The following is a 72,089-nucleotide window of genomic DNA, read 5'->3' on the forward strand; positions in this document are numbered from 1 at the left end:
TCGACGAAGTTCATCACCATGGGGAGCCCCAGTACTCTTGGTTGAGAAGAAGGATGGATCGTTGAGAATGGTTGTTGACTATCGTGCGCTGAATGAAGTAACGATCAAGAACAAGTACCCACTACCGATGATTAATGATTTGTTTGATCAGTTGCAAGGAGCTAAGGTGTTTTCGAAGATCGATCTGTGATCAGGATATCACCAGCTGAAGATTAGGGAAAAAGATATACCCAAGATAGCTTTCACCACAAGGTACGGGCTTTACGAGTATACGGTCATGTCATTTGGATTGACTAATGCCCCTGCCTATTTCATGAGTATGGTGAACAACGTGTTCATGGAGTTCTTGGATAAGTTTGTAGTGGTGTTCATTGATGATATCTTGGTATACTCAAAGAATGAAGAGGAACACAAGGAACATTTGCGTTTAGTTCTCGAGAAGCTCGGGGAGCATCAGTTGTATGCCAAGTTCAGCAAATGTGAGTTTTAGTTGACGGAAGTTGGATTCCTTGGACATGTTATATCAGGAGAAGGTATAGCAGTAGACCCCACCAAGGTTAGTCAGTCACTGACTGGCTATCACCCACCACAGTTGGAGAAATCCGCAGTTTTCTTGGACTCGAAGCATATTATCGGAGATTTATTGAGAATTTCTCTAAAATTGCGAAGCCCATGGCCGAGTTGCTGAAGAAGGACACCAAGTTCAAATGGACAGAAGAATGTGAGGCCAGTTTTCTGGAGTTGAAGAAACGTCTGACTACAGCCCCAGTGCTAATTCCGCCAGATATACGCAAGGATTTCCAAGTGTATTGCGACGCATCTCGCTTAGGACTTGGAGGAGTACTTATGCAAGATGGAAGAGTTGTTTCGTATGCTTCACGACAACTTCGACCACATGAGTTAAATTATGCCACTCATGATTTGGAGTTAGCAGCCGTAGTGCATGCACTCAAGACCTGGAGACACTTTCTTATTGGAAACCGTTGTGATGTGTACACGGATCATAAGAGTTTGAAGTACATATTCACCCAGAAGGAGCTGAACCTCAGGCAGAGGAGATGGTTGGAGCTTATAAAGGATTATGACATGAGGCTGCATTATCATCCAGGAAAGGCAAATGTCGTAGCAGACGCTTTGAGCCGGAAGAGTTATGTCAATACTCTCTTAATGGGAGGGATGCCAAGGGAGTTAACTGAGGATCTCAGGGAACTTCGTTTGGAGATTGTTCCCAGAGGTTTTGTTGCAGCAATGGAAGTTCAATCTACATTGTTGGGAAAGATTCGTGAAGCTCAGAAGGATGATAAGGAAATTGCCGAGATAAAGGAGAGAATGAGCAAAGGAAAGGCCAAAGGTTTTCGTGAGGATGAGCACGACGCCTTGTGGTTTGAGGACCGCATTTATGTGCCCAATAATGCAGAGATCAGGAAGTTGATACTACAGGAAGCTCATGACTCACCATACTCGATACACCCCGGAAACACCAAGATGTATTTGGATTTGAAGGAACATTTCTGGTGGACTGGAATGAAGAAGGATATTGCCGAGTATGTAGCCGTATGTGATGTATGTCAGAGAGTGAAGGCAGAACATCAAAAGCCAGCAGGATTTACTTCAGCCTATGCCGATACCCGAATGGAAGTGGGATAAGCTTGGCATGGATTTTATCACCGGATTACCCAGGACCCGATCGGGATATGATTCTATCTGGGTAGTAGTGGATCGGTTGACCAAGGTAGCTCACTTTATCCTAGTGAAAACCACCTATACAAGTGCGAAGTTGGCCAAGATATACATGACCAGGATCGTATGTCTGCACAGAGTTCTGAGGACCATCGTATCAGATAGAGGAACATAGTTTACTTCAAAGTTTTGGCATCAGTTGCACCAGACCTTGGGTACCAGGCTAGAGTTCAGTACAGCCTTTCATCCACAGACAGATGGACAGACTGAGAGAGTCAATCAGATTCTGGAGGACATGTTGAGAGCTTGTGCGCTAGATTATGGATCTAGTTGGGATGACAACTTGCCCTACGCGGAGTTCTCATACAACAACAGCTACCAGGCCAGTTTGAAGATGGCACCGTTCGAAGCCCTGTATGGAAGAAGGTGCAGAACACCGTTGATGTGGGATGAAGTTGGAGACCGTCAGTTGTTTGGACCAGATTTGATCAAAGAGTCAGAGGAGAAGGTTAAACTGATTCAAGATAGACTAAAGGTAGCTCAGTCCAGGCAGAAGAGTTATGCAGATTCAAAATGCAAGGAGGTAGTCTATGAAATCGGAGACAGAGCATATCTGCGAGTGTCGCCTCTGCGAGGAGTTAAACGTTTTGGAGTTAAGGGAAAGTTAGCCCCGAGATTTGTAGGACCATACCGAGTTTTGGAACGTATGGGAGAGGTTGCCTACAAATTGGAGTTACCTGAAGGACTGTCAGGAGTTCATGATGTGTTTCACGTTTCCCAGTTGAAGAAGTGTCATGCAGAGATGGCCGATATTCCTCTGAGAGATACAGTGCCCCTGGAAGCAATTCAGTTGGACAGTGATTTGACCTATGAAGAGAAACCTGTCAAGATTCTCGAGTTTGCCAGCCGAGTTACTCACAGTAAGGTTATCAAGTTTTGCAAAGTTCAGTGGAGCCACCATACCGAGGATAAAGCCACCTGGGAACGATAGGATGATCTACGGAAAGACCACCCACACCTGTTTTCTAGCCAACCCGAATCTCGAGGGCGAGATTCATCTTAAGGGGGGTAGGTTTGTAACATCCCAAATTTTCAAATTGGAATGTTATACATAGGTCATTCATGCATATCATATTTTATTGCATTTCGTTTTGCGATCCTCGAAATTCTAAGCAACTCAAGGACCCTCGGAGAGAGTTAGGGATTTCATAGTTCTCATATTTGAATTTTCTCAAATATCGAAACAAGGATCACTTTGGTTTTAATTATTTTTTCTCTCCGAAATATTTCATATTAAATAATTTATGAGAGGAGATAATATGACTTCTCCAACATAAATGAAATTTGGAGGAAAAATATTAAAATCAAATAAATATTTTATTTTGGATTTTATCGTTATTTTATTTGAATTAGGAAAATATGCATTTTTAAAAATTTGCATTTTAGGGCCAAGAAAATGTTCATCTTGTTCTATATATTTTATTTAGACGATGAAAATTTGTTTTGCCATTTTTAGATTTTTATTTATTTTTCTAGGATTTTTTCGGCGAAATCCGTTTAAAAAAACTTTTGGACCGCGCCGGGCTGCAGCCCAGCCGGCCCATCCCGCTCGCGCCGCCTCCCCCTCTCGTGCGGACGCCGGACTCCGGCGAGGAGGAGTTCGGGTCGGCCTCGCCGCCCCCTCGCGCAAGCCGAGGCCCCCGGGGCCCCTTTTTAAGCCGCCGCCCCCCTCCCCCTCGCCTCCTCATCCCAGCGCGCCGCCAGCCCCGCCCGCACCCGAGCCGCCGCGCCGCTAGCCGCCGCCCCGCGCCACTCCATCGTCGCCTTCTGCCACCGCCCCGACGCTGCGCCGCCCCGCCGGAGGTAGCCGACGCCGCCGCCGCTGTTCGTCATTTTTTTCGGTTAACCGTTTGGTTTTTTTCGAAACCCTAGATCTATTTTTTTAATAGATCGGTTTGGTTTTTTTGGTTTTCGTTAGTCAGCGGACGTTCGTCCGTACGTTCGTTTTAACGAACGCTGATCGCCAGTTAATCACAAACAGCGAACGTTCGTTCGTTAGCCTGTTCGTCAGTTTTTCTTTTTCCAGGGTTTTTCCGCGATTATTTTCGATCGTGATTCCTGCCCTCATCTTCGAACTAGTTTATCTTTTCGCTCGTTTATCCAAATCAGGTGAAACAAGCGCCTAGATCTTCGTCTCGAAGTTCTCTTTCTGTTTAACCAACTTGAACAAGATTTTGATACAGTAAAATTTGACTTTAGTCCAAATTAGTAATCGGATCTTGTTTCTTTCATAGTTCGAGTTTCGTTGCTCCGTTTGATTTGATTCTTTTTTTGCGAATCGGAGTCCTTCATCTGAACTTTCTGATTAGATCTTCTTATTTGAGTTTTACCCGTGCATCATTGCTTGAGTGCTTATCTATGCTATTGTTTGTTTGCGATAGAATTCCCGGAGTGCGAAACGTGCTACTACGAGTCACTAGGTTTTCCGGATCGTCAGCAAGGCAAGTAACACATTGATCATATTTTTTTCATACCCAGTTTTTTTGTATTAGTTCCAATCCTCAAACATTGCATGATTAGGATGTGATTAACTTGTGGGTTTGAGAAGTAGATGATGAGGTATAACCTATTACCTGTTTATTATCGAACCTTGGGAGTTACTTCTACGCTATGCTTATATTGTTATGCTATGCTCGTAGACGTGGTTTGGTTTGAGAGATCCATGACAGATGTGAGTTGTAAATTAATGGTTCAACTTAAGGTGGCAACTTTAATACACATCTGGGTGGATTGCTTGTGGGCACCTGAAGAATCCAGTGTTGTCCTAGGATATCCCGGAGTACCTGTGTGATCATCCTACGGTCCGCCACCCAGACTCAAAGGGATCATAAGATTATTCATGCTAGAAACTTCTGTGTGCAGTCACAAGCTATTATGGGCTCTAGCATAGTTGAGTATGTTGCATGACCTCTTTCGTGGTGGGCTAGCAGATGTAGAGGGAAAGTAGGTGTAACTGTCCACCCAGAGTAAAGAGTTAATGCTTCTGAAAGACTGTGTCTCGGTCATCCGTTTCTCAAACATCATGTAGTACGCGAAATCCAACGAAGGAGATCGAGTCTTGTGGGAAAAAGTGCGCAAACCTCTGCAGAGTGTATAAACTAATCATGGTTAGCCGTGTCCCGGGTTATGGACATCTCGAGTATCTGGTACTTGAATTATTGGTTGGATCTCATCACTCTAATTTAACTTGTTGGGTTGATAATTATTTTTAATTGGGATTGAGTTGGAGGAACCTTCTCAATGATGTTTCAACCACCATGATAGTTAAATAAAATATATTCCTTTGTTGTAGGGAAAAATTGGTTTTTCGCAAAAAATATTAACCATAGAGCCTCTACCGGCCATATATGCATATAGTGATAGCATTTATCTGTTCATTACTCTACTGTGTTACATTGCCAGCATATTCCATGTGCTGACCCGTTTTCGGGCTGCAACATATCATGTTGCAGACTTTTCAGACGAGGAGTAAGGTTCGCTAGGCCGTTGTCGTGCACTCAGCTATGCCGTTGGAGTTGATGGACTCACTTTAAATTCCAAGCCTTCCGCTGTTATCTTATTTAGATGGTCTTAAGTCATATTTATTGTAATAAGTTCTCTTTGGAGACTATCGATGTAATAAGTGTGTGATTGCTACTCTGTTATAAATCCTTCGAGTACTGTGTGTGTCAGCATTACCGATCCAGGGATGACACTGAAGCACAGAGACTTGACCGTCTGAGGTCGGGTCGCTACATGATATTTCACATTACTACGCCTAAGTTCAGTTTGGATGGTGTGCCATTTTGGCAGTACTAGGAGATAGATCGATTTGCGCCATCTACGAAGAGTTAAGGGCCTCTTTGATTCGTAGGAATCTAAAAACGTAGGAATAGGAGCCTCTTTGATTTATAGGAATCTAAAAACGTGGGAATAGGAACGATATAGAATTGCAATGTCATCTCATCTGAATACTACGAAAGGATTTTCTTTCAAGAGGGTTGAGTGATTCTAAATTTCCTACCGAATGTGGTACAAAGAATTTTTAAGAGGCAATCCTATAGGACACAATCATAGGAATCAAACACCATCATAGAAAAAATTCCTACGAATCAAAGAGCCCTTGGCGATACATCCCACTTATTAGAAACCAACATGGCTCACTCAAACATGCCTCTCGTAGCTCCACCAACCACCATATGCATCGGTATAGCTGATCATAGCTTTCAGCACAGCGTCGGCCCCGCCGTGATTTCCCGCTCTAGGAAATCGCCCAGGCCTGTCGTCTAGTCCTTCCCTAGCCGGCACCCTCCGCCCTCCGGTCACTCTCTCACCACACATGCATGGCCGACATGACATCCTGTCATCGCCGCGGCTGATTGTCCTTGCTTTCATGGCGAACTGTGTGCCTACCTACTCATGCTAGCCGGCCCCAACCTCGGGCGGTCCGTAATGTGCTGCAAAGGGCAACACATTGGTAAACTGTAATTTTGCAATGTCTGATTGGCTGTACCCCGGACGCCAAGAATGTTCTAGAACAACGGGATCGACTGCATTGGCTTTTTCCCCCTTTGAAAGGACGCTGATCTCTAATAATTGATGCGTGTATGTGAGCATCCGCGATTATACCGTGTTAAAAAAGAAATCTTCTTGTGGTTACTTTATTTCTCAATCTGGTCCTTCCATTCCATCGCGGGTAACCCTGCCGTCGCAAGCTGCCTGCTGATAGGATGCAGTATCCCTTATCAGATCTTAGCCAATCGGCCTTCCAAACTGAATATGCAACAACGAGTTCCACATGGTGTGTTGTTTATAGGCTATGGTTAGATCAGGCAAAGGGAGATATGCATGCACATCGTCGCAAAAGAAATTTGAGTTCTTTCGACAAGACAAAAGGCCCACTTTCTGCAGGAATCAGCATACGTGATGGCTGCATATTGTCACCACGCTCTGGTCATCAGTCTTTAGGGGAAAAGATCGCTCTTACCAGATCGAGGAGAATCCTTTGGCTGAAAGAACAAAGAAAGGTACAGCCAACCAAAATGGCTGAGAACTAAAAACACATTAGTTGTATTGTATCTTTCTCTTAGCTAAAATGGAGTCGAAAATGGACATCTGAATGACCATGTGTGTCCGGTTAATGCCATCGGCATACTTGATCCTTGAGTCAGCCAGGCGAGCTTGTGCTGCTCACGAATCTTAGATTCAGCTACCAGAGTAGTACTACTCTTGATAAGCAATAATTTCTGCTAACCACTCAAACAGTTTAAAGTACCAACTTTTGTGGGTTGCTAGAGGATTGCTTCAGTATCACCCTACTAGTATTAGGAATGATATACTCGAGGACTGCTCTTATAATACTACGTACAACGCCACCCAATTCCATGTAAGAGCAACTCCAATGGGGCGACCCATTTCGCCAGCCGCCGTCCACTTGGGTCGGCGCGGACACAAAAGGCGGCCCAACGCGTCGACCCAAACGGACACGTGTCTGCTTGGCATCCGCATGGCGACCCATTCCCGGCTCAATTTTGAGCCGGATTTGCGTCGGCGCGGACACGAGACAGACGCGCGCGCGCCTACTCCTCTCCCGGGGCCCGCCGGTCGGTGACAGCCACCACTATTTCCCTCAAAAACCCTCCCGCCCGCGTGCTCACACCCCACACCCGCCATCGACGACGCCATCGACCTCGACGCCGCCGCCGGCCTCGCCTACCTTGCCTTGTCCGGCGCCGCCGCCCCCTCCGGGAAAGGCAAGCCTCGTGCCCCGCGCAAGACCGTCGCCGTGACCAAGCCAAAGAAGCCGCTGGCACCCGAACAACGGGCAAGGCAGTCGGCCAAGAGGAAGGGCCGGAGGGACGCCGCGGACGCGAGGGATGAGGCCGCCGCGCAGGCCGTGGTCGTCGCCGCGGCGGCAACGAGGGAGGTGTTCTACATGCTAGGGTTAAACCCTGGCCGGCACGGACTCGTCCAAGCCGCCGCGGCCAGCACCGGCTCGTCGGCGTTTCCTCGGATGGTGCTGCCCGACTCGCCCCGCGCGTCGGCTTGCAAGCCGGTGCCCGGCTTCCACTTGTAACGCCCGGATAATCATGCTACAGTAATCTCACGTTAATGATGGCACGTCACCTCTGTCACTGTAATTAATCTCGGGTTAAATCAAAACCGTTTTAAATTTAAATCCTAAATAAGTCAAACGACAAAAGTTTTTCAAATATTAAAATAAAAATGTTCGGGAGATGCCATATTTTGCATAAGTAAATATGGTGTGGTAAACACATTTTTATAAAATGCGTAAATAGTTTAAATTGAAATAAAACAGAAAAGCAAATAAAGAAAACAAAAGAAATTACAAAAAAAGAAAACAAAACAAAACAACAACAAAAAACAAAAAGAGGAGCCCCCCACTGGACCCTGGCCCAACTAGGCCAACCCCCAGGCCCAGCCGGCCGGCCCACCGACACCCCACCTTATCCACTCCCCCCACTCACCACCGACACCTCCTCCCACTCCCCCGAAATATCTCCCTCCTCTGCCTCCCCCGATCTGGATCGGGAGGAGACCACCGTCGCCGTCGCGCTCGACCCCGCCGCCGCCTGGACGCCGCCGGAGCACTCCCCCGCCGGCCTGCTTCCCCTTCCTCCCCTGCGTGCGACGTCCCCGTCCCCCCACCCCGAGCCCCGCTGCCCAAACCCTACGCCTGCGGTGAGGCCCTCGGCCGTGCTCGTCCCCTCCCCTGCATCGCCGCGCTCCCCGCGTTCGGCCCGCGCCCGGGCCACGCGTCGCCCTGCCCGGCGTGCCTACACACGCCCGTGGTCGCGCCCTCTCCCCCGTGAGCAGCGCCCCTCCTCTCTTTCCCTCGACGCGCTCACCGCAGCCCCCGCGCCGGCCCTCGCCTCTGTCGCCCCTGTGCGTCGCCCGCCGCCCGCGTCAACTGCGCGCGCGCGATGGCGCTCCTGCCTTTGCTCGCCCCTCCTCGTGAACGCGCCCGCCACCCCCGTGCTCGGTTACGCCGCCCGCTGACGACCGCGCCCTGCCGTCCTCGCCACACGCGCTGCGAGGCCGAGCCCTGGCGCTTCTCCACTCAACGCCGGCGCCTTTGCAGCCCACCTCTGACAACCCCACGGCCATCCTCCGGAGCGCCTCGTCGCGTTGCGTCTGCCGAGCCCCCTCACGGATCCAGCCGTCGCCGGAGATGGCCGGCCGGCGAGCACCTCCCTCTCTCCCCGACCTCGTCGCCCGCTTCGCCCAGCCGAGCCCGCGGCCACCCCCCTCCGTCGACGCTCCATCTCCGGCCGCTGCGGCCTGGGTCTCCCCTGACCAGCGCCGTGGCCGCCGGCGCCCTGTTGCGCTGGGTCGTGGCCTCCGCCCGCAACGCCCACGCACCCGTAGCGCCCGCACCCGTTGGGCCAAACCCGCTGTGGCCCCTGGGCCACTGCCAGGTGGGGCCTCGCCCCCCCCCCCTGAGCCACTGCCCCTGGGCCTGAACCCCCGTGGCCCTATGACACATGGGGCCCAGCCCACAGAACGAAAAGAAAAGAAAAATAATAATAATAATAATAAAATGATTTAAAAAATAAATAAAATAATATAATAAAAATAATAAATTAATTAATAAATATATAAATAAAAAAGTAATAAAAATAAATTTAATTAATTAATTAATTAACTAAATTAATTAAGTTAATTAATCCTGTTTAAATTAATCTAATTAGATAATTAATTTAACTAAACAGTAGTTAATTAGGTAACAGCCCCTGACAGGTGGGACCCACCTGTCAGGTTGACCAGGTCAACGGTCAACGTTGACTGCTGACGTCAGCATGACATCATGCTGATGTCATAAATCCATTTTCGAATTAAATTAAATAATTAATTAAATTCCAGAAATTAATAAAATCTTTAGAAAATCATATCTTTTAATCCGTAACTCGGATTAAAATATTTTCAACATGAAAGTTGCTCAGAACGACGAGACGAATCCGGATACGCAGTCCGTTCGTCCACCACACCTCCCTAACCTATCGAACTCGCAACTTTCCCCCTCCGGTCCATCTGTCCGAAAACGCAAAACATCGGGAATACTTTCCCGGATGTTCCCCCCCTTCGCCGGTACCACCTACTGTCGCGTTAGGACACACCTCGCACTGCTCATTGTCATGTCACGCATCGTCATGTTTATGTTTGCATTGTATTTACTGTTTCTTCCCCCTCTTCTCTCCGGTAGACTACGAGACCGACACTGCTGCTGCCCAGTTCGACTACGGAGTTGACGACCCCTCCTACTTGCCAGAGCAACCAGGCAAGCCCCCCCCTTGATCACCAGATATCGCCTATTCTTCTCTATACTGCTTGCATTAGAGTAGTGTAGCATGTTACTGCTTTCCGATATCCTATCCTGATGCATAGCCTATCCTTGCTACTACTGTTGTTACCTTTACCTGCAATCCTACATGCTTAGTATAGGATGCTAGTTTTCCATCAGTGGCCCTACATTCTTGTCCGTCTGCTGTGCTATACTATCGGGCCGTGATCACCTGGGCGGTGATCACGGGTATATACTTATATACTATATACATGACACATGTGATGACTAAAGTCGGGTCGGCTCGTAGGAGTACCCGCAAGTGGATCTTTGTGGCGGAGCGACAGGGCAGGTTGAGACCACCTAGGCGAGAGGTGGGCCTGGCCCTGGACGGCGTCCGCGGTTACTTCGACATAACACGCTTAACGAGTTCTTGGTATTTGATCTGAGTCTGGCCATTTGGTCTATACGCACTAACCATCTACGCGGGAGTAGTTATGGGTATCCCGGCGTCGTGGTATCAGCCGAAGCCTTCGTGACGTCAGCGACTGAGTGGCGCGCGCCGGATTGGACTGGAACGCCACTAGGCTAGGTCTGCTTCCGGCCGCGTACGCAACGTGCAGGTGTGCATAGGGCGATGGGCCCAGACCCCTGCGCGCATAGGGTTAGACCGGCGTGCTGACCTCTCTGTTGTGCCTAGGTGGGGCTGCGACGTGTTGATCTTCGAGGCCGGGCATGACCCAGAAAAGTGTGTCCGGCCAAATGGGATCGAGCGTGTTGGGTTATGTGGTGCACCCCTGCAGGGAAGTTTATCTATTCGAATAGCCGTGTCCCTCGGTAAAAGGACGACCCGGAGTTGTACCTTGACCTTATGACAACTAGAACTGGATACTGAATAAAATACACCCTTCCAAGTGCCAGATACAACCCGGTGATCGCTCTCTAACAGGGCGACGAGGAGGGGATCGCCGGGTAGGATTATGCTATGCGATGCTACTTGGAGGACTTCAATCTACTCTCTTCTACATGCTGCAAGATGGAGATGGCCAGAAGCGTAGTCTTCGACAGGACTAGCTATCCCCCTCTTATTCTGGCATTCTGCAGTTCAGTCCACTGATATGCCCCTTTACACATATACCCATGCATATGTAGTGTAGCTCCTTGCTTGCGAGTACTTTGGATGAGTACTCACGGTTGCTTCTCTCCCTCTTTTCCCCCTTTTCCTTTCTATCTGGTTGTCGCAACCAGATGCTGGAGTCCAGGAGCCAGACGCCACCGTCGACGACGACTCCTACGACACTGGAGGTGCCTACTACTACGTGCAGCCCGCTGACGACGACCAGGAGTAGTTAGGAGGATCCCAGGCAGGAGGCCTGCGCCTCGTTCGATCTGTATCCCAGTTTGTGCTAGCCTTCTTAAGGCAAACTTGTTTAACTTATGTCTGTACTCAGATATTGTTGCTTCCGCTGACTCGTCTGTGATCGAGCACTTGTATTCGAGCCCTCGAGGCCCCTGGCTTGTATTATGATGCTTGTATGACTTATTTATGTTTTAGAGTTGTGTTGTGATATCTTCCCGTGAGTCCCTGATCTTGATCGTACACATTTGCGTGCATGATTAGTGTACGGTCAAATCGGGGGCGTCACAAGTTGGTATCAGAGCCGACTGCCTGTAGGAATCCCCCTTTCCACACTCCTTGGCCGAAGTCGAGTCTAGACATTACAAAACTTTTACTAACATGGCTGTGTGTCTTACGGGCCCACGTCGCCATTGGGTGGTACTAGGATCTTTTACTCCTCGACCTTTACTCTGGGACTCTGAACTCTCTTCTACTCGGGTTAAACGAATTTACTAACTCTAACACTAGGATCCCGTGACCGCATTCACCCCAAAGTTGGATAAGCCATAGTTGTTTCTTAGAATAGTATTTTGAACAATTCACACACTGTCATTTGACTCCTTTGAAACGTCTTTGCTTTCAGATGGAACCCACGAGGCAGGTCGTGCGCCACACGACGGCCATTGGTGCCTCGGGATCACCGGCTGTGCTAGCTGAGATGATGACCTATCTGGGTTATCGCTGGCACCCTGAGTACACCGTCTACGAGGAGTACCAGGACTTTAACCAGGAGCAGTACCGTGCCATCGTCCACCTCTACTCGCGGGAGTATGACTCCACTACTGTGCTGCACACCGCACATGGTGTTGGTGTGACCATCGATATGGCTGTCCACGATGCTGCCTATGCTGCTCTGACACGTCTTCGTGGAGAGTATCGGGAGTTGGACACCTCCCCTTTCAGGCACATTGCTATCGCATCTGATGTTGGTGCGGAGGGATACTATACTGCTGCCTACTCCACTGTCACCCGAGAGCCCTTCTACCATCAGAACCTGGTTCTGCATGCTGATGGGCTGGATCGAGCTAACCGAGCTCTTCGCCACGAGATGTACACCACCCGTCAGCACCTTTACCGTGCTCTGACGCTGCTGCACCCCTTTGTCCGATCTGGACAGCTACCGCGTACTGCGATCTACCCAGCCAGGACCGTGATGCCCCACGGTGTCGGTTGGCCAGAAGGTGGGAGGCTACTCTCCCGCACTTGGTCCTCTTCTGCCACCTGAGCGTCGGGCTCTACACCTGAGTATCCGCGGCCCCCAGTCTGCTGACGTGGAGGGCTATCCGTTGCCTCACTACCAGCTGTCGGGCTACGATTACCTCCACAGTACCTCTTGGGACTGATGTAGGCTTGCTTGTAGAGTTAGATGCATTCGCCGCGAGCCTGTGTGCCGCCTATGATGTTTTAGTCTATGTACTGAACTCTGTGTACTGAACTCTATGCATGACCCCTTTTGTAAGTTATGCCGACTACTATGTAGTAGCTATCGTGCTCCTTTCATTATGCATGTTTCATCATGAATGATCCTTGTCTTTGCAAATTTCTCAATGCTGAACCCCTGTTATATATTAGCAGGATGGTTAGACCAGGTGGTCGTGGTAGTGGTGGCAATGCCCCACCACCGCCTGAGTACATGGCTGGAATGATCCAACAGTTCGAACTGAACCGTCAATTCATGGAAAATATGATGGCTCAGTTTCCTCGCCCCAATATGAACCAGCAGCCAGCCCAAGTGACTCTTCAAGATTTCATACGCCTCAACCCAACCATCTACCGCAGCTCAACTCTGCCTCTGGATGCTGATGACTGGCTCCGTGACATCACCTATGAGATGGAGTCTGCCGATGTAGCCCCTGCCAGCTATGTCAACTTTGCTTCCTTCTTTCTGAAGGGACCCGCAGCTCAATGGTGGGACAGCCACAGGCGTACTCTGCCAGCTGGAACAATCATCACCTGGCCAGACTTCCAAGCTGCTTTCCGTGCCCGCTTCATTCCTCAGGGAGTCATGGACCGGAAGAAGCGTGAGTTCCGCAACCTCACCCAAGGCAACAAAACTGTTGAAGCTTATCAACGGGAGTTTCTGGACTTGTCTCGCTATGCTGAAGAGGACATTGCAACTGATGCATGCAGGCAGGAGAAGTTCCGTGATGGCCTTCAAGCTGACATCAAGCTCGCACTTCTAGTGCATGACTTTGCTGATTTCGCCACCCTGGTGAACAAGGCCATCAATGTCGAAACTGGTCTGCAGGAATACCAGAGCTCTCACAGGCGCAACCGTGACACGGGCTCATCTTCGGGCTCGCCCTCACAGAAGCGTAAGATATGGATCCCGAACAGCATGTACCATCCAAATGCATCTGCCCCAAGGCAGACCTATGCTGCACCTCGTCTGCCTCCACCACCATCTAGGCAGTCAAGACTTCCAGATCCACCATCCCAAGCCCCTGTTCCCACTCCCAATAATGGCTTGTGCTTCAGGTGTGGCCAACCAGGGCACCGTGCTAGAGAATGCAACCAGAACCAGAATCAACTGGCCCTTCCAGCAACTGGCCGTGGTAACAACCAGCCCCGCAACAACAATGCTAAGTCTTATGGTCGTGCTCATGCCAACCACGTTGATCTCAATGAAGCTCAAGACCAGCCTGCTACTGTGATGGGTACACTCCTCGTAAATTCAGTACCAGCATCCGTTTTATTTGATACAGGTGCATCGCATTCATTCATGTCAGAAGATTTTGCATACAAGCACGACGTTAAATGTGAGGAGATGAACACCTCGGTATTGGTCAAAACCCCAGTGGGACAGTGTCAAACCTCCCTGGTTGGCATCGACGTCCCCGTGGAAATCGAAGGGCTGGAATTCTATGCCTCTCCCATTATCCTGAAGTCGTCTAACATCGACCTCGTTTTGGGGATGGATTGGCTGAAAGCGCATACTGCTTCTATAGTTTGCGCCACTAAGATCGTTCATCTACTTCACCCTTCAGATGAAATAGTTGCTTACCAAGCTCATCTGGTGCAAAATGCCGAGGCCATGCTCTATGCATTGAATGCATTGAACGCTGCACCACTCGAGGGCATTGAAAACATTCCCGTCGTGCGTGAATTCCTCGACGTCTTCCCTGAAGAACTTCCAGGGATTCCCCCTGCTAGAGCTGTCGAATTCATCATCGACTTGAAACCAGGCACCACTCCTATAGCCAAGCGACCCTACAAGATGCCGCCGCATGAACTCCTTGAGCTTAAGGAGGAAATCGACAATTCTCTTCGCAAAGGATTCATTCGCCCAAGTTGCTCTCCTTGGGGAGCACCTTCTCTCTTTGTCAAGAAGAAGGATGGGACAAACCGATTAGTTCAAGACTACCGTCCTATAAACCAAGCTACCATTCAGAATAAGTATCCTCTTCCTCGGATCAATGATTTGTATGATCAACTGGCTGGTTCGTCAGTGTTCTCTAAGCTCGACTTGAGGTTGGGTTACCACCAGATCCGTGTTCGCGAGGAGGATATCCCAAAGACCGCCTTCGTGACTCGCTATGGTTCATACGAGTACACCGTCATGTCTTTCGGTTTAACCAATGCTCCAGCCACCTTCTCTCGTCTGATGAACTATATATTCATGGATTACCTCGACAAGTTCGTCGTGGTTTATCTGGATGATATCCTGGTATTTTCCAAGAACGAAGAAGGACATGCTGAACATCTTCGACTTGTGCTGGAAAAGCTACGAGAGCATCAACTATATGCCAAGTTCTCCAAATGTGAATTCTGGCTACCAGAAGTAACCTATCTTGGGCATGTCATCTCTAAGGATGGTATTGCCGTCAACCCCGAGCGAGTTCAGGCTATTCTTGATTGGACTCCTCCCAAGAACGTTAAGCAAGTCAGAAGTTTTCTCGGTCTCGCCAGCTATTGCCGTCGATTCGTCGAGAACTTCTCCAAGATCGCCAGGCCTCTGACTAACCTGTTACATAAGGGCGTCAAGTTCCAATGGACAGACAAATGTCAGGAAAGTTTCCAGGCACTCAAAGACAAGTTGACTTCTTCCCCAGTTCTAGCTCCACCTGATACTAAGAAGGACTTCGTCATTTACTGCGACGCTTCCCGTCAAGGATTAGGCTGTGTCCTAATGCAAGACCGCAAAGTGATTGCTTATGCCTCTCGGCAATTGCGCCCTCACGAAGAGAACTACCCAGTTCATGACCTCGAACTTGCTGCTGTCATTCATGCGCTGAAGCAGTGGCGACATTACCTTCTTGGTAATCGTTGCGAGATCTTCACTGACCACCAAAGTCTGAAGTATCTGTTTACTCAGCCAGATCTGAACCTCCGTCAGTAGATTTGGATGGAGCTTGTTGCAGACTTTGACTTGGGTATTTCCTATACGCCAGGCAAGGCTAATGTAATGGCTGATGCCTTGAGCCGCAAGTCTTACTGCAACCACCTCCAGGTTCACAAAGTTCAGCCCTCGCTTGTTGAAGAATTCAGGAAGCTGAACCTCCATATTGTTCCTCCGGGTGCACTCGCTCCCCCTCCTAAGGAGTTTGGCAAGGTGAACCTCCACGTTGTTACCCAGGGTTCCCTCAATACCCTAGTTGCTAAACCAGATCTCGTGGACAGCATCAAAAGGCTACAAAAGTATGACTCTGAAGCCCACAAGATTAAGCGCTACCTCGTAGAAGGAAAGCCCTCATTCTTCACTATTGCTGAAGATGGCACCTTATACTTCAAGGGCCGCCTAGTGGTGCCATGTGCAGAGAAAAACCTGGATATGACACAGGAAGTTATGAAAGAAGCTCATGATACGCCTCTATGTATCCATCACTGATCCGATGCCTACGAGCTTTTCACATATTGTTCTTCGCTTATTTACTTTTCCGTTGCTACTGTTATAATCACTACAAAACCCAAAAATATTACTTTGCTACTAAATACTTTGTTGCAGATACTAAATTATCCAGGTGTGGTTGAATTGACAACTCAACTGCTAATACTTGAGAATATTCTTTGGCTCCCCTTGTGTCGAATCAATAAATTTGGGCTGAATACTCTACCCTCGAAAACTGTTGCGATCCCCTATACTTGTGGGTCATCAAGACTATTTTCTGGCGCCGTTGCCGGAGAGCATAGCTCTATTCTTTGAGTCACTTGGGATTTATATCTGCTGGTCACTATGAAGAACTTGAAGGACGCGAAAACAACAAGTTATCCCTCAACTACGAGGGGAGGTAAGGAACTGCCATCTAGCTCCGCACTTGATTCATCTTCTGTTTTGAGTAAGCTTGCGACACCTAAACCTGCTTCTGCTATTCGTTCTGATATGTCGCATGTTATTGATGATGCCACTTCTGCTATGCATGATACTTATGATGAAACTACTTCTATGCTTGATACTACTGTGCCACTTGGTGAATTTCTTGATGAACAACTTGCTAGGGCTAGAGAGAATGAAATTATTGAAACTGATAACATTGATGAAAGTGATGATGAAGACTCTCCCCCTAATAAATATGAATCGCCTGTTGTTCCTGAGGGTTATGTTTTTGAAAAAGAAGCTTCTATAGCTATTTTAGCTTGCAAAGATAGATACGAGCTCAAGAGGTATTAGCTAAATGGAAGCAGCAATCTCTTAATGCTAGAATGAAACCTGACCCTGCTTTTGCTACTTCACCTATCTGTGTTACTAATAAGGATTATGAATTCTCTGTTGATCCTGATATAATTACTTTGGTTGAATCTGATCCTTTTTATGGCTATGAATCTGAAACTGTTGTGGCACATCTTACTAAATTAAATGATATAGCCACCCTGTTCACTAATGATGAGAAATCTCGCTACCTTTATATCCTTAAAATATTTCCGTTCTCATTAAAGGGTGATGCTAAGATATGGTTTAATTCTCTTGATCCTGGTTGTGTGCGTAGTCCCCAGGATATGATTTATTACTTCTCTGCTAAATATTTCCCTGCTCATAAGAAACAAGCTGCTTTAAGGGACATATATAATTTTGTGCAAATTGAAGAAGAGAGTCTCCCACAAGCTTGGGGGAGGCTTCTCCAATTACTTAATGCTTTGCCTGATCATCCTCTTAAGAAAAATGAAATACTTGATATCTTTTATAATGGACTAACCGATGCATCCAGAGATTACCTGGATAGTTGTGCTGGTTCTGTTTTCAGGGAAAGAACACCGGATGAAGCTGAAATCCTATTGAATAATATGTTGACAAATTAAAATAATTGGACACTTCCTGAGCCAGCTCCTGAGCCAATTCCTGAGCCTATTCCTAAACCAACTCCGAAGAAAAGAGGTGTTCTATTTCTCAGTCCTGAAGATATGCAAGAGGCAAAGAAATCTATGAAAGAAAAAGGTATTAAAGCTGAAGATGTTAAGAATTTACCTCCTATTGAATAAATACATGGTCTTAATTTACCGCCTGCTGAAGAAACATATGATATTAATCCTTCACCTATTGAAGAAACTCATGGTCTTGATAACCCGACACAGGTAGTAAAGGTAAATTCTCTCTATAGATATGATAAAGCTGAAATCCCTCCTACTAAAATTGCTAGCCAATGCTTGGATGAGTTTGATAACTTTATGGTTAAGCAAGAAGATTTCAATGCTTATTTTGGTAGATAATTAAAACAAAATGCTTATATGATTGAACACTTGGGTGATTATATGGCTAATGTTAAGGGTGAACTTAAACTCATTAGTAAACATGCTTCTATGGTTACCACTCAAGTAGAACAAGTACTTAAAGCTCAAAATGATTTGCTCAATGAATTGAATAGTACGAATAATGATTATGTTGTTAGAGTGGCTACTAGAACTGGTAAAATGACTCAGGAACCTTTGTATCCTGAAGGCCACCCTAGGAGAATTGAACAAGATTCTCAGAGAAATAATATAGATGCACCTAGTCCTTCTAAAAAGAAGAAAAAGAAAAATGATAGGACTTTGCATGCTTCTAGTGAACCTATTGCTGAACCACCTGAGAATCCAAATGATATTTCTATCTCTGATGCGGAAACAAAATCTGGTAATGAACATGAACCTAGCGATAATGTTAATGATGATGTTCATGATGATGCTCAACCTAGTAATGATGATGTAGAAACTGAACCTGCTGTTGATCTTGATAACCCACAATCAAAGAATCAACGTTATGATAAGAGAGACTTTGTTGCTAGGAAACATGGTAAAGAAAGAGAACCATGGGTTCAGAAACCCATGCCTTTTCCTCCCAAACCATCCAAGAAAAAGGATGATGAGGATTTTGAGCGCTTTGCTGAAATGATTAGACCTATCTTTTTGCGTATGCGTTTGACTGATATACTCAAAATGAATCCTTATGCTAAGTATATGAAAGAAATTGTTACCAATAAGAGAAAGATACCGGAAGCTGAAATTTCCACCATGCTTGCTAATTACACTTTTAAGGGTGGAATACCTAAGATCCAGGAGTACCTACTATACCATGCTCCATTAAAAGAAACTATGTTAAAACTGCTTTATGTAATCTTGGAGCCGGTGTTAGTGTTATGCCTCTCTCTTTATACCGTAGACTTGATTTAAATAAGTTGACATCTACTGAAATATCTTTGCAAATGGCTGATAAATCAACTGTTATACCTATCGGTATTTGTGAGGATGTGCCTGTTGTGGTTGCAAACGTTACTATTTTAACGGACTTTGTTATTCTTGATATTCCCGAGGACGATAGTATGTCTATTATTCTTGGAAGACCTTTTTTGAATACTGCAGGGGTTGTTATTGATTGCAACAAAGGCAATGTCACTTTTCATGTTAATGGTAATGAGCATACGGTACACTTTCCGAGGAAACAACCTCAAGTCCACAGTATCAATTCTATTGGAAAAATTCCATCAATTATTTTTGGAGGTTTTGAATTTCCTCTACCTACTATCAAGAAGAAATATGATATTCTTATTATTGGGGATGTGCATATCCCCGTTGAGGTAACATAGTGTTATTCGAAATTTCTCCGGTTCCATGTTATTCGGAATGAGTTTGTTAACAAGACTTGATCAACCTTGTTAGTGGATTCCTTTTGATGAGCATGAGATGGATGAAACAAGAAGCACAAACTTCTGTACCCTCTCTTTACTTTTTGTTATTTAGTTGAAATAAAGCAAAAACAATATTTTTCTGTCTGTTTTCTGAATTATCCGTGCAATATAAAAATACCCCGAATAAAAGTTCTCCAAATGCCCTGAAAATGGAATATGATTTTTTCTGGAATATTTGAGAATATCTGGCACTGAGAACACAGTAGGGGGAGCAAGCACCTGGCCACGAGGGTCCAGGGCGCGCCCCCTGCCTCGTGGGCCTATGGTGGCTCCCCTCCACTTATTCCTGCACCCACACACTTCTTCTTCCTCCCAAAAAAATCACCATCCAGCTCAAGCACGAGTTCTAGCTCATTTTGCTGCGATTTTCGATCTCCTTGTTCAAAGCACCTCTCACAAAACTGCTTGGGGAGATTGTTCCTTGGTATGTGACTCCTCCATTGGTCCAATTAGTTTTTGTTCTATTGCTTTATTCATTGCAAATTTGCTGCCAAGGTGACCATGTTCTTGAGCTTGCATGTCAAATTTATATGGTTCCAAGTAGTTCTAATGCTTGATATAGGCTCTAGGCACTTGTAGGAGTAGTTGCTATCAATTTTGTTGAGCTTGGTTCACTTTTATTTGAAGTTACTAAAAATTTCAGAAATTTTTCAGAGAAAGAAATATGCTTAGGAAAATGTTCCAAGGTGGTTCTTCAAGGAAGCAAGGACCCAGGCTTGCAATGCGTGATGCTGACGATGAGCCACCAAGGGACGCTCCAGTGCGGCCTTGTGAATGGCCTTCAGAAAACTTTATGGATCGAGCGGGAATCAAGCAAGAATTTAACGCGTATTTGCGTAACGCTGATCTTGTGAGCTTCGAGGAGGAAAAGTGCCGCCAGTACCACTATCTCACTAGTTCCTTTGTAAGGAGGTTTGAATTTTCATCTTCACGTAATTCTCCAACTGTCCTGTTTGATCTCTATGAAAAATCTTATACGATGGGCTTAGAGGATTTTACCACTGCTTGCAAACTTCCACAATGGGGTAGTGCTAGTGAACCCCGCAAATCTGAATTTAGAGATTTTCTTGCTAGTATAACTGTGGGGGAATCTAGAGATATAGCACAAGCTAACATAGGGAGCATTCATTTTCCTGCTATACATTATTTTGCTCTCTTCATAGGTAGCATAAATGGTAAAGATGAAGCATGTCATATGTGTGTCCCTGACCTCAGTATTCTTAGGAGTGCTGTGTTAGGAGACAAATCTTATAATTTGGGAGCCATTGTTGCGCGTAGGTTGCATCACAATAGATTTAATGGAGATTTCTTTGGTGGAATTTATGCAACCCGCTTAGCTAATTTTCTTGGTGTGGACATATGTGAGGATGATATTGAGTTGCCACCTACTTATTTAGACTTTAATGCTATGGTTCACCACCAGTTTGTCGAGAGGAATGAATCACCTCTCCGGTATCGCTTAATCTTTGACAGACGTCGTGCTGTCGTATTACTCTCCCTGCTCCTACCTTCTTTGATTATCAGGCAAAAGGAAGACATTTCATTACCAGAGAGGAGGCAGATGAGTACTAGAGGAGGGCGGAGGCAGCTCGCCGCCACGCTGCAGCCCAGGAGGCAATAACCGTTGCATCTCAGTACGACCCCGGCTACAACTATGGATATCCGCCAGGCCATCCGTGACAATAAACCAACTTAGGCCAAAAGCCTAAGCTTGGGGGAGTACGTATTTCTCACCGACATTACATTTATGTTCACACACTCATTGCTAGATGTCGGTGCTCATACTCTTTCATTGTACTATCCATGCTAGTTTATTTTCTTTTTCTTGCTTTCTTCTTGTGTGTTTAATAAATCTTAAGAAAAACCAAAAAAAATTTAGTGTAGCTTTCAGTTAGTTTACTTTTCTTGCTGTAGTAGTAGTAATTAAAAAGAAAACCCAAAAAGATTTCCCTTTCTTCTTTTGCTTGTTGGGAGCTTTTCCGTGTAAATAGTTTTATTTCTTTTCTTTTCTTTGGGGGTCGATAGGAGAAGACCATGATTAAATTGTTGAAGTGGCTCTTATATGCATTGTTGTTGATTTAACCAAGAGCCCATATTGCCTTGTCTTCTCCTGTTTATTGAATGCTCGCAGATTCCAGCTTAGTCCAATGCATGTTCACTCTTATTATTTTCACATCGTTCGGTCGTGCAAGTGAAAGGCAATTATGACGATATATGATGGACTGACTGAAATGAGAGAAGCTGGTTTGAACTCGACCTCTCTTGTTTTTGTAAATATGATTAGTTCATCGTTCCTGATTCAGCCTATTATGAATAAACATGTTTGCAATGACAATTAGAGATCAAGTTGCTTATGCCATGCTTGATTAGCTATGAGTTATAATGGTTTACCTTGCGTGCCAACATGCTATTAAAATGGTTGTGATGTGGTATAGTAGGGTGGTATCCTCTTTTAAATGATTTAAGTGACTCGACTTGGCACATGTTCACACATGTAGTTGAAACAAATCAACATAGCCTTCACGATATTTATGTTCATGGTGGATTATATCCTACTCATGCTTGCCCTCAATGTTTATTAATTTTAATGCATGTTCATGACTGTTGTCGCTCGCTAGTTGGTCGCTTCCCAGTCTTTTGCTAGCCTTCACTTGTACTAAGCGGGAATATTTCTTGTGCATCCAATCCCTTAAACCCCAAAGTTATTCCATGTGAGTCCACTATACCTTCCTATATGCGGTATCTACCTGTCGTTCCAAGTAAATTTGTATGTGCCAAACTCTAAACCTTCAAATGAAATTCCGTTTTGTATGCTCGAATAGCTCATGTATCAACTAGGGATGTCCTTATCTTCCATGTTAGGCGGGTTATTCTCAAGAGGAGTGGACTCCGCTCCTCACTCACGAGAAAATGGCTGGTCACCGGGATGCCCAGTCCCATGCTTTATGCAAAATCAAATCAAAATAATTGCAAACAAAACTCCCCCTGGGACTGTTGTTAGTTGGAGGCACTCGTTGTTTCGAGCAAGCCATGGATTGATGCTTGTTGGTGGAGGGTGAGTATGAACTTTACCATTCTGTTTGGGAACCGCCTATAATGTGTGTAGCATGGAAGATATCGCTATATCTTGGTTGTTATGTTGACAATGAAAGTATGCCGCTCAAAATATTATTTATCTCTATTTCAAAACCGAGCTCTGGCACCTCTACAAATCCCTGCTTCCCTCTGCGAAGGGCCTATCTATTTACTTTTATGTTGAGTCATCACCCTCTTATTAAAAGGCACCAGCTGGAGAGCACTGCTGTCATTTGCATCCATTACTATTAATTTATATTGGGTATGACTATGACTGGATCTCTTTTACCATGAATTACAATGTCTAGTCAGTCCTTGATCTTTAAAGGTGCTCTGCATTTATGTTTTGCGGTCTCAGAAAGGGCTAGCGAGATACCATCCTGTTATATCATATCATGATTGTTTTGAGAAAGTGTTGTCATCCGAGATTTATTATTATGGCTCGCTAGTTGATTATGCCATTGATATGAGTAAACATGAGACCTAAGAGTTATTGTGAATGTGGTTAGTCATAATCTTTGCTGAAAACTTGAATGCTGGCTTTACATATTTACAACAACAAGAGCAAACAGAGTTTGTAAAAGTTTTTCTTTATCACTTTCAGTTTATCAACTGAATTGCTTGAGGACAAGCAAAGGTTTAAGCTTGGGGGAGTTGATATGTCTCCGTCGTATCTACTTTTCCAAACACTTTTGCCCTTGTTTTGGACTCTAACTTGCATAATTTGAATGGAACTAATCTGGACTGGCGCTGTTTTCAGCAGACTTTCCATGGTGTTATTTATGTGCAGAAACAAAAGTTCTGTGAATGACCTGAAACTCCACGGAACATCTTTTTAGAAAATATTAAAAATATTGGAAGAAAAATCCAAGTCAGGGGGCCCACACCCTGTCCACGTGGGTGGGGGGCGTGCCCCCTGCCTCGTGGGCCCCCTGACACTCCACCGACCTCAATTCCAACTCCATATATTCACTTTCGGGGAAAAAAATCAGAGAGAAGGATTCATCGTGTTTTACGATACGGAGCCGCCGCCAAGCCCTAAAACCTCTCGGGAGGGCTGATCTGGAGTCCGTTCGGGGCTCTCGTGAGGGGAATCCGTCGCCGTCGTCGTCATCAACCATCCTCCATCACCAATTTCATGATGCTCACCGCCGTGCGTGAGTAATTCCATCGTAGGCTTGCTGGACGGTGATGGGTTGGATGAGATCTATCATGTAATCGAGTTAGTTTTGTTAGGGTTTGATCCCTAGTACCCACTATGTTCTGAGATTGATGTTGCTATGACTTTGCTATGCTTAATGCTTGTCACTAGGACCCAAGTGCCATGATTTCAGATCTGAACCTATTATGTTTTCATGAATATATGTGAGTTCTTGATCCTATCTTGCAAGTCTATAGTCACCTACTATGTGTTATGATCCGGCAACCCCGAAGTGACAATAATCGGGACCACTCCCGGTAATAACCATAGTTTGAAGAGTTCATGTATTCACTATGTGATAATGCTTTGTTCCGGTACTCTATTAAAAGGAGGCCTTAATATTCCTTAGTTTCCATTAGGACCCCGCTGCCACGGGAGGGTAGGACAAAAGATGTCATGCAAATTCTTTTCCATAAGCACGTATGACTATATTCGGAATACATGCCTACATTATATTGATGAATTGGAGCTAGTTCTGTGTCACTCTATGTTATGACTGTTACATGATGAACCGCATCCGGCATAATTCTCCATCACCGATCCAATGCCTACGAGCTTTTCACATATTGTTCTTCGCTTATTTACTTTTCCGTTGCTACTGTCATAATCACTACAAAACCTAAAAATATTACTTTGCTACTAAATACTTTGCTGCAGATACTAAGTTATCCAGGTGTGGTTGAATTGACAACTCAACTGCTAATACTTGAGAATATTCTTTGGCTCCCCTTCCGTCGAATCAATAAATTTGGGTTGAATACTCTACCCTCGAAAACTGTTGCGTTCCCCTATACTTGTTGGTCATCACCTCTCCGGGGAGTGCTCGCCCGACGTGAGCGTGGTCGCGCCTTCCACGCCTGCGCCCGCGCCCATCTACCTCAACGCCACCCCGGTGGCAGGTGGCTTGTCATCCAGCGGCGCGAGGAAACGCGCGCGGCAGACACCGGCCGGCGTGCTCCCGGATGCCCGCAACCTGTTCGTGGGATGCCGTCCGCCGTCGACGAGGACTACATGCAAAACCTCATCTTCGAGGGCGGTGCGCCGGCCGCTGGCTACGATCCCGACGAGACACAAAGCCAGGACGGCCGCTGGCTATGATCTCGATCAGGCGGTCTTCATGAGTGATCAGGTCGGCATCGACCTGGACGGCTTCCCACTCGACCATGAGTTCCCGGACGACTACGGGCTAGAGAAAGAGGACGAGTGCGACATCGAAGTGGAGCCTTTGTTCGAGGACGAGCTCGCCAACCAAGCCGCCGGTCCTAAGCCGAAGCGCAAGAGCAAGCACACGAAGGCATACACGGCAGCCGAGGACAACCTTCTTTGCGAGTGTTGGCGAGACATTGGACAAGACCCCAAGACGGGCACCGAGCAAAAACATTCAACCTTTTGGATTCGTGTCCACCGAGAGTCTCATGAGCGCAAGAAGTTTCCGCCTTACCAATTTGAGAGCACGCGCGGGTTCGAGAAGATGCAGGCCGACATGCTCAAGTTCGACGACAAGTGATCTATGGCGGCGAGCGCCATCTTTTCTGTATGCCGGCAGGTGTACTGTCATGACCACGGGAGCCGCGATGGCGTGGTCGAACTCAAGTCCCAACCTTTTTTTGTGTGCTGGCATGTGTGCCGGCCGGCTGCCGAGTGCGCTAGCATGAACTGTGGTGATATTTTCTGAAGCCGGCATTGTATGCCGATGCTGGCATGGTGCCGGCATGAGACATGGCCGCTGGCATGATCGGTTGCGGACCTTTTTTTAAAAAAGTTGAGTGCGGACATGAAATGGATCGGCGCGTTGGGCGCACTGCCGGCCCAAATGAAAAACTGAGCGGACGCCGGACGGGCGGCCGACCCAAACGGACAAATGCGCCGTCTGTTTGGGTCGGCCCGTTGAAGTTGCTATGAGGAATATATACAAGTAGAATCATATTCAGCACATATTCAATCTCAGATTATATTTCCCCTCCGAGATGAGCCGACAAGGCCTTTCGGCTAGGACTTTCATACTCCGTAATATGGCACTTTGGCCATATTTGCATCCACCAGATCTGACATACTCCATATCATAAAGAAATGAACACGAGGAACTCGCGCTGCTCTTTTCTAATAACCACTTACTACAAATAGGAGAGCAACGGTTGAGTCGTCAGCGTCCAATGCCGTCATACTATACGTTGGCCCTTGCATGGCTCATGAATCATGGATTCAGCAAGACACCTGAAAGGCATCTGTATAATTGTTATCAAGCATAAATTTATGCCACTCCTCGCCCAATCATGAGTTCATGACTATAAATAGGACCCATGTCCAGCTGGTTTGCTTCACACCATCACTCACTAGCACTGGATGCATGCAACACACTGCACCGCAGCGCGCGCACACCATGGATCTACTCCTGCCACTCGTCTCGCTTCTTCTGGTGAGTGCATACGGCACACTCTCATCAGATATTTCTGTCCACACACGAATTGCATACCTATGTACGTCGTGTGTGTGTGCAACTTGTAACAGTCGTTCGTTTATTTGTTGTGATGCACCCAGATTACTGGAGGAGGCAGTCATCATGTGAGCTTCGCCAATGCGGCCACGACGAACTCGGTGACGCCGAGGGCGTACTGGGAGGCGGTGCTTCCCAGAACTCCAAAGCCCCCAGCCGTCAGCGACCTGTTAGTCCAACAAGAAGGTCTCTCTCTCTCTCTCTCTCTCTCTCTCTCTCCAAAACATATGGCATAGCATGGCAGCCATGCACGTCAGTTAAAACAGTAAATAAACTAAACTCGTAGACCTGATTTCAATCGTGGCTTGATAATTGGTCTGAAGCTGCCTGTGTAAATCGAATATAGTTGAAAAGTAAAAGGTAAACTTTTTTGGGGGGAAATGGGAAATCGATAAAACTAAACATAACTTTTAATAGAGACCGGATATTCAACAACAGATTAGGTTTAAATGTAGCCTGTCATCCACAGCATAAACGATTTGTTTGTGTCTATGCATACCGCAAACACGAGTCTGGTTTGTTTCGTTGTTGTGATAGATGACTCTGGTGTTCAGAGGTCTAATATTCAGAGGGGCAACCTAGTGTCAAAAATGATCTTACATTTTGAGACGGAGGGACTAGTATTTAGCATAGTCTATCTGTAGATTTTTTTATTCGTTGTCTTTGCATGCATGCATCACCCCGTTCAATTTGATTTCATGTGACTTGTGGTTTATCACAGTTGACCTACTAATAAGTCTATCAACATGGTTGCCGCATGTGAATTCAGTGCGTGCCTCTCTAGACGATGTTGACCTCAAGTTTGTCAAAGGACTACGAAAAATTGGACCATATTATAAGAAACTCAAGTCAGAAGTTGATCAAGGGGAAGAACATAGTCATACTGCATCACATGCTGAACATAATTTAAAGGAGGTCTCCTTGTCGTATGAATCAAAAGATGGAGACAATTTAAAGGAGGTCTCCGTGTCATATGGGGCAAAAGTTGGAGAGAGACCGAAAAAAGTCTCGGTTTCTTATGGGGTAGGTGCCAAAGATGTTCCAAAGAGAGACTTCGTTGCACAAGAAGGAGATGTGAAGGAGGTTTCTCTGTCATATGGATCAAAAGGTGGAAATAATTTAAAGGAAGTATCTGTGTCACATGGATCAAAAGATAGAGACTTTGTGGCACAAGAAGGAGATCTAAAAGAAGTCTCAGTGTCATATGGGTTAGATGAAGGAAAAAATGAACATATTGAAGTCTTGAATCAAGGTGAAGATGATCCACATAGACTTACAATGTCATATAAGCCAGAACAAGAAGATGATCCCAATAAAGCTACAATGACATATAGGTCAGAACAAGAAGAAGATCCACATAAAGTCACAATGTCATATAGGTCAGAACAAGAAGATGATCCCAATAAAGTTACAATGTCATATAGGTCAGAACAAGAGGAAGATCCACATAAAGTCACAATGTCATATGGGTCGGAACAAGAAGATGATCCCAATAAAGTTACAATGACATATAGGTCAGAACAAGAAGAAGATCCACCTAAAGTTACAATGTCATATGGGTCGAAACAAGAAGATGATCCCAATAAAGCTACGATGACATATAGGTCAGAACAAGAAGAAGAAGATCCACATAAAGTTACAATGTCATACCGGTCAAACCATGAAGAGTATACAAATAAACTTACAATGACATATGGGTCAAAAGATGAAGTGGATCCAGACAAAGCTACAATGTCATATAGCTCGGAGCATGAAAATGACCTAAAGACCGTTTCTACGGGGCATATGGCACACATAGAAGGTAAAGAGAAAGCTCAACTTATGAAGAAAGTGCATTTTTAGAATTTCCATGTTAATTTACTCTTTTCATGCGATGATAAATATCCAGAAAACAGAGCTAGTTATTTGATTAAATATCATTTCTCAAATGATTTTTTTACTATCGCGCGTGTTTCAAGTAACAGGAAAGGCGATCCACCATGTTGACTCTCATAGCCACAAGAACGAAAGACACGCAGATGTTTTCTTCTTCCGCGACATGCTGCGGCCAGGGTCAATGATCACCCCAACCATCCCGCCGACCAACTCCTTGCCGACGCTTCTTCCCCGCCACGTCGCCGACTCCCTTCCATTCTCTGCCAAGCGCCTCTGGGACATCGTCGCGATGTTTGCCCCAAGGTCCCTTGGGATGATTAGAGACATTCGGTGGACGCTGGACACCTGCGAGCACCCACGGACGCTCCCCGGTGAAAAAGCAGGATGCGCCACCTCCCTCGAGTCCCTCGGCGAGCTCACGACGTCCCTTCTCGGAACGTCCAACGTTCGTGCGTTCTCCGCCGCCAATCTTCCCGTGGAAGCCCCGGGCACGCTGGCGCTGCGGGGGAGGTACAACGTGACGGCTGCCCGAAGGCTCTCCAAGTCATCGGAGATCGTGACCTGCCACGACTTGAAGTACCCGTATGCGGTGTACTACTGCCACACATCCAACCCCACCGCCGCGTACGCGGTGACGATGGAGAGCATGGAAAGGGGCGCGGCGCCGGCGACGATGGAGGCGCTGGCCGTGTGCCACCTCGACACGTCGCAGTGGAGCCTGAAGCACCCGTTCTTTGCGCTGCACAACGTTAAGCCAGGGGATGTCGCTGTGTGCCACTTCCTCACCAAGCTAAGCGTCGTTTGGGTGCAGGCCGGCGAGCCCGGAAACGCACATGCGGTGGCCCGGTAGGCTGGAAAGCACGTGTGTGTGCCGGGATGTGTGAGATGCGGTGCATTCATGAAATGGACGGTTCCAAGTGCATGCATCGAGGTTGTACTAAATAAATGTGTGCTTGCTGTGCAGTGTTTTGGTGACTTTGATGTTAATTTTGGGGTCACTTTCCATTTAAGGATACTCTCAATGCATTATATCTTAAGTTATACTCCCTCCATCCCGAATTACTTGTCGCAGAATGAAGATATATCTCTTTTGGCGACAAATAATTCCGAACGGACTATACTTTAAATATATACTTAGATCCCTCGCAAAAAATATACACTAGATGTACCTCCAATGGATTATATCTTATTGTCGTATCTAAATGTGCTCCCATTTAATGTGCTTCGTGAGAGAAAATATATGAGTTGTCTTGATTTTTATGCTAAGAGCTATGATATGACAACTCTGTATCTTCTCATTAAATAAAGTGTCATACCAGATTTTTGTATAGGTGTCATGCTTAAGATATAGTCCTACGTGAAGCATTGATACTGCCGTACGCTCATTTTAAAATTTCTAAATTAATGGTTATCTTCCTAGTGGCGGAGCTTAGTGTAGACCAACAGAGGCCCTGCCCCCCCCCCCCCCCCAATTTGTGCATTCACTGACGAAAATGCTAGACTTTAGGAGTAACTAGTGTTTCAACTAGAGATTAACCCCTTCTTTCCTACTAATTTGCCCCCCTTCAAGTCTTGGCCCTCTCTTACGTTTTGCACAAGCTATGCCACTGTATCTTCCATTAAAGAGTGGTGTTTATTGTCCCTTTTAGAATTGATATTTAGCCAAATGACATGTTCAGTTTGATGATAAAGAAAATGTGCTGAAGGCGGTGCGCACCGGATCATCCAAGACCCCCAGCGTCAACACCCCTAGGAGGGCCCACCATCCAATGGGCATACACAACCAACTCAACTCCAGATGCACTGGGCTAGAGTGGGTGACCGCTACTAGGCTAACGACGTCGACTACTTAAGCGTCTGCTGCTAGAGAGAAGGTCACAGCATCGACACTTGGAGACTACCTACCCTTTCTTCTCTTTGGCTTTCCCCTGTCGCAAGAACATCAATTCCTCTCCATTTCTGTAATTCGTTGTAATCTCTACCTTGCGGTTGATTGATGTAGCTACCCCAGTTGCCTTTCTAGCACCCATGCATGCTCGCCTCCTCCGAAACATCGACATCCCCGCGCCCTCGACGAGATGAACAAGCAACACCAGCTCAACTTGATGATAGAGGCTGGAGCACTCGGCCTGCGAGGAGGAGCTTTAAGTGCATCTAGTGCCACCACTAGTTGGTTTTGGAGTATTGACGACAAACTTGGTTGTTGGACTCATGTGTTTGTGAGATTCACAAAAGAGCACAGGTAGAAATCCCTATCGATTCGGTTTACCCATCGAAGACGACCCCTAAAAATGCATGTATGAAGACATTGAAGACAATGGTGGTTCGTGAAGACATTCGTGTTGAAGCTAATGGTACGCGAAGACTTTCGCTTGAAGACAATGGAGCGCGAAGACCTAGTCTTTTGGTAGTTTCATTTTCTTCTTTCCTGAGTCATAGGAACCACTGCATTATTAAGTGGGGTCGAGTAAAGAAAGTCAAAAAACTGGCATGATGCTCAACCTAAAATCCAATGTCTTCGTGCGAACACAATGAGAGAAAATCTCTTCCAGAGTTGGTTGAGTCAACTTTACTTGGAGCCCAAATCAAGCTGCCCCGTGTGTTTAAAATCCGACCGTTGGGAGCGTGTCGGTTGTCCACTGACCCAGGGTCATTTCAGACATATCATGTCGGGTTGCCTCCTGACTATAAATAGTCCACCCCCTCCACCACAAGTTGGTAGCTTCTCCAAGTTAGTGCATGACTTTTGTCGTTTGAGTGCAACCTACCTCCGAAGCCTTTGAGAGAGAATCCTTGTGAGGACAAACCCAAACACTCAGAGCCCAAAGTGTTTTGAGCATCACTTAAGTTTTTCTGTTCTGCGTGAACTGAAAACTTGTTACACTTGAAGGTTGTGATCTTCCAGTCGGTTAGGCGTCGCGTTCTGAGCATCCAAAAGTTATTGTGGATTTCCGGTGAACGAAGTCTGTGAAGGTTTGGAAGTCTACCTTGAAGACTTGCTTGAGTGATTGGGCGAGATCTGCGGGTCTTAGCTCAAGGGGAATAAGGTGAAGACGTGGTCTTGAGAGTTCAGTCTTAGCCTCCTCGAGCAACTGGAACTGATCCAACAAATCATTTGTCTTCCCCGAGCAACTGGTTCTATCACTTCATTTTTTACCTACTGTTTAGTTTCATAAAGTCATTGCATACTAGCTCTATTTGAAGACATTGTGTGAAGACATCCCCTCTGATTACATATCTTTGTCTTCACACTATCTTCCTAATCTACTCTCTTCTACCTAGTTGCTGTTTGTCTTCACATATCACTTCAAATGTTGTTTGACATTCTAGGATGCCTAGTGTAGCTTATCTTCGGCTGTATCCTATTTAGTTACTATTTCGCTTCCGCATCTTCGAAGACATTTATAAAAATCTGCTATTCACCCCCTCTAGTTGATAACTAGCACTTTCAGGAGCACCGTCTCAGCTACGCCCTCCCACGTGACAGGAGCACGAAGCTTAAGGCCTACTTTCAACAATATTGAACAACAACGTGGAGGAAAACAGACGCTGATATGTGTTGCTCACTGCGAGCACGACACTCGCGTCGCTCACACGCTATCCCTATGAACCTAGCCCACTAAGTGAAAGCTCGCAACGAGCAATCACGATTTTTTTTCAGTCCATTTATTATTTCAATCAATTTTATTTCAACTTAAAATTATTCACTAATTTTGAATAAATCTTTGTGAATTATAAAAAATATTCACTAATATAAAAAATGTTTGGAAATTTAAAAAATGACCACAAGTTTGAAAAAATGTACATGAATTTTTAAAAATTTGCAAATTGTAAAAATGATTTTTTTTACGATTTTGACAAACTTTCGCATTTTTTTCTTGAATTTGAAATAAGTCCACTAATTTTTAAAATGTTTGCAATTTTTAAAAAAATTCATGAAATTAATAAATGTTTAAAATGTCACAAATTTGAAAATTATTTGCAGATTTTAGAAAATATTCATGAATTCAAAAATGTTAATGAATTTACAAATCTTCACAAATAGAAAATGTTCATGAATTGAGAAAAGTTATCATATTTAATATTCAGGTGTTTGGAAAAAGTTCATGAAAATTTAAAAATATTCATCCGTTTTAGAAAAAGAAGAAGAAACTAAAAAATAGAAACCCGAGGAAATAGAAAAATCAGCAAAAGGAAAAGAAAAAAAAACATGCCTGGAAGCTTCCAGAAACCGGTAGAGAAGTTTCCCCAAATCAGCCGAAACTTTCTAGTGATTTACTGCCCGCTAACAGGCCGACACAGCATTAGCACTGCGGTGAGCGATACATAGGCTCCGTTCATTCTCCTAGCTTCGCGCTTCACCAGGTCCACACGTAGAGTTGCCACACAACCGTTCCTCTCGCAAAACCAACAACCAACAAGCGGCGCTTCCAGACCCAGGGTGCCCGCCGGGAACTCCGTCGCTCCCCTTCCTCTCTAGTCGCTGTCTTGCCGTCATGAGGGGGAGAGGAGCCCCGGTTTCTCGATCTGGCGTTGCATCTTGGCGTGATGGCGAGAATGAGCTGCTCTTGGAGCGCGGCAATGATGACTGCTGTAGATATGCAGAAGACGGTGGAGGATCCAACCATGTGTTAAAGGGCGGGTGGGCGTTGGCCCCGGATCTGGCGTTGAAGAGGCTCGGAGGGCTCCTCCGGTCGATGTTTCTTATCGGGCTAGATCCAACCTTCCGGGGTTGGTTGCTACGGCGGCTCGTTGACGCTTTCTAGCTAGGGATTTCTTCAATGTCAAGATGTGGAACAGTTTCTGGTGTTCTTCTTCTCCAGCGATGGTGAAGTTCGTGGGTGCTTTGGTAGTTGCAGCGAAGGTAGTATGCAGGAGTACAATCACTTATATCTTTTTTGGTTTTTGTTGCTTGTATGCGTTTCATCTTTGTATCGTTCCTTCAATGAATACAGTAATACTATAATGTATGCCTATGGGTGTACATTTTCTAAAAGAAAGAAAAGAAAAAAAGTCCACGCGTAGAGTTGGGCTGAACATCTGCGAAGCCAAAAAGAAAGGCGTATTGTGTCAAGAATGCCACCGCCAAGTTGCGTACGGGTTATCCTGAAAAAGAAAAAATGTTACGTACGGGTTCTCTGTGAACTTCCGACCAGGTCGAATCCCTAGCCCACGCCACGACGCCATTTGTTCCTCGTCAGGAACCCTAGCCGCGCCAGCCCGCCGCCGCCCAGCCGGCAGCCCTCCGCGGCCCTCCCCTCCTCCGTCCGTCCCGCCGTCGCCTTCCTCTCCTCCTTTCCGTTGACCTCTTCCCCGCCGTTGGCCTGCTTGCCGGGCTGCAGCTCCATCGGGCGCTCGGGCCGTAGTCTTTGCGGAGGAAACCAGCCGAGCAGTAGTCCAGTCCACACACACCCCAGGCCCGCTTCTGGCCCATATGCCGGCGACAACCAACCGGACCAGAGCTCCTCGACACACACAGCGCCTCCCAAGCCCTAACGGCAACACCAACACCGGCCACGCGGCGGCCGGCTCACCGTAGCCGTCCCCTCGCGCTCGCCTTCGCCAGCGCGGCAGCGCCGTCCGTCGGTGTCGCACCCGCCACCACCTCTTCCCCCTCTTCCTTCCGCCGCCGCAACCGCGCCGCTGCCGCAGCCACTCGCCGCCGACTCCAAACCGCGCCGCCTGGCCGCCTCCTGCTGTTCCGCGCTCGTCCCTTGCCGTGCATATGGACGAAGAGCGCGTGGAACGGGAAGGCCGCCGCCTCAAGAAGAAGGCGAAGCATCGTGATGAAGAGGGGAAGGCGAAGGATAAATTGAAGCGTCGCACAGATGAAAAGGCAACTGAGGCTGATTCGGTCGCAGAAAAAGGTAAGCAGGAGGCTGTGGTAGGCGTTGCGGAGGAGAAAGAAGGCCACAAGCGCAAGAAAGGGAAGGGCCGCAGTGAGGAGACGAAGAGCAAGGAGAATGTTCCAGTCGTTTCAGGTAGCATAGAGAACGGTGTTGGTGAGGAGCAGGCCAAGAAGTCGGGCTCGATGGCGCTGAAGCCTTGTTCGGAGGGTGCCATGAACAAAGACAATGTGAAGAAAGACAAGAAGAGAAGGAAGGAGGAGAAGAAGAAAGAGAAAGAAGCTGACATGACCGAGCAGAAGCAGAGTTTTGATACTACTGTTGGTAAGGAGCAAGCTGAAACTTCTGGCTTGATGGCGGTAATGCCCTGTTTGGAGCGTGCCCAGGGTGATATGAGCAAAGACAAGGTGAAGAAAGTCAAGAAGAAAAAGAAGGAAGAGAAAGAAGCTGAGAAGACTGGGCAGCAGAAGCAGACATTTGATACTACTGTTGAAAATTCAGGGGCAGAGTATGCAGAGGGAGACAAGGTTGAGGGAAAACAGTCTAGCAAGGCAAAGAAGAGCAAACGCAAGAATGATGATGGTGCACCTGCTGCTGATCAAACCGTGACAAGAGAATATAAGAAGAAAAAGAAGGAGCATTCAGTTGTGCTGGAAGAGAGCAGCCAAACCGAAAATACCAATGAAGGTGAGAATAGAGAGATTAAGAAGGGAGGAAAGGAAAGGAGTAAAGCGAGTCCAGACTTTAGTGAGAACGCATCTGCTGGGGGAGAGGAAGCTGGTGTAGATGGTAATGATGATAAGAAGAAAAAGAAGAGCAAGGGGATTGGAGGAGGGAAAAAAGAGAAAGAAAAGGCAGTTCGGTCAACAAAGGGTAAGCTGGTGAGTTTTGCTGGTTCCGCGGAGATGTTTAGAACCGAAGGTGGTGATGGTGAGGGGATTGGAGGAGGAAAAAAGAAAGAAAAGACAGCTCTGTCAAAGAAGAAAGGTAAGCGGGTGAGCTTTGCTGATTCTGCGGAGGTGTTTAGCATTGAAGGTGGTGATAATGAAGAGGATGGCATCAGAGATGAATCGAAAAGTGTGCATGGTCGGTTTACACCAGAGGAAGACGCCACCCTCATGGAAGCTATGAGGGGTTATGCAGAGGTTGCATCTCTTGCTTTAAATTTTTGCATTCATGTTACAATGAGCAGATTTAAACTGAATGGAAGCTATGCCCCTGGCATGTTTTTTTTTGACAAAAGGCTGATTCTATTTTATAATTTACGCAGAGGTTGTATCTCTTGCTTTAAATTTTTGCATTCATGTTACAATGAGCAGATTTAAACTGAATGGAAGCTATGCCCCTGGCATGTTTATTTTTGACAAAAGGCTGATTCTATTTTATAATTTAGATGGATGTTTTTTCTTTAACTTAATATGATTGATTGCAACCATATGTTATTTTAGTTTGATCCAACCTACACATGGAACTATGGTAATTTCTTTTAAATCACAGCATATCGATAGAACATGAACTTATTACAGTTACTTATTACTTATAGGTGCATATATTATATATTGGTTTGTATAAAGCACTCCAGCTGAGCATTTAATATGGAAGTTTTTTGTATCGAATCGAAGTATTCTATGACGAACGGAAGTATGCTTGTCCTGTAAATAAAATGTTCGTTCCCTTAGGTAGGAACTGGCTGGGAGAGTTATAGAAAGTTCCTTACGGTGGTTGGACTTTACAAATAGTCGAATATATATATTAATTTACCATATTTTCTCCATTGTTTTTTAACTTATGTACTTATTTTCTCCATTGTCTTTACTGTTAAGAAGTAATCATTTATTTTTCCAATGTGATTTAGTTGAACTTCATCTTGCTGTGAATTTTTAATTTGAGTTTTAATATAAAGAGAATAATTAAATGCATGAATATAAATCTTCAAGTATATCTTGAATACTCATTTTGCGCTAATGTATGCTAAATTAGCATCTACAATGGTCTCATTTTGAAGTTAAATTATTTTGGATTTTGCGCATATCCACCAATATTCTATTTTGCTTTTTGCCTACCCTTCCTTTACCCATTAATGTTATATTCTTTTTTTGTGTGCTCGAGTTTTACGTGTCGGTTTTTTTGTTGTTTATCACTAAATCGCTCGTGATTGCAAATGCCATGCCCAACATAACTGAGAGAGTTCTCGTTGTGTTTCTTATTTTAGATGAAGCAACTGGGAGAGAAAGGTTTAGAGATGATTGGGTCTTGTCGTAAATACCCAGAGCTAAAGGGTTGTTGGGATGATATAGGTAAGCCAAAGAATCTGGAGCTATGTTCTTCAACGTTTCCTCCTCATGCTCTTTATGTGTTAATGTCAGTTAAGCATGTAACCTTTATGAAAAAGTCTTTATTAGACCCACCATCTCACGTTGAATTTCCAAGCAATCAACATCCATCCCTTTTTCTTACCTGGATTGCAGACAACTTATAATATTTAATTGCTGATGCACATTCCTTGCAGCGAAATCGTTACCCCATAGACCTTACTTGGCCATATACAGGCGAGCACATACGTTACTCCATCGGAGCACTGGATGTAAATGGACAGATGAAGAAAAAGAGCAGATTCGGCGGTACGCAAATTCCTTTTGCTGAGACAAAATTATACTATTAATAGTAAATTCGGCGGTATTTGTTTTCTGCATGATCCATATTTACTCAATTGTCTTTACTATTAAGAAGTAATAATGTTGTTATCTAATGTGATTAAGTTGAACTTCATGTTTGGTTCAACTTGTTAGTATGTGTTTACAAGTCCTTACTCCTATTGAAGATGTCAATTGGTGACAGTGTCCTGTTCGCCTCCTTCTCCCTTCCCGATGTTTATACCTTTTGCTTGGTGGTTATGTGTGTCACCAAAGTTTGATAAACCAACATCAACCTGCATGTGCCACTAATGTATATTAGCAAATGCCTCTAGGTAGTCTAATTTGTTTATCCCAATGTAACTTGTTACTCTGTTTGATACGTTTTGCAAGTTCTCCTTGCGATCTCATAGCAGAGCTACCTGATACATGGTTTGTTGGGTTCATGGTATGAGAAAATAAGGTTCTCCTGTCAGACAGTTCACAAACCGATAATTCCAGTGCATGGACTTTGATTTCCATGCATTAATTTTGTTTTGCAGCTAATAAATTAGATTATGTAAAAAAAAGGGCAGCCCGGTGCATGTAGCTCCCGCTTGCGCAGGGTCCGGAGAAGGGTCCGACCACTTTGGGTCTGTTGTACGGCAGCCTTTCCCTACATTTCTGTAAGAGGCTGTTTCCAGGACTTGAACCCGTGACCTCATGGTCACAAGGCAGCAGCTTTTACCACTGTGCCAAGGCTCCCCTTCATAAATTAGATTATGTAGGAGTTAAAAAATTGAAAAGGGAGGTACTGGCTCCGTCGCGTAAAGTAGAGGGAGTAGCTAATGCAAAATTTCCATGTCACCTGTTGTCAACTGCCTCATGGGCTTCTTGTCACTGCTACCACTGTCCCAATCTATTTACTTTGACTCAACCTAGCACTCCCACTTCCTTCAAATGGCAGAGGAAGGGGGATGGGGATATGCTTGGTTGACAGGGACAACAGTGGTCTGATCTGATCTGTCTGACATCGGAGCAAAATCTGATGGTGACAAAGGTTGGTTACATTGGTGAGGATGGTGACTGGTGTAAAGTGTAAACCTTTCAAAGCGTCATCCCCATCAGAATGCATCACTGTTGTCAAGTAAGCATATGGGATTGCCACTCCCCATGAATCATACTGTGCACCAGCCAATTTCAGATCATTAGCCAATCTTGAATGAGATTGTGCGGTGGATTACTGTTTGCCCTGACGTGATTGTGATACTATGATTTAGATTGACGCACTTTCTTGATATTCATATTGAAAAATGTTTTGATATGTCCTTTTGTTGTTTCACATATTAAGATTAGATTACTGCACTATGACGCAGGTTTGTCGAGAAAAATGGCACGGATTGGAAAACACTGGCACAGGAACTTGGAAAGAGTGAGATCCATGTAAAACATGCTTGGAGAAGAATAAAACCTAAGAAGAAAAAAGGTGCCCGTTGCCCCTAAAGTTCTATCATATTTTAGCTAATACATCTGTCGGAACTGTAATATTTCAGCACTACTTTAACATGTATGTTTATTTTAGGATGTTTTTCTTCTTCGGGCATGATTTTTCTCACATCATTTTGTCACAACTCAGGCAAATTTGTCATGTTAATGGTAGTAGTTTAACCCAGCTCTGCATTCTAGTTAATATTTGGTGCAGGTATGTCATGTGCAAAAACAACAAACCTCACATATTGGTTTGCTCTAATATTGAAATTACTGACAAAAAAGGAGTTGAAACAACACCATGAGTTGGGGGCTAATAAATCTATACTATCACGAAGTGTGTTTGTAGATGATTATTTTTATCCAGTTTTAAGTTGTTAACTATCAGTTAAATGCAAAGTTTGGTCATGAGATAAGTAAAGGGATGATTGTATTCTTGGTAATGGAGCTTCCCTATGGAAACCATACGTCCTACCTAGTGAATGCATTATCTTCTTTTGGGGGTGAAAGTGAATACATAATCATCATGTGATAAAAATTATGCATCCTACCCAGTTAATGCAGTATCATCATGCGATAAAATTTAGACCTTCTTGCTAACCTTTTCTATTCTGTGTGTCCATCCTTTGACTGGTTATGTTTCAGGTGCTGATGATGAAGAGGATGCCAGCGGTGGTGAATCTGAACTTGTACATGGACATCGGTTTACCACAGAGGAAGATGCCATCCTCATGGAAGCTATGAGGGATTACGCAGAGGTTGCATCTCTTGCTTATATTTTTTGCATTCATGTGACAGTGAGCAAACCTAAACTGAATGGAAGCTATGCCCCTGGCCTGAGGATTTGAGGAAAGGATGATTGAACTTTATAATTTAGATGGATAGTTTCTCTTTAACATAAAATGATTGATGACAACCATATGTTATTTCAATTTGATCCCATCTACATGTGGAACTACTATCAATCGTCTTTTAAATCACAGCATATCAATGAAACATAAAATTGTTATTACAGTTATTACTTATAGGTGCATGTGTTATGGGTTTGTATAATGCACTCCAGCTGAGCATTTAATATGAAGTTTTCTTATCGAGTTGAAGTACCGTATGACCGTACTGAAGTATGCTTGTCCTGTACAAATGAAATTTTCTTTCCCTTAGCTTGAAAACATACCAGAAAGTTTCCTACGATGGTTGGACTTTACAAATATAGTCGAATACATATTAATTTTCTGCATTACCATATTTTCTCCATCGTTTTTTAAATATATTTACTTATTTTCTCCACTGTCTTTAGTCTTTACTGTTAAGAAGTAATTGATTTAGTTGAATTTCATTCTGCTGTGAATTTGTAGTTTGAGTTTATCAAGAAAATATTAAATGAATGAATATAGATCCTCATGTATATCATGAATACTCATTTTGTGCGAATGGATGCTGGCTTACATCTACAGCGTTCTCATTTTGAAGTTAAATCATTCGGAAATATGCTACATATGTATGCAAAAGTGCTCTACCATGCGGTGGCATCGCAATTGGGTTTTCCTCTGATAGAGAGAGAGAGAGAGAGTGAATGCATGCAGGAATCTCCCGCCTCACGCTGACACCATCACATTAATTGCTAAATTAGAAATTTCACAATGATTTATTTCACATACCGTTAATCCGATTAATAATCCGTCTTCGTTGGCGAGTTCGTCTTGACGAGGGCTTTGAAACTAGATCCCATGTTGACATGTTTCGGCAATTTTTTTTGTCCCCATCAGTTGCTATGCTATGTTAATCGTGGTCGTCATGTTAGCAGTGAACAATTGCTACAATAATTGTGTATAGTTACCAGGCAATAGTTTTGTACTCCCTCCGTTCCTAAATATTTGTCTTTCTAGAGATTTCAACAAATGACTACATACGGAGCAAAAAGAGTGAATCTACACTGTAAAATATGTCTATATACATCCGTATGTGGTAGTCCATTTGAAATATCTAAAAAGACAAATATTTAGGAACGGAGGGAGTATGTTTTTAGACATCACAATGTTATGCAGAGCTAGAGAGTTACCATTCAAGTGTTAGCAATAAGTAAGAAGTGGTATGAACCAGCACAAGTACCATGACGCAAGTTTTCTAGTGGCGTACATTGACGTTCAACAACATTGCAACTAAGTTAATTTAATCTGGCAACTAAATGGCCAATAACCTGGTAAGTAAGTAACACCAACCTGGCAAGTATGGATGGAAAAAAAGAAGTTGTCGAAATGAAAATTGGATCGTTAATCAGGTTAACGGTTTGAGGGATAAAACTTCTTTAGAATTGGAACTTGAAGAAATCTTTGCTGATGTCAGTTTGTGTTATTTTTACATGCATGCAAGAGATAGATGAGGCTGATGCCCCGCATGGGAAGGACTTTCTCAAAGTTTGAATTTGAAGAGATCTTTGATGATGTCAGGCCTATGTGTTATTGTTACATGCATGCCAGAGATAGATGAGGGTGATGCCCTGCATGAGAAGAAACCATGCGGCACTGCTCTTAGTTCAGTCCTAAATTATTTTCGATTTTGTGCATATTGTGATACTAATATTCTATTTTGCCTTCTGCTTTCCCTTCCTTGTCCATTATTGTTAATTGTTTTGTGTGTGCTTGAGTTTTATGTGTTGATTTTACCTTTTTATTTACCACTAAATTCGCTCCTGATTGCAAATGCCATGCCCAACATGTTTGAGACAGTTCTCGTTGTGTTTCTTATTTTAGCTGAAACAACTGGGAGAGAAAGGCTTAGAGATGATTGGGTCTTGTAGTAAATACCCAGAGCTCAAGGGTTGTTGGGATGATATAGGTAAGCCAAAAACCTGGAGCTAAGTTCTTGAACATTTTCTCATGTTAAGCCTGTCTTTGTGTGATAGTGTGAGTTAAGCATGTAACCTGTATGAAAAAGTATTTCTTGCAACTTACCATATCGCGTTGAATTTCCAAGTAATCATCATTCCATTTATTTTTCTAACCCTTATAGAAGACAACTTACAATATTTAATTGCTGATGCACATTCTTTGCAGCGAAATCGTTACCCCATAGACCTCACGAGGCCATATACCATCGAGCGCGTATATTACTCTATAGGAGTGCTGAACGTAAATGGACAGATGACGAAAAAGAGCAGATTCGGCGGTACATCAATTCCTTTTGCCGAGACAAAATTATATTTGTTTGCATGACCATATTTACTAATTGTTTTTATTATTAAGAAGTACTATCATATTATTGTTATCTAATGTGATCAAGTCGAACTTCATGTTTGCTGCTACTTTGTGGCATATTTACAAATCTCCATTCCTATTGAAGATGTCCATGGTGATGTTGGTCCAATCACCTCCTCCCTTCCTGATGTTTATGTGACAAAATGTGCAACATCCATTTCCATGAGGCCTTGATATATATAAAAATGATATATATGCAGAAACCCCCCTATACAATGGGGGGTATTACATGACATATACTCCCTCCGTTCCTAAATATAATTCTTTCTAGAGATTTCAATATGGACTACATATGGATGTATCTAGACATATTTTAGAGTGTAGATTCACTCATTTTGCTCCGTATGTAGTCTGTATTGGAATCTCTAAAAAGACTTATATTTAGGAACGGAGGGAGTATAACTCTAACTACCCCCTCCCTCTTTTAAACTCATGTTGAATCAACAACACTGAGTTCGAAGATAGTCTGGGTCTTTGTGAAGATATCCGCTAAGTACAACTAGGAAGGCACATACTCTAGAGCAATCATCTGATCCTGCACACGGGAGCGTACGAAGGAAGCATCAACACCAATATGCTTCACAGGGTCACGACCAATACCTGATAGCACTTAGCACTTGTACCGTTGGACGAAAGAAGAGTCAGTGTAGTGACAAACACCAAAGTCTTCAAGCAACCACCATAGCCAAGTCACTTCTGCTACCAAAAGAGCCATACCTTGTGACTTAGCCTCTGCACTCGAACGGGAAACTGCAATCTGGTTCTTCGTCTTCCAGGCAATGAGAGAACCACCACGAAAAACATAGTAAGCAGAAAGCGATCGATGATCCGAAGATCGCTAGCCCAAGTCGTATTCAAATAGTCCTAAAGTTATAGCAAAGTGGATTGTGGAAAGAAAAGACGATGTGAGATAGTCACATGAAGATATCGTAGAACTCGAAGTAGGTGACTATAGTGAACTGACTCAGGATGTGAATTAGATGGGAGATATCCGGACGAGTGACGTCTAGGTAGACAAGACTCCCAACAAGGTTTTTCGAGAAAACGCAAAAGAGTTTGTGTTTCATTTCATTGAACAGGAAGATAACATGGGTACAACCTCCACACTGGAGGGACACACACACACACGCACACACACGATAGTCCTCACCAAGCTACTACAACTAGGTAAGGAGGTGCCCTCAACTACAGACCACAACGACATCAGGTCTCTCCAGCCTTGCCTCCAGCCAAGAATGGCGAGATGTCGAGGCTTAGAGCAATAGGGCAGCAACACCGCCGTTGCCAGACGCCTCCAGGGATGATTTCAGCTCCAGAACTGCCCAGCCCAACATACCTCGCGCCCTTGTGTGCCTAGAGAGTCGGCGGGGTGAAAGGCAGGTACCAGCTGGGACTGGTGTAGAACTCGTCGGGGAAGTGTCGGCACTGGCATACGTTGTGCCCCAGGCGTCCACCTCCTATGTAGCATTCGCTGCCAGAGCGCCACATCACCAACTTCTCGCTGCCGCATCAGGTACTCCCATGTGCAGCCATGGCAGCGCCTTCAAGAAGGGAACAACGCTGAGACGTCGCCGCTGCCCGGTTTGGCAAGCCGGACCTAGGGTTTCCCCCGGTACTCAAGGAGGAAGTCCGGCCAGAGTCATGTCAACGCCTCCAAGGAGGTAACGGTGCCCTCAGGCGTCGCCGTTGACAGCGCAGGCCGACGCCGCGCGGGGTTTTCGCCCCGACTCGTGAGCAGGGACTTCTGAAGACCGTCGATGTCGGGGCAGACCGGAGGTGGCGAAGTCGTCACTGGGGGAGTCTATCACAGTGAGGGAGACCTGGAACGTTGTCGTCTCGGTAGGAAGCACCGGCCAGCGCAGGGCCTGCAGGCCGGCCACCGCTAGGAGCGCGTCCAGCAGGCAACACGGGGTCACCTGCACCGTGCCGCCACTCACTGTGGCCGCCGCTGCAGCGCCAGCCCGCAACTTCCGCTGCCGGGATCCGCCGGGGCACAGCAGAGCAGCCGCTGCTCGCATGCCAGCATCCTCTCCATCAGCAGCGGACGGGAGGGGTGGGGGGAGGGAGAGGTTGGTTGGGGTGGACGGGGTGCCGCAGGCCCGTGTGGGCGACGTCGCGTCGCTAGCCAGACGCGCCACGGCCGCGGCCCGCCCGGCCCAGGTCGGGCCCAGATCGGACTAGAGCGCCGCCGCAAGCTAGCGCGCCGCACCACCGCACAACCTCCTGGTCCTGGCACCGCGTCGCTGCCGCCAGTCCGCCGCCCAACCGCTCCGAAAGATGACATTAGCGTGTCGGATCCGAAAGATGCTCACCTCATCATCAGAAGCCCGGAGGTGGACGTTGAGCTCCATTGGAGCCTGAACAATGTGCTCATCAGCAAGAGCAGAGCAAGCAAGATCTTGAATGTACTTCCATTGGGATATCAAGAAACCATTGGAGGTAGAAGAAACCTCAATCGTAAGGAAGTAGCGCAGAGGGCCAAGATCAGACATAAGAAACTGCTCACTAAGACGAGCCTTCACAAAGGCAATGCACTCAAGAGTCATCGTCGGTGATTATATGTCATCGATGTATAGAAGAAGAGCCCGGCCACAAGACGAAAGGTGGGCAAAGAGAGCGGGATCATGAGCACTCGGCCAAAAACCACTAACAGTGACCACTAAGGCTAAACCCTTGAATTAGGCAGGTGGGGCTTGCTTAAGGTCATGAAGAGAGCGATGAAGACGACATAGCATGTTGTCCGGCATAATACCCATGCGGTGGGTGCATGTAGACCTCACGCAACTCACCATTAAGGAGGGCATTATTGACAACACGCTAAGAGATTTCTGTAAAACCTGCCGTATCAAGAATGTGCCCCTGTCATCAAGTAGGGATTGCCACTCCTTATGAATCATACTGCACACTAGCCCATGTGAGATCACTGGCGAATCATGAATGAGATTGTGTGGTGGAGCTGTTTACCCTGCCACGATTGTGATACTATGATTTAGATTGTGTTGTAACTTGTGAAGCGACTGATATCTCTCTTTACACATAGCATACTTTCTTGATATTTGTTATTGAGAGATGTTTTGATATCTCCTGTTGTTGCTTCACATAATTAAGATCAGATCACTGCATTATTGTGCAGGTTTGTCGAAAACAATGGAGCGGATTGGAAGACATTGGCACGGGAACTTGGAAAGAGTGAGATCCACGTAAAAGATACTTGGAGAAGAATAAAACCTAAGAACTTGAAAAAAGGTGCCTGGTGCTCCTGAAGTTTTATCATATTTTGGCTAAATTATCTGTCGGAACTGTAATATTTCAGTGCAACTTCAACATGCAAATGCTTATTTACGCCATTTTTATTCTCTGAGCATGAGTTTTCTCACATCATGTTGTCATTTAGACCTTCTTGCTAACCTTTTCAATTCTGTGTGCATTCTTTGACTGGTATTTTTTCAGGACGTTGGACTCAGGATGAACAGCAAAACTTGTTTGATTTGGTGAACCTTGACTTGCGTCTGAAAGCCCATCAAATAAAAAATCCTGATCATCGGCTGGTTTGTAATTTACCAATGTTGTTGATATTGTGTATTTTGGTCCAGCTTTCCTGATTTAAACTGTGCTCACAGCTGTTCATATTCTTGAATCACATGATTGAATCTAATGAGGTGGCTTACTTATCATCTGTGACAGCTAAGAGATAACATTTCCTGGGAGGCCATCAGTGATAAATTGACCACCCGTAATCACAAGAATTGTTGCCTCAAGTGGTTAGTATTTCTATTTGCTACATATATATGCATAACTTTGTTTCTCATTGAATCTGTAGTAAACGCTATGTACATTGCAATCTTTAATCCATGTTCTTTGTTCCCATCTTCTCCTATTTATTGTTTCTATATCTGAATTGTTCAATTTGACATTTTCAGAGATAAAATGCAGTGGTTGTTGTTGAATTGCATCAGATTGATTTAAGTGCTTAACCGAGCATGCTTGAGTTTACTGGCTTGGAAAAGCGTATCATTACTTTTTAGATTTTTGGGGTAACGCGATAGTGTGGGCTTGATCAAATTAAACTAGTTTTAATCCTTCGTTCATACAGCTAAAAAGTGTATTTTGTATTGCATCAGATCCGTTTATCTGAATTTATCTAACTTATTAGACCTTGCAACTGGTTTGTTTTTAGCCATTCTACGAATAGAAATTTTCTTGGAATTATAATAATTAGAGATGAAGAATCTTAGTTTGCTTAACCAGGCATGCTTGTATTTACAGAATTGAAATCTGTATATTATTAGCTTTTCTACGTTTGTGGATTGGGGTAATGCGATAATGTGGGCTTCATTGAATTTAACTAGTTTTAACACATCCTTCATACACCTAAATCTTGTGCTTCTATATGCGTATATGCATCTTCAGACTGGGTTACACGCAAGTTATGTAACGGCAGCATGACCATTAATTCATTATGCTCTTTCAGGTACGAAACATTAGCATCTCCGATGGTCAAGGAAGGAGTCTGGGCTGATGTTGATGATTATCTACTGGTGGAAGCGTAAGATTCTACAGAATATTATAATGATTGCTTTTTTGCCATTGAAACACTGCACATTGTTTTGCAACAGAGTTAAAAAAGAACTGTTTCGAAAGGTAGGGTTTAGCCTGCCTATGGAGATATTGTTTCAGCAATTCCTGAAAGTATTGACGTGTGGTTGATGCCAATAATGCTGTGGGTGTACATAGTACCATGAAGGCATGAACTTTAGAAGAATTTCAGTAATGAGGAAGGATGGAAATCAGGAATTTTTGCATTTTTGGTCATGTTGTCTGTTGCTTTTTGCCTGGTCTTGTTGTCGATGGTGCTTGTTGTTCAGGGTTACAACTCACGATGTAATGAGGAGGGATGGAAATCAGGCATTCTTACATTTTTCGCCCTCTCTATTCTTGGTAGCTTGCACCAGTTTTAACTTGCATTGTAGGCTTTGTTTGGTTTTGAACTAACTGAACACTTTTATGGGCTATATGGAACGGAAGACAGTGTACGTTTATGATTGGGACTAGAGGGTACAGTAAGAGGTTGCGTGCTCGCCCTCAGGTGCATTGCATGCCTCATTCCTGGCTGTAATGCATGAGGCTCTGAGTGGTCAACTTATGGTGAAATTTTCTGGTTTATTTCTTCTTGAACTAAAAGAGATCGATTTCTCTGGCTCATTTGTAGCAATATAGGATTGAGTCAGTGTTGCTGCAAGGCTGTGTGTTGAATATTCCGTGACTCCCCCACAAGTTTGATATTCTTATGCTTGATGATTGTGTTATCTAAGATGTAGTATGACAATGTGGGTCCTGCAAAACAAAAAGTTTTGAGTCGATTTGTTCTGGCTTGTTTTTGCATTAAGAATCGTGGTATTATCCTCAGTTTGGGGTGGGTTTATCTCACCCTGGGGTGTGGGCAGGTAAAAGCATACATGCGAGCTAATATATCATATCCATGTGCCTTTCCTCCAAATTTGCACATAAGCTTTGTTTCAACAGAAAGAAACACAAGTCCTTTCTCTCTCTCAACGAGCTATTTATTTGCATCGCAGTTGGACTGAAGTTAGTGTATTAAATGCTTTTTTTTTCAGGCTTAGGCCTCCTATATGTGTTATTTATTTTCAGTGTCTTGTTACAATGAAACAAAAATATACTCCCTGTGCTAATTTTTTGAGGAAAAATAGGCTTCAAAAGGTTGATGCTGTCTGTATTGAAGATGTTGACTGGGACAGCCTACTTGATCACAGGTGAGTGCTGACTGCTGATCTAGCTCACACAACCTTTAACTATGCCATGTTCTTGATCACAAAGTAGTTTGGTTCAGTTACCCCATTTTATCAACTCCAATGGTCTGAAATACTCTAATGCGGTCTAAATTAAAAGGTGTCATGTTATTGGAGTAAATAGTCTTTCCTGTGAAGGATATGAAGCAAATACCAACTTCTTTTTCCCTTAACAGCCAGAGAGTTTGTTAACAGAGCTGTTAGCTTTATTTATTTAACTGTGCCTTAGATTTACATTTTAGCAAAATGGATAATAGCGAATAATAGTGTGCATTTGGGTTAAGTTTGATTAAATCCTCCCAATAACCCTGGCATACACTAGTACCTTAGTGCCGGATTACTGGTGTACTTGATATTTTGTCAGGAAGCTTGGGCTTCATGTCAAGTTTCAGAAGGGCATGCATTTTCATACAGAAACAAATTCTAGTACCCTTGTGGTTATAATAACGGGGCGTTTCACTCTTTACTCAGGTCTGGGGAGGTTTGTCGTCAAAGATGGAACCAGATGGTCCGTGCCATTGGTGGCCACAGGGAGAAGCCTTTCATCGAACAAGTGGAAGTGCTGTCGAGGCGCTACTGCCCAGAAATGATTGAATACAGGAAGTGAGGAATAAGTGTAGGAATTATCACCCGTCAAACTTGTAAGCCCAGACAAAACAGCAAGCATGATGTGTCAAATCTTGCTCGTCAGTCGTCACTTCCATGGTATGTGGAGTAGCCCGTAGGATGCCAGGCTTGCGGGATTTATGGGGTGTAGAAATGTCTCAACGGTACATGGTTCACCACTGAGCAAGCTAAGTTATGATTTTGTTTTCCTTCTATTGTCCTCACGAACATCTTTACTCAAACATGCTTCAGGGTTACCTTTTTCATTTACTTGGAATGCTGAGTTATTATGACTAAAATCTGAAATGTGTTTGACCCAAATTCAGGGGAAGTTTGTTCGTGCCATTTTTTTATTTTTAGTTATTTTATGGTATTCATCGAACTTAACTTGCTAGAGGCTGCACCCCGCTCATCTGAATTCAGGTACTCCCTCTGCTGGATACATGATCACTTCTACCCTCCCTAGGTTGCGGCAAGTGGCACGCTGCATGTGTGCGATTTGTCGCAATCTGGGAGTTTTTTCTTTTTTCCTAGATCCGTTTACTTAAAACGTTTGTCTCTTAAACCACGCGTCCAAATCTCAAATCGTTTTCATCGTTGGATTCCTTGCGTCGAGATCTTTAAAACTAGATCTCATGTTGATAGGTTTTGGCGAAAACTTTTCTCATATAAAACTTGGACAAAGAAAACGGACGAGAAAATCAAATTGGGGGCTTTTTTTTCCTTTCCGAAAGCTGTTTCTGATAGGCACGGCCTTGCAGAAGCAAAACCGTGCCTCTTGTAAAAGCAAAACTATGCCTCTCACGTAAGAAAAAAAAAGAAAACATGAATTATTTTTCTGTTTTCGAGAGGCACAACTGTGCAAAAAAAAAAGAACACATGAATTATTTTTCTGTTTTCGAGAGGCACAATTGTGCCTCAAATCCGTACCTCTCACGAAAAAAAAGAAAACACATTTTTTTCTGTTTCTAAGAGGCAGAGCCTCTCTCGGAAACTGTGCCTCTCACGAAAGGAAAAGAGAACATTTTTTTTTGGTTTACGAGAGGCATTGCCGTGCCTCTCGCGGAAGCAAAACCATGCCTCTCATGGAAGGAAAAAAAAGAGAAACACATTTATTTTTCTGTTTCCAGAGGCACGGCCGTGCCTCTCGCGGAAGCAAAACCATGCCTCTCATGGAAGAAAAAAAAGAAAACATGTTATTTTCCGTTTCCGAGAGGCACGATCGTACCTCCGCAAAAAAAAAAATATTTTTGCGCAAAGTTTTTTTTCAATTTCTTTTGTTGAAAAGCTAAGAAAGACCGATGGAAAACCGAAAAGCTAAAAAACCATCTAAAAAGCCGAAAACGTGTGTGGAAAATAAAAAAAATTCGGAGGGAGAACCCAGAGCGCTACACATGTGATGACACACGAACACGTCACGTGTACCCTCGATGCCGGGGGTGATGCACTGCAACTCACGTCGAAGGAGACCCGACCGACAACATTGATACGCAAGACAGTCGGCGAGCGCTTTTGCAGACCCGAAACCCCACACGCCTGAGAGGGACCCCGTCAGGGAGTGCAGCGGCTATGGGCTACCCTAGGTCGATTCGCTCGCCCCTAGAGCCTCGGGATTCACAGCTCTCAAACTCGAGAAACAGCGAAGAACGAGAGAGAAAAACGGTGGAGAGATAAAACGTAGATGAAAAAGTAGTATATTGATTTGTTCGATTGTGTGTTGTTCAATTGGCTGTCACCCCTTACATATATATGAGGTGGCTGGACTTCCCGTACAAGAAAATGATTCATCTAGGCTTTCCTTACATGAAAAATTACATTAATTCACATCCTAGAGTCCTAGTTCTAGTTCAACTCGGACTCAGTCTGAATCTGACCCAAACTTCTGTCTTGCTCCTTGCGCATGCCGTCAAATTTGCATGTGACCTCCGATCAAGACGGCACAAATATCAAATTTGTGTGCCTCAACGAGATGAACAACTCGTGTTGATCACGTCTCCAAACAAGGCGATCTTGAATACTTTACGGGGTCATCTTTACCTTCCAGTCGGACTCGGTCTTGCAGCTGACTGTATTGTCTGAGTGTTGTAGCGACTTTGCAGGCCATATACTATCTCAGATGATGATGAGTCTAAAAGCAAGTTAACGATTTCGATGTTACGAACAATTCCGGTGTTAAACACTTTTTCATCCGAGCCAATCTAGATTAACCTTTCGGGCACATCTTCAGCTTCTGGCCGGAGCACTCAAATTTGAATCTCTCCACTCGGATATTAGAGTCTTTCACTCGGATCGTCTGACTAGACTTCTTCACTCGGACGACAATCTTTCACCCGAAAGGCAAGCTTTCACTTGGATGACAATATTTTATTCGGATCTGTAATATTTTCACTCGGACGGCAATCCTTTACCCCGAACGGCAAGCTTTCACTTAGATGATAGTATTTCATTCGGATTTGTAATAGTTTCACTCGGATAGCAATATTTTCACCTGGAGGACAATATTTCGCTCGGATGACTATATTTTCACTCGGACGGCAATCTTTTACTTGATCGGCAAGCTTTCACTCGGATGGTAAACTTTTCACTCAGATTTCCCGACTGAAAACGCAACCTGACCTTGTTTAGCCTCTCCAAGTCGCACACGGGCTTGGATTGAGACGATTTATATGTGAAAATCGATCGGCTCGACGATACGGAACTTTCTTATGTTGAAGGTTTTCCGATTAAAAGCCGTCTTGAGGGCCAAATTGCTCGCGCGACCCATCAGACACGGTGTCTGGTACCTCGCGCGTGACCCATCACACACGGTGTCTGGTACCTCGCGCCATATTTTCGTTTAGGTTCAGTCCGCAGTGTATTGCCTCTAACTTTTGCATATGAACTCGGATTGAGATGATTTATATATGAAAATCGATCGCCTCGACGAGGCGAAGACAATTCATCTGGAGTTATCCTTCATACGAGGTAGATTTCGAGGCTTAATCAGCCGAAAAGCATTCGGAACACTAGATTTTGCTACTTTGAGTACAGTTTCGGTCCCCAAATTGAGGTCGGATGGCAATAAACTAAACATTAAAGTTGTTCCACTCGGTGACGCGAAAATTTCTTATGCTGAAAAACCTTTTCACTCAAGACCATCTTCATTACATTCTGTATCTTACCAAAATCAGGTGTCAACACATGCCCCCCTGTTTTTCGGCAAAGCTTGTATGCCGAAAAATAATATGCACGGTGTTTGTTCTAAGGACGATGTCAACACTCCATCGGCCATTTGTGTCTCTCACGGCGATAAATATGTATCGGTCAAGTTTGTGCTAAGGGCGATAATCGTATATCGGCCATTGCCTACTTAGGCTTCTTGCCACACACCCGGGTGGTACTTCTTCAAATACTTGCTATTGAGAGCTCGAGGTAACAATGTCCCTTGTACAGATTCCACCAAATATGAATTTCCGGGAACTATTCTTGTAATCCTAAAAGGACCTTCCCAACTTGGAGACTACTTCCCGAATTTTCTATTTCTTGAACCAATCGGTAGAATCACTTTCCAGACGAGATCGCCAACTTGAAAATTCTTCAGCTTGACTTTCATATTGTAAGCTCTTGCCACCCTCAACTTGTCTCTCTCTATGGCCTTCAAAGAAGCCAAATGTTTATCGGCAACCTCATCAATATTGTCCATCATCAAGTCATAAAAGTCCTTTGCCATAGATCATTCTGTTTGGCTATTCTCAAAGCATTCAAATTTACTTCTACTGGTAGAACAACCTCTTGACCATATACTAGCTCATACGGAGTCACCCTTGTAGCACCATGCCTTGAGATTCTATGTGCCCACAAAGCTTCAGACACCAACTCATGCCATCTCCTTGGATTATCCTCAATCTTCTTCTTGATGAGCTTGATTAAAATTTTATTGCTAGACTCAGCTTGTCCATTAGCTTTGGCATAATATGGGGAGGAATTGAGCATCTTTATGTTATAAGATTCGGCAAATTCTCTAACTTGGTGTGACATGAAAGATGAACCTTGATCTGTAGTTAATGTTTGAGGAATGCCGAATCTATGAATAATGTGCTCGGTTATGAACTGAATTACCTCCGTATGTGTCATGTTTTTGAGAGGTACTACCTCAGACCATCTAGTGAAATAATCGGTTGCCACCAATACGAACCGATGCCCCTTTGAGGAAGACAGATGAATTTCTCCAATGAAGTCTAAACCCCATCCTCTAAAAGGCCACAACTTGATAATAGGATGTAACATAGCAGCATGAGCCAATTGAATATCACCAAACTTTTGACAAGCTTCACACCCTTTATAATATCTGAAGCAATCATTAATCATAGTCGGCCAATAAAACCCAGCACATCGTAGTAACCATTTCATCTTGGGAGCCGACTGATGAGTGTCACAAATTCCTTCATGTACCTCTCCCATAGCAATTCTTGACTAGTCCTCGTCCAAGCACTTTAGAAGAACATCATCGACTGTTCGATGATAAAGACCATCATCTCATTGTTTACTTGGAAGCCATACGTGGGACAACCCTGTCCACCCTTTCACTCGGATTGCACAAGTAATTAATAATGGGCTTCCTCCAGTCATGACTGTCACCTGCACTAGATTCTTTGTTAATGGCCGAAGCAGTGGGCTCTGGTTCGGCCTCTACATTGACAAGGGTAGACATCAGCCTTTGAGAAATATGAAACATGCCATGATCAACATGATAGCCGGATGCTTGCTGTGCCAACTCATTTGCTTTATAATTTTCATGTCTAGATATATGAGCAATGCTAAAACAATCCAAAGTAGAAATGATATATAGACATTTATCAAGATAAACATTAAGTGATTCGTCCAAACACTGAAAAACTTTGGATATCTGTTGTACTACTAGTAACGAATCACCAAAAGCCTCAATATGTGTAGCACCTATAGCAAGCAACATCTCTAAGCCAAATAACAATGCTTCATATTCGGCTTGATTATTTGTGCAATATTCTAAACGGCACGAGGCTTCAAAAACAACACCATGAGGAGATATGTAAACAATACCAACACCTTGGCTATTGCTACAAACTGAACCATCAAAATATAATCTCCATGGTACCAATGAGACAATGTTTATATCAACATCATGCTTGTCATCAATCCGATATTCAACAATAAAATTAGCAATGATTTGGCCTTTCATGGATTTTAGAGATTCATAAGCCAAATCATATTCAATCAAAGCATAAGCCCACTTGCCAATTCTACCACTAAGAATTGGCCTATGCAACATGTACTTGATGACATCGGTTTTGACAAGCCACTACACAAGCACTCGGCACTAGGTAATGTCTCAATTTTGTGCAAGCATAATATAAGCATAGACATAACTTTTCAATAAAAGTATACCTTGTCTCAGCGTCCAATAAACGACGACTCAAATAAGTGATGGCATGCTCTTTTCCTTCGGTTCTTGGGTTAGAACAACACCAATAACTCCTTCCTCCACTGCAATGTAAAGCCTGAAGGGTTCCTTATGCTTGGGTGCTTTCATTACCGGAGGAGTGCACAAATAATTCTTGATCATATCGAATGCTTCTTGCTGTTTTGCCACCCAAGTGAAATCAACATCATTCTTCAACCGAAGGATGGGAGTAAATGCATCAACCTTCCCTGACAGATTAGCTATGAATCTCCTCAAATAAATGACTTTGCCAAGGAACTTTTGCATATCTCTCTTGCATGTTGGAGCCTCCACTTTCTGTATGGCCTCTATCTTTTTGGGATCAATCTCTATGCCATCTTCATGAATAATGAAACCAAAAACTTGCCAGCTGACACGCCGAATGCACACTTCAAAGGATTCATCTTCAGTCCATCTTTTTTCATTCTTTGAAAAGCTAAACGCAAATCAGCCAAGTGAGACTAAAAAGCGTCCGATTTGACAACAATATTATCAATATAGACTTCAAGTATGACACCGAGTAAATCATGAAAAATCAAATTCATACCCCTTTGATATGTAGCTCCAGCATGTTTTAATCTGAATGTCATCACTGTCCACTCGAATAAACCAAGGAAACCAGGGCATCGAAAAGCCATTTTGGACATGTCCTCTTCGGCCATAAAAATTTGGTTATACCCCGCATTACCATCAAGAAAGCTAATAACCTTATATCCAGAAGCATCATTAATAAGCATATCGGCTATTGGCATGGGATACTCATCTTTGGGTGTAGCCCTATTCAAATATATGAAATCAATGCATGCCCTCAATTTGTTGGATCCTTTCTTTTCCACTGGGGCAATGTTAGAAATCCACTTGGCATACCTACAAGGTCTAATAAAATTAGCTTTAAGCAAACGACCGATCTCTTCCTTGATCCGGTCTTATATTTTTGGATTAAACTTTCTGGCCGATTGTTTGTAAGGTCTAAAACCGGCCTTTGTAGGCAACTGATGCTCCACTAGCTCTCGGCTTAAACCTGGCATCTCATGATATTCCCATGCAAAGCAACAAGCATATTCTTTCAATAGCTCGATTAACTTAGCTTTACAATCGGCTTTCAAATTTTTGTATACAAACGTTGGCCAAGTGACTGAACCATCTCCAATATCTACCTCCTCTAATGGATCGGCCGACGTAAAACCTTGTCCAAGTTTATCCATGTCATCAACTCCTCTATAGACTCATACATATCGTTCTCGCTGGACCGATATTTTACAAGACGTTTTTGTAACCACTCAGAATTAGAATCTGAAAGCACGAGTGCTCTGTGGGTGATTTTGGTATTTAATTTCAACGTATCTCTTGTTGGACTAATACCTTTACCTAGTGTATTTCAGATGAGTTCAACAATGGCGTGGCAAGGACAAGAGGATGTGGAACCCCTTCAAAATGCTAAGGACAAAGATTGGCAAAAGCTCAAGACTCTTCATTTTCATTTTAGTGATCCAAGATCACATTGAGTCCATATGAAAGCCAATACTATTAAAAGGGGATGAGGTGTTGCTTAATGGTCTACTTGCTCAAAGTGCTTAGTGATATTGCTCCAAAACCCTCAACCACTTTCTCATTTCCACATTTGTCCAAAACTCAAAGTCAAACTCGGCCCCACCGATTTGATCTATCCGGTGTCACTGAGTTCATTTAACCTAGCCACTACCAGAAACCCTAGACAATTCGGTCACACCGATACGGATCTCGGTCTCACCGAGATGGCCTTGCAAACTCTCTGTTGCCTATTGTAATTATTTCGGTCTCACCAAAATGTGCAATCGGTCCCACCGAGTTTGCCTGAACAACTCTCTGTTGCCTTATTGCTTCACTTCGGTCTAACCGAGTTAATGTAATCAGTGCCACCGAGATGAGGTTTTTCCCTAGCCCTACCACATCGGTCCCACCGAGTTGATCATGTCGGTCCCACCGAGATTCCTAATGTTCACATTTTGAACTACATCGGTCTCACCGAGTTCTATATTCGGTTTGACCGAGTTGGGTCAAATGTGTTTAGCAGTTGGATTTTGTGTGGAGGCTATATATACCCCTCCACCCCTTCTCTATTTGAGAGAGAGCCATCAGAACGTGCCTACACTTCCACCACTCATTTTCCGAGAGAGAACCACCTACTCATGTGTTGAGACCAAGACATTCCAATCCAACCACAAGAATCTTGATCTCTAGCCTTCCCCAAGTTGCTTTCCATTCAAATCATCTTTCCACCATAGCCAAATCCGTGTGAGAGAGAGTTGAGTGTTGGGGAGACTATCATTTGAAGCACAAGAGCAAGAATTTCATCATCAACACACCATCTATTACCTTTTGGAGAATGGTGTCTCCTAGATTGGTTAGGTGTCGCTTGGGAGCCTCCGACAAGATTGTGGAGTTGAACCAAGAAGTTTGTAAGGGCAAGGAGATAGCCTACTTCGTGAAGATCTACCCGAGTGAGGCAAGTCCTTCATGGGTGATGGCCATGGTGGGATAGACAAGGTTGCTTCTTTGTGGACCCTTCATGGGTGGAGCCCTCCGTGGACTCGCGCAACCGTTACCCTTCGTGGGTTGAAGTCTCCATCAACATGGATGTACAATAGCACCACCTATCGGAACCACGCCAAAAATCTCCGTGTCTTCATTGCGTTTGCGCACTCCAATCCCATCCCTTTACTTTCTTGCAACTAGCATGCTTTACTCTTTCCGCTGCTCATACTCTTGCCATGCTTGCTTGAAATGTATTGTGAATGTTTAAATTTGTGCTAAAATTCCACCTCAACTTGAAGAACTAAAAAACTGCTACTTTTGCTTGTTGAGGGTCTAATCACCACCCTCCTAGACCCCTCTTCTCGATCCTTTCAGAATCCATTTAAATATATCATACCTTGGAGCCGATTGCACTCAGTCGGCTTTAAAGAGACGGGCACGAAACCATTCTTGGTCGCGCTGAGAAAATCGAACTCTGACAAGTTGCGTCCCGTCAAGCAAGTAGCATAGGGGTGTTGCCAACCCACCGATGCATCGGCCAAAGCAGCACATGCCGAGTTATCCACATGGATGACTTCCACCTCATCATCAACCCACTGGATCAAAAACTGGTGCATAGTGGATGGCACGCACTGGTTTGCATGAACCCAATCACGGACTAGTATGACGTTGTAGTTACCTTGCACCTCGGCGACAAAGAATGCAGTAGCCAAAGTTTTGCTTCCGACTGTAAGCTCCACATACATCACACCTTTGGCTTTAGTTTTCTCTTTGCCTTCAAATCCATTAAGCACCATATTGGTCTTGATTAATTCTTCATCGGGCAAACCCAATTTTTTGAAGACCGAATAGGGCATGAGATTCACCACAGCACCACCGTCGACAAGAATCCGAGTGAGCGGCGATCCATTGATATGACCTCTGAGATACAACGGTTTCAGATGCATTACTGGGTCTTTTGGCTTCTCGAATATTGCGTTTTTAGGGCCAAAATCCAGCTAAGCCACCTCCCCTTCCTCATCTACAACACGAAACTCAACAGGTAAGTAATACACCATATTGATATCCATACCTTCATGAACCGGCATAGACTCATAGTCCAACATATCATCCTCTTCCTCAAGTGTGTCCACCGATTCTGAAATCTGTTCGAGTGAAGGAGAAGTAAGAAGTGTCGCAGACGATGTAATAGTTGTCGCATCGTCCTCGTTTGGTGGTGTAGGTGCTGTTGTGATAGATGTAGAAGCCACTGCATCTTGTATTTGTTTAGGCCTCCACACTTGTTTTGCAGACACCATGGGTCGAGTGTCAGTGAACAACTTATCCCTTTGTTTCTCGGCCTCTTGTTCTGCCGTTTCTTGACTCCTTAACCTCTGTAGTTTCCTCTTTCGTTTCTTTGTTAGCCCTGGAGGACACCACTTTGGCTGAGTGTATTTAGGATCTCTCGTCTTTACTTGGCTGGTACTTGCTTCATGGTCATTAGCCGAGTGTTTTGGCGTGATAGCAAGTATCGGCTCAGTCGGATTGCTATGCACAATCGGCTGCTGTATGGTGAATGTTTCAGTGCCCAAGATAAGTGAGTCGGCATTGATTTTTTCCTCGCCTTTGCTTGACTCGGCCGTTGCAGCACTTGGCGATTTAACACGCCATTCTTTCTGACTTCCCTGATGCATGAAATTTCTGGGGCACACTTTTTTACTCGGATAGAAGTCACCTGGATGAAAGTTACTCGGATCAAAGTCACTCGGATGGAAGTCACCCGCCCACAATCTTTCACTTACATAGCTCCCACCCGGGCGCATTCTCACACTCGGATAGTTTCCACTCGGTCGCATAGTTTGACCAGCCGACTGATAATCACCAATGTTCATTCGGCCCTTGTATGAGTAGTCAAGTCGACCCCAAACAGATTGCTTCTGCTCTTTTGGAAACGGCGCCCTTGGTCCACTCGGTTTCATATACCAATTGAACATATCAACTGATGGTGACCTTTGTCGCTTCGAGTGTGATGGCTGGTGATACGTCTCCGTCGTATCTATAATTTTTTATTGTTTCATGCCAATGTTATACAACATTCACATATTTTTGGCAACTTTTTATATGATTTATTGGACTAACCTATTGATCCAGTGCCCAGTGCCAGTTTCTGTTTTTTGCATGTTTTTTATTTCGCAGGAAATCCATATCAAACGAAGTCCAAACGTGATAAAAATTTACGGAGAATCATTTTGGAATATATGTGATTTTTGGGACTTGGAATCAACGCAAACGGGGGCCCACAGTGACCACAACCCACCAGGGCGCGACGGGCACCCCCAGGCGCGCCTTATGCCCTCCTTGAAAGTCAGTTGGGGCCCTTCTTCTGGCGCAAGAAAGATAATTTATGGAAAAAAAATCGTGTAAAAATTTCAGCGCAATCGGAGTTACAGATCTTCAGAAATTTAAGAAACGGTGAAGGGCCAGATCTGGGGAACGCGAAACAGAAGAGAACAGAGAGGGAGATCCAATCTCGGAGGGGCTCCCGCCCCTCCGCTGCCATGGAGGCCATGGAACAGAGGGGGAACTCTCCTCCCATCTAGGGGGGAGTCCAAGGAAGAAGAAGAAGGAGGGGGCTCTCGCCCCCTCCCTCCCGGTGGCGCCGGAACGCCGCCGGGGCTAGGATCGTGACGGCGATCTACATCAACATTCTTGCTACCGTCAACACTAACTCTCTCCCCCTCTATTCAGTGGTGTAACACCCCTTCTCCCGGGTATAATCTCAAATTAAACATGGTTCTCAACTCCATATATTATTTCCCAATTATCTATGGTTATCCTATGATGTTTGAGTAGATCCGTTTTGTCCTGTGGGTTAATCTGTTGGGGAACGTAGCATGCAATTTCAAAAATTTCCTACGATCACACAAGATCTATCTAGGAGATGTAGCAACGAGACGGGAGAGCGTGTCCACGTACCCTCGTAGCCGAAAGCGGAAGCGTTTAGTAACGCGTTTGATGTAGTCGAACGTCTTCACGATCCAACCGATCCAAGAACCGAACGTACGTCACCTCCGTGTTCAGCACACGTTCAGGTTGATGACGTCCCTTGAGCTCTTGATCTAGTTGAGGATGAGGGAGAGTTCCTTCAGCACGACGGCGTGGAGATGGTGATGATGAAGTTACCGGCGCAGGGCTTTGCCTAAGCACTACAACGATATGACCGAGGTGTGTAACTGTGGAGGGGGGCACCACACACGGCTAAGACAAATCTTGGAGTGCCTTTGGGGTGCCCCCTGCCCACGTATATAAAGGAGGGAGGGAGAGAGGCCGACCCTCCTAGGGGCGCGCCAAGTGTACGGAGTCCTCCTAGGACTCACAAGTCCTAGTAGGATTCCCTTTCCTTTACGGAGTGGGAAAGAAGGAAAGGAGGGAGGGGGAGAAAAAAGGGGGGCCCGCGCCCCCACCCCTTGTCCAATTCGGTTTGGGCAGGGGGAGGTGCGTGCCACCTCGTGGCCCTTCTTTCGTCTCTCCACTAAAGCCCAATAACGCCCATTAACTTGCTGGGGAACGTAGTAATTTCAAAATTTTCCTACGCACACGCAGGATCATGGTGATGCATAGCAACGAGAGGGGAGAGTGTTTTCTACGTACCCTCATAGACCGAAAGCCGAAGCGTTAGCACAACGCGGTTGATGTAGTCGTACGTCTTCACGATCCGACCGATCCAAGTACCGAACGTACGGCACCTTCGAGTTCAGTACACGTTCAGCTTGATGATGTCCCGCGAACTCCGATCCAGCAGAGCTTCACGGGAGAGTTCCATCAGCACGACGGCGTGATGACGGTGATGATGTTGCTACCGACGCAGGGCTTCGCCTAAGCACCGCTACGATATGACCGAGGTGGAATATGGTGGAGGGGGGCACCGCACACGGCAAAGAGATCAAGAGATCAATTGTTGTGTCTATGGGGTGCCCCCCTCCTCCGTATATAAAGGAGGGGACGAGAGGGCCGACCAAGGGGAGGAGGCGCGCCCAAGGGGGGAGTCCTACTCCCACCGGGAGTAGGACTCCTCCTTTTCCTATTTGGAGAGGGAGAGGGAAGGAAGAGGAAGGAGGGAGGAAGGAAAGGAGGGGGCCGGCCCCCCTCCCAATTCGGATTGGGCTTGGGGGGGGGGGGGCGCCCCCTCCCTTGCTCCTTTCCCCTCCTTTCCACTAAAGCCCATTAAGGCCCATATACCTCCCGGGGGTTCCGATAACCTCCAGGTGCTCTGGTATTATCCCGATCTCACCCGGAACCATTCCGGTGTCCAAATATAGTCGTCCAATATATCGATCTTTATGTCTCGACCATTTCGAGACTCCTCGTCATGTCCGTGATCACATCCGGGACTCCGAACTACCTTCGGTACATCAAAACACATAAACTCATAATATAACCGTCATCGAACTTTAAGCGTGCGGACCCTACGGGTTCGGGAACTATGTAGACATGACCGAGACACGTCTCTGGTCAATAACCAATAGCGGAACCTGGATGCTCATATTGGCTCCCACATATTCTGCGAAGATCTTTATCAGTCAAACCGCATGACAACATACGTTATTCCCTTTGTCATCGGTATGTTACTTGCCCGAGATTCGATCTTCGGTATCTCAATACCTAGTTCAATCTCGTTACCGGCAAATCTCTTTACTCGTTCCGTAATACATCATCCGGCAACTAACTCATTAGTTACAATGCTTGCAAGGCTTATAGTGATGTGCATTACCGAGTGGGCCCAGAGATACCTCTCCGACAATCGGAGTGACAAATCCTTATCTTGAAATACGCCAACCCAACAAGTACCTTTGGAGACACCTGTAGAGCACCTTTATGATCACCCAGTTATGTTGTGACGTTTGGTAGCACACAAAGTGTTCCTCCGGTAAACGGGAGTTGCATAATCTCATAGTCATAGGAACATGTATAAGTCATGAAGAAAGCAATAGCAACATACTAAACGATCAAGTGCTAAGCTAACAGAATGGGTCAAGTCAATCACATCATTCTCCTAATGATTTGATCCTGTTAATCAAATGACAACTCATGTCTATGGCTAGGAAACATAACCATCTTTGATCAACGAGCTAGTCAAGTAGAGGCATACTAGTGATACTCTGTTTGTCTATGTATTCACACATGTATTACGTTTCCGGTTAATACAATTCTAGCATGAATAATAAACATTTATCATGAGAATAAGGAAATAAATAATAACTTTATTATTGCCTCTAGGGCATATTTCCTTCAGTCTCCCACTTGCACTAGAGTCAATAATCTAGTTCACATCGCCATGTGATTTAACACCAATAGTTCACATCACCATGTGATTAACACCCATAGATCACATCATCATGTGACCAACACCCAAAGGGTTTACTAGAGTCAATAATCTAGTTCACATCGCTATGTGATTAACACCCAAAGAGTACTAAGGTGTGATCATGTTTTGCTTGTGAGAGAAGTTTAGTCAACGGGTCTGCCACATTCAGATCCGTATGTATTTTGCAAATTTCTATGTCAACAATGCTCTGCACGGAGCTACTCTAGCTAATTGCTCCCACTTTTAATATGTATCCAGATTGAGACTTAGAGTCATCTGGATCAGTGTCAAAACTTGCATCGACGTAACCCTTTACGACGAACCTTTTGTCACCTCCATAATCAAGAAACATATCCTTATTCCACTAAGGATAATTTTGACCGCTGTCCAGTGCTCTACTCCTAGATCACTATTGTACTCCTTTGCTAAACTCAGTGTAGGGTATACAATAGATCTGGCACACAACATGGCATACTTTATAGAACCTATGGCTGAGGCATAGGGAATGTCTTTCATTCTCTTTCTATCTTCTGCCGTGGTCGGGCTTTGAGTCTTACTCAATTTCACACCTTGTAACACAGGCAAGAACTCTTTGTTTGACAGTTCCATTTTGAACTACTTCAAAATCTTGTCAAGGTATGTACTCATTGAAAAAAACTTATCAAGCGTCTTGATCTATCTCTATAGATCTTGATGCTCAATATGTAAGCAGCTTCACCGAGGTCTTTCTTTGAAAAAACTCCTTTCAAATACTCCTTTATGCTTTCGAGAAAATTCTACATCATTTCCGATCAACAATATGTCATTCACATATACTTATCAGAAAGGCTGTAGTGCTCCCACTCACTTTCTTGTAAATATAGGCTTCACCGCAAGTCTATATAAAACTATATGCTTTGATCACACTATCAAAACATACATTCCAACTCCGAGATGCTTGCACCAGTCCATAAATGGATCACTGGTGCTGACACACTTTGTTAGCATCTTTTGGATTGACAAAACCTTCTGGTTGCATCATATACAACTCTTCTTTAAGAAATCCATTAAGGAATGCAATTTTGACATCCATTTGCCAAATTTCATAAAATGCGGCAATTGCTAACATGATTCGGACAGACTTAAGCATCGCTACGAGTGAGAAAATCTCATCATAGTCAACACCTTGAACTTTGTCAAAACCTTTTTCGACAAGTCTAGCTTTGTAGATAGTAACACTACTATCAGCGTCCGTCTTCCTCTTAAAGATCCATTTATTTTCTATGGTTTGCCGATCATCGGGCAAGTCAACCAAAGTCCACACTTTGTTCTCATACATGGATCCCATCTCAGATTTCATGGCCTCAAGCCATTTCGCGGAATCTGGGCTCATCATCGCTTCCTCATAGTTCGTAGGTTCGTCATGGTCAAGTAACATGACCTCCAGAACAGGATTACCGTACCACTCTGGTGCGGATCTCACTCTGGTTGACCTACGAGGTTCGGTAGTAACTTGATTTGAAGTTTCATGATCATCATCATTAGCTTCCTCACTAATTGGTGTAGGAGTCACAGGAACAAAATTCTGTGATGAACTACTTTCCAATAAGGAAGCAGGTACAGTTACCTCATCAAGTTCTACTTTCCTCCCACTCACTTCTTTCGCGAGAAAGTCCTTCTCTAGAAAGGATCCATTACAAGCAACGAATATCTTGCCTTCGGATCTGTGATAGAAGGTGTACCCAATTGTCTCCTTTGGGTATCCTATGAAGACACATTTCTCCGATTTGGGTTTGAGCTTATCAGGATGAAACTTTTTCACATAAACATCGCAACCCCAAATTTAAGAAACGACAACTTTTGGTTTCTTGCCAAACCAAAGTTCATAAGGAGTCGTCTCAACGGATTTAGATGGTGCCCTATTTAACGTGAATGCAGCTGTCTCTAATGCATAACCCCAAAACGATAGTAGTAAATCGGCAAGAGACATCATAGATTGCACCATATCTAATAAAGTACGGTTACGATGTTCGGACACACCATTACGCTGTGGTGTTCCAGGTGGCGTGAGTTGTGAAACTATTCCGCATTGTTTCAAATGAAGACCAAACTTGTAACTCAAATATTCTCCTCCACGATCAGATCGTAGAAACTTTATTTTCTTGTTACGATGATTTTCCACTTCACTCTGAAATTATATGAACTTTTCAAATGTTTCAGACTTATGTTTCATCAAGTAGATATACCCATATCTGCTCAAATCATCTGTGAAGGTCAGAAAATAACGATACCCGCCGTGAGCCTCAGCAATCATCAGATCGCATGCATCATTATGTATTATTTCCAATAAGTCAGTTGCTCGCTCCATTGTTCCGGAGAATGGAGTCTTTAGTCATCTTGCCCATAAGGCATGGTTTGCAAGCATCAAGTGATTCATAATCAAGTGATTCCAAAATCCCATCAGCATGGAGTTTCTTCATGCGCTTTACACCAATATGACCTAAACGGCAGTGCCACAAATGAGTTCATCATTATTAACTTTGCATCTTTTGGCTTCAATATTATGAATATGTGTATCACTACGATCGAGATCCAACAAACCATTTTCATTGGGTGTATGACCATAGAAGGTTTTATTCATGTAAATAGAACAACAATTATTCTCTAACTTAAATGAATAACTGTATTGCAATAAACATGATCAAATCATATTCATGCTCAACGCAAACACCAAATAACACTTATTTAGGTTCAGCACTAATCCTGAAAGTGTAGGGAGCGTGCGATGATGATCATATCAATTTTGGAACCACTTCCAACACACATTGTCACTTCACCCTTAACTAGTCTCTGTTCATTCTGCAACTCCTGTTTCGAGTTACTACTCTTAGCAACTGAACCAGTATCAAATACCGAGGGGTTGCTACGAACACTAGTAAAATACACATCAATAATCTGTATATCAAATATACCTTTGTTCACTTTGCCATCCTTCTTATCCGCCAAATACTTGGGGCAGTTCCGCTTCCAGTGACCAGTCCCTTTGCAGTTGAAGCACTTAGTCTCAGGCTTAGGTACAGACTTGAGCTTCTTCACTTGAGTATCAACTTGCTTGCCGTTCTTCTTGAAGTTCCCCTTCTTCTCTTTGCCCTTTTCCTTGAAACTAGTGGTCTTGTCAACCATCAACACTTGATGCTCTTTCTTGATTTCTACCTTCATTGATTTCATCATCATGAAAAACTCGGGAATCGTTTCCGTCATCCCTTGCATACTATAGTTCATCACGAAGTTCTACTAACTTGGTGATGGTGACTAGAGAATTCTGTCAATCACTATTTTATTTGGAAGATTAACTCCCACTTGATTCAAGCGATTGTAGTACCCAGACAATCTGAGCACATGCTCACTGCTTGAGCTATTCTCCTCCATCTTTTAGCTATAGAACTTGTTGGAGACTTCATATCTCTCAACTCGGGTATTTGCTTGAAATATTAACTTCAACTCCCGGAACATCTCATATGGTCCATGACGTTCAAAACGTCTTTGAAGTCCCGATTCTAAGCCGTTAAGCATGGTGCACTAAACTATCAAGTAGTCATCATATTGAGCTAGCCAAATGTTCATAACATCTGCATCTGCTCCTGCAATAGGTTTGTCACCTAGCGGTGCATCAAGGACATAATTCTTCTGTGCAGCAATGAGGATAAACCTCAGATCGCGGACCTAGTCCGCATCATTGCTACTATCATCTTTCAACTTAGTTTTCTCTAGGAACATATATAAAACATAGGGAAGCAACAACGCGAGCTATTGATCTACAACATTATTTGAAAAATACTATCAGGACTAAGTTCATGATAAATTAAAGTTCAATTAATCATATTACTTAAGAACTCCCACTTAGATATACATCCCTCTAATCATCTAAGTGATCACGTGATCCAAATCAACTAAACCATGTCCGATCATCACGTGAGATGGAGTAGTTTTCAATGGTGAACATCACTATGTTGATCATATCTACTATATGATTCACGCTCGACCTTCCGGTCTTAGTGTTCCGAGGCCATATCTGCATATGCTAGGCTCGTCAAGTTTAACCTGAGTATTCTGCGTGTGCAAAATTGGCTTGCACCCGTTGTAAATGAACGTAGAGCTTATCACACCCGATCATCACGTGGTGTCTCGGCACGACGAACTTTGGCAACAGTGCATACTCAGGGATAACACTTTTATCTTTGAAATTTAGTGAGAGATCATCTTATAATACTACCGTCAATCAAAGCAAAATAAGATGCATAAAGGATAAACATCACATGCAATCAATATAAGTGATATGATATGGCCATCATCATCTTGTGCTTGTGATCTCCATCTTCGAAGCACCGTCATGATCACCATCGTCACCGGCGCGACACCTTGATCTCCATCGTAGCATCGTTGTCGTCTCGCCAACTATTGCTTCTACGACTATCGCTACCGCTTAGTGATAAAGTAAAGCAATTACAGGGCAATTTCATTGCATACAATAAAGCGACAACCATATGACTCCTGCCAGTTGCCGATAACTCGGTTACAAAACATGATCATCTCATACAATAAAATATAGCATCATGCCTTGACCATATCACATCACAACATGCCCTTCAAAAACAAGTTAGACGTCCTCTACTTTGTTGTTGCAAGTTTTACGTGGCTGCTACGGGCTGAGCAAGAACCGTTCTTACCAACGCATCAAAACACAACGATAGTTCGTCAAGTTAGTGCTGTTTTAACCTTCTCAAGGACCGGGCGTAGCCACACTCGGTTCAACTAAAGTTGGAGAAACTGACACCCGCCGGCCACCTGTGTGCAAAGCACGTCGGTAGAACCAGTCTCGCGTAAGCATACGCGTAATGTCGGTCCGGGCCGCTTCATCCAACAATACCGCAGAACCAAAGTATGACATGCTAGTAAGCAGTATGACTTGTATCGCCCACAACTCACTTGTGTTCTACTCATGCATATAACATCTACGCATAAAACCTGGCTCGGATGCCAGTGTTGGGGAACGTAGTAATTTCAAAATTTTCCTACGCACACGCAGGATCATGGTGATGCATAGCAACGAGAGGGGAGAGTGTTGTCTACGTACCCTCGTAGACCGAAAGCGGAAGCGTTAGCACAACGCGGTTGATGTAGTCGTACGTCTTCACGATCCGACCGATCCAAGTACCGAACGTATGGCACCTTCGAGTTCAGCACACGTTCAGCTCGATGACGTCCCGCGAACTCCGATCTAGCAGAGCTTCACGGGAGAGTTCCATCAGCACGACGGCGTGATGACGGTGATGATGTTGCTACTAGACGCAGGACTTCGCCTAAGCACTGCTACGATATGACCGAGGTGGAATATGGTGGAGGGGGGCACCGCACACGGCAAAGAGATCAAGAGATCAATTGTTGTGTCTATGGGGTGCCCCCTCCTCCGTATATAAAGGAGGGGAGGAGAGGGCCGGCCAAGGGGAGGAGGCGCGCCCAAGGGGGGAGTCCTACTCCCACCGGGAGTAGGACTCCTCCTTTTCCTATTGGAGAGGGAGAGGGAAGGAAGAGGAAGGAGGGAGGAAGGAAAGGGGGGGCCGGCCCTTGCTCCTTTCCCCTCCTTTCCACTAAAGCCCATTAAGGCCCATATACCTCCCGGGGGGTTCCGATAACCTCCCGGTGCTCCGGTATTATCCCGATCTCACCCGGAACCATTCCGGTGTCCAAATATAGTCGTCCAATATATTGATCTTTATGTCTCGACCATTTCGAGACTCCTCGTCATGTCCGTGATCACATCCGGGACTCCGAACTACCTTCGGTACATCAAAACACATAAACTCATAATATAACCGTCATCGAACTTTAAGCGTGCGGACCCTACGGGTTCGAGAACTATGTAGACATGACCGAGACATGTCTCCGGTCAATAACCAATAGCGGAACCTGGATGCTCATATTGGCTCCCACATATTCTGCGAAGATCTTTATCGGTCAAACCGCATAACAACATATGTTGTTCCCTTTGTCATCGGTATGTTACTTGCCCGAGATTCGATCGTCGGTATCTCAATACCAAGTTCAATCTCGTTACTGGAAAGTCTCTTTACTCGTTACGTAATACATCATCCCGCAACTCATTAGTTACAATGCTTGCAAGGCTTATAGTGATGTGCATTACCGAGTGGGCCCAGAGATACCTCTCCGACAATCGGAGTGACAAATCCTAATCTCGAAATACGCCAACCCAACAAGTACCTTTGGAGACACCTATAGAGCACCTTTATGATCACCCAGTTACGTTGTGACATTTGGTAGCACACAAAGTGTTCCTCAGGTAAACGGGAGTTGCATAATGTCATGGTCATAGGAACATGTATAAGTCATGAAGAAAGCAATGGCAACATACTAAACGATCAAGTGCTAAGCTAGCGGAATGGGTCAAGTCAATCACATCATTCTCCTAATGATGTGATCCCGTTAATCAAATGACAACTCATGTCTATGGCTAGGAAACATAACCATCTTTGATCAACGAGCTAGTCAAGTAGAGGCATACTAGTGACACTCTGTTTGTCTATGTATTCACACATGTATTACGTTTTCGGTTAATACAATTCTAGCATGAATAATAAACATTTATCTTGAGAATAAGGAAATAAATAATAACTTTATTATTGCCTCTAGGGCATATTTCCTTCATAACTTCCCCGGCGAATTCCCGTAACTCTCCGGTACTCCGAAAAATACCCGAATCACTCGGAAGCATTCCGATGTCCGAATATAGCCTTCTAATATATGAATCTTTACCTCTCGACCATTTCGAGACTCCTTGTCATGTCCGTGATCTCATCCGAGACTCCAACAAACTTCGGTCATCAAATCACATAACTCATAATACAAATCGTCATCGAACGTTAAGCGTGCGGACCCTACGGGTTCGAGAACTATGTAGACATGACCGAGACACATCTCTGGTCAATAACCAATAGCAGAACCTGGATGCTCATATTGGCTCCTACATATTCTACGAAGATCTTTATTGGTCAAACCGCATAACAACATACGTCATTCCGTTTGTCATCGGTATGTTACTTGCCCGAGATTCGATCGTCGGTATCATCATACATAGTTCAATCTCGTTACCGGCAAGTCTCTTTACTCGTTCCGTAATGCATCATCCCGCAACTAACTCATTAGTCACATTGCTTGCAAAACTTATAGTGATGAGCATTACCGAGAGGGCCCAGTGATACCTCTCCGATACACGGGGTGACAAATCCTAATCTCGATCTATGCCAACCCAACAAACACCTTCGGAGACACCTGTAGAGCATCTTTATAATCACCCAGTTACGTTGTGACGTTTGATAGCACACAAAGTGTTCCTCTGGTATTCGGGAGTTACATAATCTCATAGTCAGAGGAATATGTATAAGTCATGAAGAAAGCAATAGCAATAAAACTAAATGATCATTATGCTAAGCTAACGGATGGGTCTTGTCCATCACATTATTCCCTAATGATGTGATCCCATTCATCAAATGACAACACATGTCCATGGCTAGGAAGCTTTAACCATCTTTGATTAACGAGCTAGTCTAGTAGAGGCATACTAGGGACACTCCGTTTGTCTATGTATTCACACATGTACTAAGTTTCCGGTTAATACAATTCTAGCATGAATAATAAACATTTATCATGATATAAGGAAATATAAATAACAACTTTATTATTGCCTCTAGGGCATATTTCCTCCAGTCTCCCACTTGCACTAGAGTCAATAATCTAGTTCACATCGTCATGTGATTTGACACCAATAGTTCACATCCTTATGTGATTAGTTCACATCTCAATGTGACTAATACCCAAAGGGTTTACTAGAGTCAATAATCTAGTTCACATCGCTATGTGATTAACACCCAAAGAGTGATCATGTTTTGCTTGTGAGAGATGTTTAGTCAATGGGTCTGCCACATTCAGAGCCATATGTATTTTGCAAATTTTCTATGTCTACTCTAGCTAATTGCTCCCACTTTCAATATGTATCCAGATTGAGACTTAGAGTCATCCGGATCAGTGTCAAAGCTTGCATCCATGTAACCCTTTATGACGAACTTCTTGTCACCTCCATAACCGAGAAACATATCCATATTCCACTAAGGATAATTTTGACCGCTGACTAGTGATCCACTCCTGGATCACTATTGTACCCTCTTGCCAAACTCATGGTGAGGTACACAATAGGTCTGGTACACAACATAGCATACATTATAGGACCTATGACTGAGGCATAGGGAATGATTTTTCATTCTCTTTCTATTTTCTGCCGTGGTCGGGTTTTGAGTGTTTACTCAACTTCACACCTTGCAACACAGGCAAGAACTCCTTCTTTGACTGTTCCATTTTGAACTACTTCAAAATCTTGTCAAGGTATGTACTCATTGTAAAAACTTATCAAGCGTCTTGATCTATCTCTATAGATCTTGATGCTCAATATGTAAGCAGCTTCACCAAGGTCTTTCTTTGAAAAAACTCCTTTCAAACACTCCTTTATGCTTTCCAGAAAATGCTACATTATTTCCGATCAACAATATGTCATTCACATATACTTATCAGAAATGCTGTAGTGCTCCCACTCACTTTCTTGTAAATACAGGCTTCATCGCAAGTCTGTATAAAACTATATGCTTTGATCAACTCATCAAAGCGTATATTGCAACTCCGAGATGCTTGCACCAGTCCATAGATGGATCGCTGGAGCTTTCACACTTTGTTAGCACCTTTAGGATTGACAAAACCTTCTGGTTGCATCATATACAACTCTTCTTTAAGAAATCCATTACGGAATGCAGTTTTGACATCCATTTGCCAGATTTCATAAAATGTGGCAATTGCTAACATGATTCGGACAGACTTAAGCATCACTACGAGTGAGAAAATCTCATCGTAGTCAACACCTTGAACTTATCGCAAACCTTTTGCGACAATTCAAGCTTTGTAGATAGTAACACTACTATCAATGTCTGTCTTCCTCTTGAAGATCCATTTAGTCTCAATGGCTTGCCGATCATCGGGCAAGTCAACCAAAGTCCACACTTTGTTCTTCATACATGGATCTCATCTCAGATTTCATGGCCTCAAGCCATTTTGCGGAATCTGGGCTCATCATCGCTTCCTCATATTTCGCAGGTTCGTCATGGTCTAGTAACATGACTTCCAGAATAGGATTACCGTACCACTCTGGTGCGGATCGTACTCTGGTTGACCTACGAGGTTCGGTAGTAACTTGATCTGAAGTTTCATGATCATCATCATTAGCTTCGTCACTAATTGGTGTAGGAATCACTGGAATTGATTTCTGTGATGAACTACTTTCCAATTCGGGAGAAGGTACAATTACCTCATCAAGTTCTACTTTCCTCCCACTCACTTCTTTCGAGAGAAACTCCTTCTCTAGAAAGGATCCATTCTTAGCAACAAATGTCTTGCCTTCGGATCTGTGATAGAAGGTGTACCCAATAGTTTCCTTTGGGTATCCTATGAAGACGCATTTCTCCGATTTGGGTTCGAGCTTATCAGGTTAAAGCTTTTTCACATAAGCATTGCAGTCCCAAACTTTAAGAAACGACAACTTAGGTTTCTTGCCAAACCACAGTTCATACGGTGTCGTTACAACGGATTTAGATGGTGCCCTATTTAACGTGAACGCAGTTGTCTCTAATGCATAACCCCTAAACGATAGTGGTAAATTGGTAAGAGACATCATAGATCGCACTATATCCAATAAAGTACGGTTACACGTTCGGACACACCATTACGCTGTGGTGTTCCACGTGGCGTGAGTTGTGAAACTATTCCACATTGTTTTAAATGAAGGCCAAACTAGTAACTCAAATATTTGCCTCCGTGATCAGATCGTAGAAACTTTATTTTCTTGTTACGATGATTCTCCACTTCACTTTGAAATTCTTTGAACTTTTCAAATGTTTCAGACTTGTGTTTCATTAAGTAGATATATCCATATCTGCTCAAATCATCTGTGGAGGTTAGAAAATAACGATACCCGCCGTTAGCCTCAACACTCATCGGACCGCATACATCGGTATGTATTATTTCCAATAAGTCAGTGGCTTGCTCCATTGCTCCAGAGAACGGAGTCTTGGTCATCTTGCCCATGAGGCATGGTTCGCAAGCATAAAATGATTCATAATCAAGTGATTCCAAAAATCCATCCGCATGGAGTTTCTTCATGCGCTTTACACCAATATGACCTAAACGGCAGTGCCACAAATATGTTGCACTATCATTATCAACTTTGTATCTTTTGGCATCAATATTTTGTGTATCACTGCGATCGAGATTCAGTAAACCATTTACATTGGATGTAAGACCATAGTAGGTTTTATTCATGTAAATAGAACAACAATTATTCTCCGACTTAAATGAATAACCGTATCACAATAAACATGATCCAATCATATTCATGCTCAACGCAAACACCAAATAACATTTATTTAGTTCCAATACTAATCCCGAAGGTAGAGGGAGTATGCGATGGTGATCTTATCAACCTTGGAATCATTTCCAACACACATCATCACCTTGCCCTCAACTAGTCTCTGTTCATTTTGTAACTCCTGTTTTGAGTTACTAATCTTAGCAACTGAACCGGTATCAAATACACTGGGGTTACTATGAACACTAGTAAAGTAGACATCATACCTTTGTTCACTTTGCCATCCTTCTTATCCGCCAAGTATTTGGGGTAGTTCCGCTTCTAGTGACCATTTCCTTTGCAGTAGAAGCACTCAGTTTCAGGCTTAGGTCTAGCTTTGGGTTTCTTCATGTGAGTGACAACTTGCTTGCCATTCTTCTTGAAGTTCCCTTTCTTTCCCTTTGCCCTTTTTCTTGAAACTAGTGGTCTTGTTAACCATCAACATTTGATGCTCTTTCTTGATTTCTACCTTCGCCGATTTCTGCATCGCGAAGAGCTCGG

At 44.3% G+C, this 72,089-nt stretch overlaps 2 protein-coding genes across 4 annotated transcripts; both read left to right on the top strand.

Annotated features, from left to right (window-relative positions):
- The first annotated feature begins 25,962 nt into the window (after positions 1-25,962).
- On the top strand, positions 25,963-29,202 carry LOC123167747 (BURP domain-containing protein 17). Of its 3 annotated transcripts, none has more exons than XM_044585608.1 (4): positions 25,963-26,208; positions 26,331-26,472; positions 27,008-28,087; positions 28,245-29,202. In XM_044585608.1, exons 1-4 carry the CDS (start codon positions 26,074-26,076, stop codon positions 29,009-29,011), a joined length of 2,124 nt encoding a protein of 707 aa, XP_044441543.1. In that variant the 5' UTR covers positions 25,963-26,073; the 3' UTR covers positions 29,012-29,202. The 3 variants fall into 3 exon arrangements, with proteins under 3 accessions (XP_044441543.1, XP_044441545.1, XP_044441544.1); XM_044585610.1 differs by having other exon boundaries at positions 25,964-26,208; positions 27,056-28,087; XM_044585609.1 differs by having other exon boundaries at positions 25,965-26,208; positions 28,251-29,202.
- Positions 29,203-33,307: 4,105 nt separating this feature from the next.
- On the top strand, positions 33,308-48,044 carry LOC123164265 (uncharacterized). The gene is made up of 13 exons (XM_044581675.1): positions 33,308-35,152; positions 36,220-36,304; positions 36,517-36,628; positions 37,996-38,105; positions 38,753-38,865; positions 40,858-40,942; positions 41,161-41,272; positions 44,495-44,607; positions 44,812-44,909; positions 45,046-45,122; positions 45,833-45,907; positions 47,070-47,132; positions 47,640-48,044. Exons 1-13 carry the CDS (start codon positions 33,887-33,889, stop codon positions 47,773-47,775), a joined length of 2,445 nt encoding a protein of 814 aa, XP_044437610.1. The 5' UTR covers positions 33,308-33,886; the 3' UTR covers positions 47,776-48,044.
- Positions 48,045-72,089: the final 24,045 nt, after the last annotated feature.

The sequence above is a fragment of the Triticum aestivum genome, chromosome 7D, assembly GCF_018294505.1.
Source record: "Triticum aestivum cultivar Chinese Spring chromosome 7D, IWGSC CS RefSeq v2.1, whole genome shotgun sequence".
Lineage (NCBI taxonomy): Eukaryota > Viridiplantae > Streptophyta > Magnoliopsida > Poales > Poaceae > Triticum > Triticum aestivum.

Bases quoted from the DNA above. Each gene is read 5' to 3' on its own strand.
- LOC123167747 (XM_044585608.1), top strand. From the start codon at position 26,074: ATGACTATAAATAGGACCCATGTCCAGCTGGTTTGCTTCACACCATCA. The intron at 26,209-26,330 runs GTGAGTGCATAC...TGATGCACCCAG, and splicing joins CACTCGTCTCGCTTCTTCTG to ATTACTGGAGGAGGCAGTCA. The intron at 26,473-27,007 runs GTCTCTCTCTCT...GGTTTATCACAG, and splicing joins CCTGTTAGTCCAACAAGAAG to TTGACCTACTAATAAGTCTA.
- LOC123164265 (XM_044581675.1), top strand. From the start codon at position 33,887: ATGGACGAAGAGCGCGTGGAACGGGAAGGCCGCCGCCTCAAGAAGAAG. The intron at 41,273-44,494 runs GTACATCAATTC...ATTATTGTGCAG, and splicing joins GAAAAAGAGCAGATTCGGCG to GTTTGTCGAAAACAATGGAG. The intron at 45,123-45,832 runs GTTAGTATTTCT...ATGCTCTTTCAG, and splicing joins AAGAATTGTTGCCTCAAGTG to GTACGAAACATTAGCATCTC.